This window comes from Dipodomys spectabilis, unplaced genomic scaffold (genome assembly GCF_019054845.1).
Source record: "Dipodomys spectabilis isolate Male_0828 unplaced genomic scaffold, ASM1905484v1 ptg000039l, whole genome shotgun sequence".
NCBI lineage: Eukaryota > Metazoa > Chordata > Mammalia > Rodentia > Heteromyidae > Dipodomys > Dipodomys spectabilis.
In genome coordinates, this window is record NW_024870716.1 from 8,860,192 (window position 1) to 8,932,280 (window position 72,089).

Here is a 72,089-nt window from a genome sequence, read left to right on the forward strand (position 1 = left end):
ATCATGGTGAGCTTTGATTTAGAAATGTGCAGTTATTTGGTACTTTCCTAGCATTAAGATTAGACACTAAGCCAGCCACTCGTGGCTCAGGGCTGTAATCCTACTTACTCAGGAAGCTGAAATCTGAAGACAGTAGTTCAAAGCCTGCCTAAGCAATAAAGTCTGTGAGACTCATATCACTGGTTAACTATCAAAAAGACAGCAGTAGAGTTATAGATCAATGTAGTAGAGCACCAGACTTGCTAAAAAAAAAAAAACCTAAGAAACAGCACTCTGACCCTGAATTCAAGCCCCAATACTGGCATAAAAATGAAAGAAAAAAGATTAGAAACTATACTCTTTTTATAACATAAACCATACTCAAAAAATAAAATAAAAACTAGAAAAGCAAAAAAGAGTGTCAATATTTGCTTGAAATTCAAGAATGTAAAATTTATTTCCTGTCAAACTCCAAATAAGTTTAAAATAATTCACTGTTGTTTAAAATTTCACATTTAGTAACACATTTCTTGGTAAATATTTTATATATTTACTAAGATAAAAATAAATGAAATGTAAGTACTAACTCTAATGGACATTATAGTAAAGGAAGTCTATTTTCCTTTTCTGCCTGTTGTGAGATTTGAACATAAGGCCCAAGGTTTCTTAGCTGGTGCTCTACCATTTGGTCATGCCTCTAGCCTGACTTCTGTTGCATATTTTGGAGACTGAGTCTTGCAAACTTACATTAGATGAATTCCGTAGACATTTGAAAAAGAATTGATACCCGTACACCTCAAACTTTACCCTGATAAGTAAGGGAAAGGATCATTCTAGGAAGCCAGCATTATATTCATCCCAACAAGGCATAGTCCCAAGGAAAAAAGAGAACTATGGACTAATCTCTTTAATGAACATAGACACAAAGCTCCTTAATATTTGCTAACTGAATCCACCAATTAATCAAAGAACTCATTCATGAAGATCAAGTCTCCTTCAGCTCAGAGCTGCAATACTGGTTCAATATATGTAAATCAATAAACATAATGCATGACATTAACAGAGCCCACAAGAATCACTTGATCAGCTACAGATACAGAAAAGGACTTTGACAAAATTCAACATCCGTTTATCATAACAGCTCTGGAGGAGCTAGGAATACAAGGAACAAACCTCAATACAGTAAAGCCAATCAATGACAAACCTACAGCCAACATGACAATATATGTTAAAAAGTTAAAACCATTTCCTTTATAATCAGGGAAAAGATGATGATGTCCATTCACTCCACTCTTTTTTAATAGAATACTGGAATTCCAAGCCATAAGAATAAGGCAAGAGAAAGACAAAAACGAGACACAAATAGGGAAAGAATTCAAACTATCCCTATGTGCAAATGACATGTTCCTGTAACTAAAAGACCCTAGAGAATCCATGCCCACGCTTCCTAGAGCTGATCAATTACTTCAGCAAGGTAGTAAAGCACAAAATTAACACACAAAAATTAATAGCTTTTCTGCATACCAACAATGTGAAGAGAAGGAAATCAGGAAAACAATTCCATTTACAATAGTCTCAAAAAACCGAATTATCTAGGAATAAACCTAACCAATTAAGTAGAAAAGAACTATATAATTCTGAAGAAGGAAGTCAAAGAAGACACCGCTGGGTGAAAGACCAAGCATGTTCGTGGATTGGTGCAACTTATATTGAGAAAATGTCCACATTGCCAAAGGCTATCTAAAACTTCAATGCAATATCCAGAAAAATCCCATGTCACTCTTCACCAAGATAGAGAATACCAAAAATTTCATAGGGAACCAAAAAGGTCCTGAATCACACAAGGAATCTTTCATTTTTTTTAAAACTAATGCTGGAGGCATAACAACTCTAGCCTTCAAACTCAACTACAAAGTTCTAGTAAGGAAAACAGCTTGGTACTGGCACAAAAACAGAATCAAATAAAAGACCTAGAAATAAACCCACAAACTATAGCCATCTAACATTTGGCAAACAAGTCAAAAAATGTAAGATGGAAAAAAACACAGCGTTTTCAACAAATGATGTTTGGAAATCTGGATATCCATGGGTAGAACACTGGGGAAACTGTATATGCATGGGTAGAACACTGGAATTGGATCCCTGTCTGCCACCTCAATGTCAGACCTGAAACCTTGAAATGACATTAAGGAGGAGCGGGAGAAACATTAGAAGTCACTGGAATAGGCTGGAACCTTCTAAGGAGAATTAATATCAATATGAGATTTCAGTTCTCATTCACGGAGGTTGGAGCTACTGTTTGCCTTGTCTTTATGGACAGGGCTACGTAGGATCCTGGGAGATAGATGGAAGGGCAAGGACATCTCAGATGCTCTCTGTGAAGATGCCCCATGTACCAATTAAGGAAGCATGGCATCTAAAGCCCTTTGAGGTGCTAATCTGTGGGCTCCTCTACCTGTCACCTTCGTGAAGGATCCTCAGGTACCCAAACCAGGGCTTGCATGGGAACCCTCCATGGGCAAGTCCATACCTGCTTCTTGCCATTTTTGGCCCTCAGCCTCCAGCAGCATTTGTCCACCTCTTTAAACTCCAGTCCAGATCTTCAGGAAAGTCCATCAGAAATGGATTCCAACTCCATCTGAACAGAGATGATATGTAAAATTAAATGAACATAAAATAAAATGATAGAAACATTGAAATCCCATAGGAGAGAGAGAGTCATGATGGTTCATTTCTATCATCTTATCTGAGGCAGGAAGCTAAAGCAGGAAGATGGGGGAACTAGAGAGGTGACCCTATCATGAAAATAAAGTCCAAGGAGCCTGGTGTAATCCCAGCTACTCTGGAGACTGAGAACTGAAGATTATGATGGAATCCATCCCCGGCAGAAAAGTCCATGATACTCTATCTCCAATTAACTACCAAAAAGCAGGAAGGAGAACCCTGACTCCAGTGATAAAGATCTAGCCTTGAAAAAGCTCAGGGACAGGTTTTAGGCCCTGAATTGTAGCTCCAGGGCCAACACAAAAAAGAAATGAGAAAGAAAAGAAAAAAGAAACTCAGACGTTAGTATGAAGAAAAGTAGTGGATATTTAAGCTCTACTTGAATCTCACAATAATGACATATATCGCTACAGCACAGGTAAATGTCATTGTTGAAGTAACATTGACTCTGGGGGATGAATTACCCTCATTACCTCACATGGCTCCATCCTCCTGCTCACCTAAGTGATTATGGATGAAGGTGAGGTTGAAGGGGCACAGTACCTACTCATAAGCAAGAATTCCTGGGCTCAAACCAGAATGCCACCAAACAAACTGCTTTTAATTGATACCTGACTCCTGATGATTTTTCTTGACTCCTGATGATGGTCTCCAATTTGCAGGCTATTCATGGGAAAAAATAACTGTACATATATGAGAGAGCAAAGCAGGACTTGTTTGTTGAGTTGAATAAGCATAAGCAACACTGAAGCATAGTCTGGGAAGGTGAACAAGGAAGCCGGGTTCTGCAGTGGAACCTCTTTTGCGTTATCTTTGGGTCCAGGGGACAGAGACCAGTTCCTGGGTAAATGAATGAACCACAGGCTTTGAAAACATAAGTTCCTTCTCTTTAAACATAAGAAATCAGGTCTGGGAAGGTGGCTCAGTGATAGAGGGCTTGCCTTGCATGCATGAGGCTCTGTGTTTGATTCCTCAGCACCACGTATGCAGAAAAAGCCAGAAGTCGTGCTGTGGCTCAAGTGGTAGAGCTCTCGCATTTAGCTGAAGAGCTGAGGGGCAGCGCCCTAGCCCAGTGTTCAGGCTCCACAACTAACCATAAAAAAAGAAGAAAGAAAGAAAAGAAATAAATGTTCCATAGGTGGCCTAACCCAATGGACTCTAAGCCAACATCTGGAAACTAAGGGCAGAATAAAACAGAGGCCACGTCTTCTCAGTGAATGGATAGTATGTGGTGCTTTCACAATAATGTAGTTGTTATTTGTTCAAGAAAAGCCTGCAAGCTGTGAAAAGACCTTCATCAGGATGCAAAACAATTGATAGATTTCAATTCAAAGCACTTTTTGAAGGTAATAGTCTGGTCTGTACTCTGGAATTCTTGCTTGTGAGCAAGGGCTCTACCCACTTTAGCTTCACCTTCAGCCACAGGCACTTTCAAGAGAGCAGGAGAAAGCAAAGGAAGATTGTTTAGGTATCTGCTTGGCCTGAACCATTACTAAATCATCAGTCTTCTTGAATGTGCTCGTGGCCTTCAGTCCTGTCTCATGGACTCCACCCACCCTGCAGTGTCTGGACTTACTACAAAGCAGACTACAACAGTAAGATTTCTGCTGTAAAAAAGACATGAAGTGGGCTGGGAAGGTGGCTCAGTGGTAGAGCGCTTGCCTTGCATGCCTGAGGCCCTGGGTTCGATTCCTCAGCACCACATAAGCAAAAAGAAAAAAGCTGGAAGTGGCGCTGTGGCTCAAGTGGAGGAGCGCTAGCCTTGAGCTGAAGAGCTGAGGGACAGTGTCCAGGCCCAGAGTTCAGGCCCTACGACCGGACCAAAAAAAGAACAAAAAAAAAAAGACATGAAGTTAAAGTACAAAACAAAGTACATGCTAAATGTTAAAAAAGTGAACCAGTTACTGAAGACTCAAACCTCTAATTCTAGCTATTCATGGAGCTGAGATCTAGAGGATCAAGGTTCAAAACCAGGCCAGGCAGAAAAGTCAGAGAGACTCTATCTAAAATTAGTCAGCAAAAAATCTGGCTCAAGTGTAGAGTGCCAGCCATGAGCAAAGAAAGCCCAGCAACAGAAGGCCCTGAGCACCAAAAAGAAAAAGAAAGAGAAAAGGTCACTTATCAAAGGTAGTAGGCTTATTATTTTGCCAATCATCTTCAACAACTCATCAAAAAAATCATACACCACCATCAAACAGGGTTCATTTCAGGCATGCAAACTGGTTCAATACACACAAATCAATTAATATAATTAATCACATCAAAAAGAAAAAGGATAAGAACCACATGGTTATCTCATTAGATGCAAAAAGGCGTTTGACAAGATAAAACACACCTTTATGATGAAGGCCCTGGAAAAAGTAGGAATCCATCAGACATTCCTCAATATAATAAAGGCTGTATAGGACTAACCTATAGCCAGCACTATACTTAATGGTGAAAAACTAAAGCCATTTCATCTAAAGTCAGGAATGAGACAAGGATGTCCACTCTCCCCACTTCTCTTCAATTTAGTATTAGAATGCCTAGCTACAGCAATAAGACAAGATGCAAGCATCAAGAGGATCCAAATATGGAAAGATAAAGTAAAATTCTCCCTCTTTGCAGGTGACATGATCTTGTATTTAAAGAATCCCACGGACTCCACTCCCAATTTATATGAGTTGATTTGAAATTTCGCCAAATAGTAGGGTACAAAATTAACCCTCAAAATATCAATGGCTTGTCTGTATGCCAACAATGAGAAGAGCACGGCTGGAATCAGGAAAGCAACTCCTTTTGTAATAGCCCCACAAAAAAAAAATACCTAAGACTAAACTTAACTAAAAAACTGAAGGACCTCTACGATGAAAACGTTAAAACCCTGAAAAAGGAAATCAAAGCAGAACTTAGGAAGTGGAAAAACCCCCCATGCTCCTGGATTGGACGGATCAACATCGTGAAAATGGAAATACTTCCAAAAGGTATCTACAAATTCAATGTGATACTTATCAATAGTCCAACCTCATTCTTCAAGAAATTAGAAGAAGCAATCCAAAAATTCATATGGAACAATAGAATAACCTGAATAGTAAAAAAGGTCCTTAACAGAAAGAACAGTGCTGGAGGAATATCAATAGCAAATTTCAAACTCTATCACAAAGCCAGAGTAATGAAAACAGCTTCGTACTGGCATAAGAACAGACCTGAGGACCAATGGAATAGAACTGAAAACCCAGAAATGAACCCACAGACTTATAGTCACCTGATTTTCAATAAGTGAGCTAAAAAAATAGAATGGAAAAAAGACAGCCTCTTCATTAAATGTTACTGGCAAAATTGGCTATTCACCTGTAGAAAACTAAAGTTAGATCCTTATATATCACCCTGCACCAGAATCAACTCCAAATGGATCAAAGACCTCGGAGTCAAAGCAGACGCCCTGCAAACATTGCAGGAAGGAATAGGAGAAACCTTAGGTCTCCTTGGCACAGACTGAAATTTTCTTAATAGAGACCCAGAAACACAACAAATCATAGAAAAGTTGGACAAATAGGATTGAATGAAGCTGCAGAGCTTCTGCATGGCAAAGGACATAGCTAGCAAGATCAATAGAAAGCCCACAGATTGGGAGAAGATCTTCACTAGCCATACAATGGACAAGGGTCTCATATCTAAAATATACTTGGAACTGAAGAAATTAACTCCCCAACAACAAATCCTCAAAGAAACACTGTCAGAATAATAAGTGGGCTAAAGACTTAAGAGAGTTTCTCTGAAGAGGAAATAAGAATGGCCAATAGACACATGAAGAAATGCTCACACTCTCTAGCTATAAAAGAACTGTAAATTAAAAGAAAATTGAGATTCTACTTCACCCCAGTTAGAATGTCTATAATCAAGAACTGTAATAACAACAGATGCTGGAGGGGATGTGGCCAGAAGGGAACCCTACTGCATTGTTGGTGGGAGTGAAAACTTGTTCAACCACTTTGGAAAGCAATATGGAGGTTCCTCAAAAGACTCCATATAGAGCTCCCCATGACCCAAAAGTCCCTCTTTTGGGCATCTACCCAAATGATCACCAACAAGGCCATGCATGCTAAGGCTACCAGCACAAGTATGCTTATCGCAGCATTATTTACCATAGCTAAGATAGGGAATCAACCCAGATGCCCCTCAGTAGATGAACAGATCAAGACAATGTGGTATACACACACACACACACACACACACACACACACACACACACACACACACACACACACACACACACACACACACACACACAATGGAATTCTGTACCTCCATCAGAAAGAATGGCATTGTCCCATTTGTTAGGAAATGGAAAGACTTGGAAAAAATATTAAGTGAAGTAAGCCAGGCCCAAAGGAACATAGGTCCCATGGTTTCCTTTATTTGCAATAACTAGTACATATGGAGGACAAGCAGAAAAGACCAAAAGCTATGTACATATGGCTGTATAAGATGATGTTAAGTGAAATGAATCCAAGATAGGCACACAAATATCTTTTTTCTTTCTTGCTATTGTTTCTAATGGACTTATAATGTACCATGTGATTTTTTTTGTTTCTTTGTATGATTCTCCCTCACTGTATAACCCCTGTTTTGGCTGTATTTGATGTCGGAGCCCTGCATCTTGTATATACACTTCTCTAATTTGGGGAGGGAAAGGGAAAAAAGAAAATGCTTAAATAAGGATACTGGTTGACCCATTGTAACAATGAGATATACAAAACACTATGTTGAAAATGAACTTTACAACTTCAGCCGAGAGGAGGAGAGGTAATTTGTGGAGGTGGGAGGAAAGGGATGGTAGGGGGAAAGAAAGGAGGAGGCAACAATGCTCAATAGGAAATGTACTCATTACCTTGCTCATGTAACTGTAACCCCTCTGTACAGCATTTTTACAATAAAAAAAAATAAAAACTAAATGTTCTCTCTTTTTTTTTAAAATTTTGTTTTTGGGTCCGGTCATGGGGCCTGAATTCTGGTCCCTCAGCTCTTCAGCTCAAGGCTAGCGCTCTACCACTTGAGCCACAGCGCTACTTCTGGCTTTTTTCTTTTTGCTTATGTGGTGCTGAGGAATCGAACCCAGGGCCTCAGGCATGCAAGGCAAGAACTCTACCACTGAGCCATCTTTCCCAAGCCCAAATGTTCTCTTTATTTATTTATTTATTTAATTTTTTTTATTGTGAACATACTGTACAGAGGGGTTACAATTACATGGGGAAGATAGTGAGTACATTTCTTATCAAGCATTGTAGCCTCCTCCTTTGTTTACCCTTCCCATCCCTTCCCAGGCTCCCCTACCCCCACACCTAATCCAATCCTCCCCCCCCCCACCAAAGTTGTAAAGTTCGTTTTAAACAGTAATCATCTTCAAAGATTCCTCACATAAAAAGACCCATCAGGAAGTCATTTTTGTCTGTTATGCAGGTGGTAGTGAAGGGAGCAGGGATGACGGGAAGGTCACTTCTATGGCAAAGCTGTGGTCTCTTCCTGTTTCACTGTCAACTGAATCCTGTCACTCTAAAGCCAAGTCAGACTAAAACATAATCATTCCACGTTCTTTCCTGCATTCTATCTCCGTGAGCTTTTTCACCTGGTATTTTGCACAGATCTATTTTCACTTACTTGAATGTCCCTGACATTCTGTATAAATTTCCCCAAATGCTAACAGAACTTTTAAAATATGTTAGAAGTTAGCTACTAAAACTAAGATGCTAAAACATGATGATTAGTACCATGGAAAGATACTAGTTTGTCTTCTTCTCTTACATTTTGCTGTTCAGCAATCTTCCAGGTATCTAGGTAAATGTTTTCCTTGAAATTGCAATGTGTGACAGGCAGGAGAGTTTTACATCTTTGTAGCTTTTTGTGACAAACTTATGAGAAAATTGCTTTGAAGAATATAAATATTATACACAAAGATATAGAAGCTATAGAAGGTGTGCATTTTGAGAGTAATTCACATGCCTAGCAGGGCAATGCATGCCCACTTCCCGGGAAGTTCAGGTAGTGGGACCATGGTTTGAGGCCTGCCTAGGCAACGTTAGTGAGACTCTATCTCAAAAAGAAAATGTTAGCTAAAGGAGTGAGGACATGGCTCAATGAGTAGAGGGCTTGCCTAGAAAGTGCAAAGCCTAGCTGGGCAATGGTGGCTCACATCTGCAATCCTAGCTACTCAGGAGGCTGACATCTGAGGATCGAGGTTCAAAGCCAGCCCACGCAGGGAACTCCATGAGACTCTTATCTCCAACAAACCAAACAGAAAACTGGAAGTGGTGCTGGGGCTCAAGTGGTAGAGCACTCGCCTTGAGCTGAAGTGCTGAGGGACAGCACTCAGGCCCTGAGTTCAAGCCCCATGACCAACAAAAGAAAAAAAGAAAGAAAGAAAGAAAGAGAGAGAGAAAGAAAGAAAGAAAGAAAGAAAGAGAGAAAGAAAGAGAGAGAGGGAGGGAGAGAGGGAGGGAAGGAGGGAGGGAGGGAAGGAAGGAAAGGAGGAAGGAAAGTAAGTGTGAAGCCTATAGTTTAGACCCTGGTAGTGTGCAACAAAAAGGAAAGAATTCAGAAAAGGGAAATGAATCTTTGTTGTAGAGGATAGCATGCATGCCAAAGCTGGAAGAGCACCAGAACATTACAAAAATTGTCCATGTGTGCTGTAGGCATTCTGCTCTGTGCTTTGTTTGTTCTGTGTCTGCACTCATAGAAAATAAAAGACCACAAAGCATATCGTTATTTCTTAATTTTAAGACTGCTCCTGGGCTGGCCATGAAGTGCAGTGGTTAGAGAACTAGCATAGCATATGCAAGGCCCTAGCTGTAGTTCAATTCCCAGCACCACATACACTGATAAAAGTTCTTGGTGTACTGAGCACAGATCACTAATGCCTGTAATCCCGGCTACCTAATGGGCTGAGAGGTGAAGATCACAGTTCCAAGCCAAGATTCTTATCTCCAATTAACCACCCCAAAATCCAGCAGTGGTGCTATGACTCAGGTGGTAGAGCACAAGCCTTGAGCAGAAAAACTAAGGGACAGTGCATACATCATGAGTTCACACACACACACATACACACAGTACTTTCTTTTCATATCTAATTAACATATTCTCATAAACCTCCATAGAAATAACCTCAAAATTATTCATTTATTCTTATTCTTTCCAATGGCAAAAAGCAGAACAGAAAATGGTATGTGAATTCCACAAACAGGAATGTAGTGGCCTTGTCCTGCTACACATCCCCACTAATGAGCATAGTACCTGGCATGGTTTGAAATTTAAAAAAATGAGAAAATACGTGAATGGAAAACAAGTGAATCTTACAATTTGGAACTAGAAGACATGGTAAAGATCAACATCCTCATACAAGGTTCTAGGTTTACCTATACAAATAATATTGATGTCAGAATCAAAGTAATGGTTTCTTCAATCATTTCTTTTGTTGCCAGTCCTGGGGCTTGAACTCAGTGCTTGGGCACTATCCCTGAACTTCTTTTGCCCAAGATTAGTGCTCTACCACTTCAGCCACAGCTCCAATTCTGGCTTTTTGCTGGTTACTTAAGAATCGCATGGACTCTACTGCCCAAGCTGGCTTTGAGCCATGATCGTCAGTTCCCAGCCTCCTGAGTACCTAGGATTACAGATGTGAGCCACTGGTGCACATCTCTTCAGTGAGTTTTGTTCTATAAGACTGAGTCTTTAACTGGGCTCTGGTGGCTCATGCAGTTAATCCTAACTAAGATTCAAAAACCAGTCCAGTTAACAAAGTCCATGAGACTCTTACCTCCAATTAACCACCAGAAAATCATTAGTGGAGTTGTGACTCAAACTGGTAACAAAAGAGCTCAGGAAGACTTCCCAGACTCTGAGGTCAAGCACCAACACCACCGGAAAAAAAAAGGAAAAGTAAAGAAAAGTAAAACAGACTGAATTCTGGGTCTTTGTGTCTATTTTAACTTTATTTCAATCGTTGAGATAACATGGAATAGTACATTTATAATAAGAGTTTGCTTCCAAACTCTTAATGCAAAGAAAATACATCTGGAACTTGTCACTGGAATTTATTTTGCCAGTCCTGGGGCTTGAACTCAGGGCCTTGGTCCTTTCCCTGAGCTTCCTTTTGCTCAAGGCTAGCACTTGAGCTACAGCGCTACTTTTTCTGTTTATGTGGTACTGAGGAATCGAACCCAAGGCATGCACGTTAGCAAGCACTCTACCATGAAGCCACCTTCCTAGCCTGAAATTTCTTTTTATTTAATATTTCATTTATGTTTTGTTTGTATGAGGCATGATCAATTAGAAGGAAGGACTCTTTAAGACCTAAAGGATGAAAAGGAGGAAAGAGGAAAATGGGAAATACATACACATGACCTGAAGCAATGGATGGGGTTGGAAGGAATGAGATATTGGGGTATTATCAACAAAGGAAAGACAAGGTGAGGTGGTGAGGTGGTCCTAGGGAAGAGTCCATTGGAGATCTGGGAACACACTGAAGCGTTTGCATGGAGTTTTTGTTGGTGCTTGTGTATGTGTGTATACATACCTGCACGGTACAACTGTTTTAGGTTCAATTTATAAATAAGATCATGCAGTATTTGTCTCAGTTCTGACTTGTTTTGAAAGCCTGAGGTCTCCCAGGTTCAGCCATGCTATTGTCAATGGCAAGATGACCTTGGATTTTATCACTGAAAAAGAGTCATTTCTTTGTGTCTGTATACACTATACATGTATATAATTAATACAATACATACGTTATACTCTATATATTATATCACATTCTAGGATCTCAACATATAATAACATAAATATAAATGTACATGTGTATTTTTCAGTGATTATATATAGCATGTATATATGTATTTAGATGCATGTATATCATTTTATTTTTGGCGGTCATGGGGCTTGAACTCTGTTCCTCAGCTCTTCAGGTCAAAGCAAGCACTCTACCACTTGAGCCACAGTACCACTTCCATTTTTTTCTGGTGGTTTTCTTGATGATAAAAGTCTCTTGGATTTTCCTGCCCTGGTTGGCTTTGAATCATGATCCTTAGATCTCAGCTTCCTGAGTAGCTAGGATTATAGCAATGAGCCACCAGTGCCCAGTGTATAATTTTTATACACATATAGATATAGTTACAGACACGGATACTGATTCCATGCCTTGGTGATTGTGAATAACACAACCTTAGGGTACATCATAGCAAGGGTCGCATGTTTTCTTCCTGGAACTAACCTAGGACCTCATTCCCCCAATCTTACCTCCTTAGTAGCTGGGATTAAAGATTAAAGACTGTGCCCAGTCTTATTTTATTTTATTAAGGTTTATGTATAAAATTCAGTAGTAACAGAATAAGCCTAATAACAATTGACTCCTGATGATAAGAACAAAAATGGTAGATTGAATGTGAAAACCCAATCCCAACTAGCAAAATGTAGCACCTCTACCCCACACCCTCATGCATAGGCTTGCACACTGATTAGAAACGCAGGCCCTGGAGGAGGAGTGCTTGTTTGACTGCTGCCTCTGCAACTACCATATAAATATATTACTTAACCCCCGTGCTTGAAGTTTCTCTTTTCTTTTTCTTCAATACCACAGTGTAAACCCAGGGCTTCACATGTGCAGACTCTACCACTTTGAGCTATGCTTCCAGCTCATCTTTTGTTGGTTATTTCTGAAAATTAAGTCTCAGATTCTCTGGCTATAAACTATGATCCTCAGTATCTCAGCGTCCTCAATAGCTAGGATTACAAGTGTGAGCCAAAAGCACCTATCTCTGGCTTGGTTTTTTATATTTTCAATGTGAAGATAATAGTAGCAACTTAGCTCAGAGCAGGTAGATAATAATTAGTAGGTAATAGCCATACTTAGCTCATAAGAGGTAATCAGACCAAAATGTATTTATTTTTATAAAGTGCTAAGGAGGCTGGGTGCCGGTGGTTCACGCCTGTAATCCTAGCTACTCAGGAGGCTGAGATCTGAGGATGATAGTTCAAAGCCAGCCCGTGCAGGAAAGTCTGTGAGAATCTTATCTCCCATAAACCACTAGAAAACCGGAAGTGGTGCTGTGACTCAAGCAGTAGAGCTCTTGCCTTGAGCTGAAGAGCTCAGGGACAATGCCCAAGCCCATAGTTCTAGCCCCAAGACCGACAAAAACATAACAAAACAAAACAAAATAAAGTGGTAAGGAGAGAGCTTGGCATATGGTTACTGTAATCTTGCACATCCTGTAATAGATTATATAAATGAAATCTTATCAATATCCCTCAGAAAATGATTGCTTTGGGTTAGGTTGTGGAAGAAGGAAGAATAATACTGAATGCAACATCCATCAGGTGGACCGAGGACAAGAAGCTTGGTGTTTAATGAATAATAACTATTCAGTATATCTTGGTAGAATAAATGACAGAATGAGTGACTAAAAAAGAGGTATTAGCAGATGAAAGAAGCAGAGAGGCACATACCAAAGACAAACTGCTTTCCTTTCCAAATGCCAGGTGGCATGATGGCCTTGCTGTCTTTCCAATACTTCCTTCTGGTTCCTGCATGGGAGACGGTTGTCCAAACACTGAACCACTATCCAGATCTGCCCAGCTCTTTAACAACTATAGAGTGTCTACTTCATGACCATGCCTTCCATACAATCTTCACCAAGAAGGACAATGTAAGAAGAATGGGGTTTGAGAAGGAACAGAACTATGGTAATAGGAGTCGGTGGCAATAGCCAAGAGAGAAAGGACACAGGGGTCCTGGAGGCCTAGGACTTCTTCATGCTGTCTGCAAGCGTCCTTCCTCTTCTCTTTTACCTTCTCAGGGGAATTTCCATTTCCCAGGCAATACTGAAACCTGTGTCTACTGAAGTTTTCTTTATAATGAGATTGAAAATTGTCACAATCTCTGTGTATGGGGTTGGGTGGAGGATTACTAAGACAAGGATTCCTTACATAGTCGAGGCTGGTTTGAAGTTCATGATGCTCCTGCCTCTGTCTTGCAAACACTGGGATGTATACCACCACAGCAGGATTATAATCTTTCTGACCATTTTCACTTAACATTATTGGCCCCAAACGGTACTGACCAATACCAATACCTGTTCCTTACCACAGGCTATCTACACACATGCACACACTCACACACCACAAGAGTACTGAGTACTGTCAGAACCACCCTTCACGTATTTCTAAAGGTGACAATCTGCCCACATGCTCATTAGGCTCTGTTAAAACCAGAACTTGGTTTGTGTGTAAATATTAAAAACTATAGGTTAATATTGGGTGCTCGTGGTAATCCTAGGTATTCAGGAGGCTCAGATCTGAGGATTTACATTCCAAGCAAGCTCAGGCAGAGAAATCTCAGAAATTCTATGTCCAACTGATGAGTAAAAAGCCAGAAGTTGAAGTGTGGCTCAAGTTTTATAGTACCATTCTTGAGCAGAAAGTCCAAGTGAGAATACAAGGTCCTTACTTCAAGACTCAGTAACAGCTTGTATGCATGTGCACACACACACACACACACACACACACACACACACACACACACACACACACATTTTAGGTTGCTGGGCTCCATGGCTCATACCCTAAATCCTAGCTACTCAGTAGCCTGAGATCTGAGTATCATGGTTCAAAGCCAGACAGATAGCAAAGCTGTGAAACACTTATCTCCCATCAACCACTCAAAAGCTGGAAATGCAGATGTGGCTCAAGTGGTAGAACGCTAGGGAAAGTACCCAGATGCTAAATTCAAGCCCTAAGACTGGCACAAGCGCGCGCACACACACACCAGGTTGATTATATCAACTTAAATAACATTTTATGGTCAAAATTGTGTCTTTTCTCAAGGTATAACTTGAACATCAGAATAGAGTGAAACCTGTGCAAACTGGTGGGATGTTAGAGGCACTGGCCTGGCAGCTGTATTGTCTCTGGAGCAGCTGAGGCCAGACAGCGCTGTCACTACCAACAGCACTGCAGACGTGTAAGTGTCTGCAGTGGAGTGAGCACCGTCCCCAAGAGGATCACAGCAACACCTTTCGAATGAGGCAACAGTGCAAGCAACAGAGAAATAGGAAACTTATAAAACTCTTCTGACATATGTAATCTGTGTAAAAAGACCTGAATAAATATAAAGGGTTGAGAAATGAGTGCTTTACATTGATTTTAAATTTATTTGTTTACCTTAGATATGTCTATTTTCAATCCTATAAAATATTTCTATTCCATTATTTCTATTTATTCACAGGTACAGATAAATACTTCTTGTTTAACATTGATATATTTTAGAATGCACGGTTGTTTAAAGCTAAATCGCTGAATGCTTGAAGTAGGTCACATATCTAAGTACAGACAATATTTAATTTGGGATGGTAGGGGGAAAACAATGGAGGGGGTAACAATGCTCAATAGGAAGTGTACTCATTACCTCACTCATGTAACTGTAACCCTCTGTATAGTATCTTTACAATAAAAAAAATTAATTTGTTGGAAGTTCAAGTAAAGCTTAGAATGTACCTCTGTATTTCCATTTTAATGACTAGTAAATTCAGTTTGGAATTTACATTATTTACAGTAAATTTTGAAAAATGTACAAATGACCTTTGTAAAAAGACTCACTTGTTCTTGCACATTTTTTTTTAAACACATAGGTGAAAAAATAAAATTTATTTTTAGGTATAATTTGTAGAAAGGAGTTGGTGATTTAAAAAACATTATTATTTGCTCTGTGTGTGTGTGTGTGTGTGTGTGTGTGTGTGTGTGTGAGTGCACATGCACGCATGTCCAAGTGCACATGCTGATGCCAGTACTAGGGCTGGAACTCAGCCCCTAGGTGATGTTCCTGAACTTCTTTCTGTGCCCCTGGCTAGCTCTCTATCACTTGAGCCACAGCACCCCCTTCTGGCTTTTGGGTGGATAATTGGAGAGCAGAATCTCATGGACTTTCCTGCCAAAGCTAGCAGGATTCTCAGATCCCAGATTCCCATGTAGTTAGGATTACAGACATGAGCTACCTACCCTCCTACCTACTGTTTTATAAATAGACTTTTTAAAATTATGTTTAAGTAGTTATACAAAGAAGTTTCGATTCAACTATGAGTTTACTACATGCTTTTATTCGTTTAAATGTCTACCATTCCAGCCTTTAAAATGAGAAGGTACGGAAGTGTTTTCTAAAGTCTCTTTAATTTTGAATGATGGATTTCACCCAGGTAATGTGATCCTATCCTCCCATTCCCAGTGTGATCAGGGGAGTAGTAATGCATCTATGTCACCTGCCCTCTAGTGGCAACAAATTCAAAGGACTAAAGGAACCCTGTTACACAGAAAAGTCATTTAAAGAAACAAAAAGGCCAGTAGGGATAGACAGCAATCATCTAGACAGCGAGAGGAAAAATAAAATAGGATGCAGGGGAAAACTACAGGAAACACATAGATAAGAAGATGCAGAATCAGTATTTCCAGAGCAGGCTTTCAACAACGAGCTTTTCATATGTTTGCCAACTTAATCTTCATGAAAAACTCCAAAAAGATAGTATAACCTCTGTTTTTATAGAGAACTTTTCAATGGAAGGTCAAAATAATGTGTCAAATAATGTAATCAGAAACTATAGGGGAAGTGATTGATTCCAAAGTCAATGCACTTTTACTATCAGTGAAGGTGGAAGAGATTGGAGTGAAGTCCTTTATTCCTTATTGGGCTGCAACCTCCAGCTGGATCAACAGCTGGACTAGCAGGGGTGGGATGGATGTGACAGTGCCACCATTATGGTCCTCATGGAAGTTGGAGCGAGGGGTGGAGTAGCCCATCCATTAAAAAATCCAGCCTAAGCCAGGTGCCGGTGGCTCATGCCTGTAATCCTAGCTACTCAGGAGGCTGAGATCTGAGGATCGTGGTTCAATGCCAGCTGGACAGGAAAGTCCCTGAAACTCTTATCTTCAATAAACCACTAGAAAACCGGAGGTGACGCTGTAGCTCAAGTGGTAGAGTGCTCGCGTTGAGCTGAAGAGCTGAGGGACAGCGCTCAGGCCCAGAGTTCAAGCCCCATGACTGACAAAAAAAAAAAAAAAAATCCAGCCTATGGAACTGGACATGTGGCTCAAGTGGCAAAGTTGGCAGCCTTGAGTAAAAAAGTTAAATAAGAGCACTAGCCCTGCATTCTAGCCCCAGAGTGGTAGGCAGGCATGTGTGCATGCAGACACACCTGTGCACACACACAAACTGCTGCCTACAGACTGTTTAAAAATGTGGGTAGCAGCACTCAATGGTTTGAAAGCAGCTTCATGTTAGTCTTACTGCCACACTTAAAGCTGCAGAAGAAACTTCCCTTACTTTCAGTTTCGTTTTATACAAAGCCTAGTTAGGCATATACACAAGAACCTCTACACTTTAATTTTCCATGGAACCACTCTTAAATTGTAAATTTTACAAGGAATATCATCAAACATGGAATGATATTAAGATAATATAAAGTACACATTTTATGTTAAAAAAATCACTGGTCATCATAGATAACCTCTCCTATTTCATACTCTGCCTAAACAATTCATTATTAAGGAAAATGTTTCTTTCCATTCCTTAAATGAATAATTGGATAGAGTTGAAGCCTAACCTAATCTATGATGCTGTGGGATGGTCCAGGGAAGGTTTTAAAGAGGATCTTAAGATTCAGCAAAACTAACAACATAGAAAAAAATACATCAAACCTTATGATGCCCTTCTGCCTTCTGCCACTTGAGGATTCAGCAAGAACACTGACAGCAGACAGCAAAGGATGGTGCCTTGGACTGGGAGAAATAAATTTCTGTTGCTTATACATTCAAAGAAGAGGTTAAGTGTTTATTCTTCTCAAAATCAGGTAGAGTGTTATTCTTTCTTCACTTACAGAAATAGAAATTGCTTTCAGTCCTACTAGACATAGATCTCATCTGCCAATTGATATCTATTTTGTATCTCCACAAGCTCTCACTTGCCTTGCTTCTGCATATTAAATAATTCATCATGTGTGGACCTGAAATTTAATTTCACTCTTGTTCAGCATTCTACCAGCTAGCAAAAGAATATTCACCCTTCAAACATCTCCAGAAACATTATTTGTCCATAAATGTTTACTAAGGAATTCTAGCCAGTATTATTTTGCCATTGTTTACTTCAAAATTGCATTACTTGATTGGAATCTGGACTCCCATCCATAAGGTTAGCTACTCAGGAAGCTGAGTTGTGAGGACCAAGGCCCAAAGCCAGCCCCAGCAGGAAAGTCCACCAAGCCTTAACTTGAATCAACCACTTGAGGCATGGTTCAAGTAGCAGAGCTGGCAGACAACTAGTCTTGAGCAGAAAAGCTAACAAACACTGGTCACACCCTGAGTTCAAGCCCCACGATGGGCACCAACATATATAAAAACTCGTTTATATTTCTTACTTGATTCAGCCATATGAAATTATTCCCAAGTTGGTCTAATTCCTTTTTTAGGAAACAAATCCCTGGAGTTCTTTCTCTTCTTAGTTACTATGTCCCATAACACTGAAATGTCTACACTATTTTTAAAACATCTGTCCCTTTATTTCTTGTAGAGTACCCTATTTCTTTTCCCTTAACTTTGTAATTATTCCAACCAGTAATGATTTTCTTATCTGTATAGATACTGCTTGAATCCTTCTTCAACAAAACACACAGTTTCTAAGGGGCAAAAGCCAATCCCTTCTATCACTGATTTCACAGTGAAACAAATGCATTAATCACGGATTGCCATTGCAGTAATTCAGCCTTTAGACTGTCAGGTCCTCGGTTAGTTAAAATCACTGGCTCACTCATTTCATGGGGTGTCGTTTCCTAATGTCTCAAGAAATGCAAGTCCAGGCAGGTCTGCGGCTTGGCGCTCTGCCCACCGGGTGGGTGACTCGGGCTGGGCTGCGGCGGGGCTCGCTCAGCTCCTGACCTTGCAGTGTCTGTCCCTACCAGAGCTGCTCCCTGCAGCCTGATGGCGGCTGGCAGATGTGGACGACCTTCAAAAACGTGGCTGTGACCTTCACTTGGAGGATGGAGAGCAGCGAGACCTGACGGGGCTGGTGCCGGAGGCAGTGCTGGACCTGCCGGGCTCTGGTCTCCTTAGGTTTCAGCTTGCTCAGCCGGCGCTGCTCCCAGGGCTGGGCCTGGACGGCCATGCCGGCTGCTCAGGCCGCGGCTCCCCGGGTCTCCCTGTCTGTGTCCTCCACACTGAGAGGAGAGCCCGGGCGGCGGCGGTGACCAAGGCGGCGGCTGAGTCTCCAGAGCCGCCGGAGTCCAACATGGCGCCTAGGCCGCACGCGCTGGGTGACCTGGCGACGATGGCGGCCGAGGCGGCCAATTCCTGCCCGCGTTTCCGGAGCGTCAGGCCCTGGAGGCTCCACAGGTCTCCAGACCAGAGGAGCACAAAGCCAGGCCGGAAAGCCAACCTCGCCTGTCAGTCATGCCCGGAAGCCCCGCCCCCCGCTCCTGGAGGGACTCCTGCTGGGTGCACAGAACTGAGGAAAAGGCTCTTGGAAGGGCAGGAACATCCGGGGAACTCTGGAGAGGCGCTCCCACCAAGACTGCCTCCTGACACCGGGCCAGAGGAGCAGCTGGAGACCCGCTGGTCTGTGCTGGGGCGTTACAGAAGCATGTCTTCCGGATGCTTTCTGTGCACCACACTCAGCAGCCAGAGAAGACATCTCCATGCACACAAAGGCAGGCAGTGGGGGACACGTTTAACAGAAAGTACCTTGTTGGACATCAGCAGGTTCACACGAGACTGCAGATGGAGGTGTGGGAAAGCCTTCAGCCAGAGCTCGGCCCTCATCCTGCAACTCTGCAAGAAGCCATACAAGTCCACTAAGTAGAGGAAGGCTTTCAAACACAAGGCCATCCATGCACGCGGAGTAGAAGCCACGAGCATGGTCAGTGTTGGAAGGCCTTTATTGTTTAGCTTTTGTTCGCATAATAGGACTTGTACAGGAAAAGAGAGCTCTTTGATGCAACGAATGTGAGAATGTTAGCAGTACAGTACACCTAACTCAACACTACCTTCTCCACACCGGGAAGACCTGTGAAAGTGTGGAGTGCAGCAAGGCCTTCCAGTGCAGCTGCAGACTCACCCCATGAGTGCCTAACACTGGGCAGAAGCCTATGGACAGCTGGTGTAGCAGAGCCTTCTGCCAGAATGTGAACCTCATTCAGCACGTGCACCTGCATCACGGGGATGACATTAACAAGTGTATCACTTGCAAACCCAGGCCACACCCCAGAGAGTATATTCTTAGAGAATCCCTCTCAGGGCAATGACTGTGCACAATTCTCACACCATGTTTCTTGGTGTATCTTAATAGGACCCCCACCAGGGAAGAAAGTTCTCTGAGATCACACGATGTTGGCAAGAGTTTTCAGAGGTGGTAGGGTCAGCTTTTCTGTAAGGCAATCTCTTTGATCACAGAGAATAAAAGAAAGCAGTTGCTACTGAATTGTCCCGAAAAGATTTATGTCTGAATATCCTCCTAAGGACAGATTAAGCTAGAGGAAATACTCACTTGCCATCTTAGAATTCACAGTCAAGGATCACTATGCAATAATCCCAGTATGAAAACGATGACAGGTTGTCACTCACTTTTGCCTTGGAAGATTCATAGTGGAAACTGACTCACTGTGGGATTTCTCTATGAAGTTAGAAAAGTATTGACTCACAACTGCCTTTGTTAACACTAGAACTCATATGTTCGCATTATTAAAATTACAGCCAGGCATGGTGGTTCATGTGAGTGATCGCACCTACTGAAGAGTTGAAGATAGGAAGATTGCAGTTTGAGGCCAACCCTAGGAAGATTTGCAGACTGGGGCAGTTCCTGGGAAATGCATAGGACCCTATCTAAAAACAAAACAAATACAATGTTTGAGAGGGACACATCCTCTGAAAATGGACCTTGTGTATGCCTTCTAAGGAGCTGGCTCTGAGCAGCTGAATCAAGACATTTCTGCACATGTTGTATATTATGGACTGTGTCCTATCCCCCAACCTTTGCTCCTGGGATGTGCTACTTTTCCCTTACTTTGCTCCATTTCTATAGTTCAGTTGGTTTCAGTTAAATGATTCATGTTCAGGGACAACACTCCAGATTTGTTTCAACTCCTCCTGCAAATAAAAATGATAAATAGAAAGAAAAAAAAACAGCCAAATGCCTGGAAGGTACGGCTCAAGTGGTAGGGTGCTTGCCTAGCAACGGGACAAGGAGCCAGGTTCAATCCCCTGTATAAGACCCTGGGGCTTGGACTTGGGGTCTGTGTGCTGTCCCTCAGCTTCTCTTGCTTAAGGCTATCACTCTACCACTTGAGCCACAGCTCCACTACTAGCTTTATTAGTACTTTATTGGAGAAAAGAGTCTCACAAACTTTCCTGGGCTGGCTTCAAACTGTGATCCTCAGATCTCAGCCTCCTGAGTAGCTAAGATGACAGGCGTGAGCCACCAGTGCCTGGTAAAGACTCTGTTTTTAACTGGACTGATACAGACCCAGAAGTAATCTCACAGTAGTCTAATTTTTAATATTTTTAGAAATCCACATGTTGTTTTTGTTCAGTGACTGCTTCATTTACATTCCCACCAAAAAAGCATGAGAGTTCCAATTCCTCTATGTCCTTACCAACACTTGCTATTTTTTGTTTTTTCCATAGTAATCATCCTAATAGGTGTTAAGTGATATCTTATTAATATTTTTGTTTGGGATGCTAAATGTCTACTCATGTTTTCATGTTGGCCATTTTATATCTACTTTGAGCCCTAAAATTGACTTTATTTGTAACTACATGTGCTCTTTATGTGTACATGAAAAAACAAAGGAATCTCTTGTTGCTGTTATAGTAATTTTTTTATTGGTTGCATCCATTGATATCCTGTTCCTCTATTTCCTTACATGGCTTCTGTCAATTTTTTTTCATTATTGAAACTGAGATATTGAAACTTCCAATTATTTTTGTGAAACTATTCTCTCTTCAATTTTTTTGCTTCATATCTTTTGATACTCCACTGTTAGGTGTAAAAATGTTTGTAACTGATCCATCATTTTATTGTGCTGAAAGTTTTCTTAACAGGTAACATCCTTTTTCTGCAAACCCTTTGATACAAATTCTTTTTTTTTATTGTGAAAATACTGTACAGAGGGGTTACAATTACATGGGCAAGATAATGAATACATTTCTTATGCAGCATTGTAGCCTCCTCTTTTGTTTCCCCTTCCCATCCCTTCCCATCCTCCCCCTTTGATACAAATTCTTTCTTAACCTGTCTGTGGTGGCACACACCTATTGTTCCAGCTACTCAGTAGATCAACTGAGGCAAGAGAATCTCTTGAGCCAGGAACTTGGGGCCAGCCTGAAATACATGAGATCCTGTGTCAAATATAAAAAATAAAAATCTGGGGCTGGGAAGATGACTCAGTGGTAGAGTGCTTACCTTGTATGCATGAGGCCTTAGGTTTGATTCCTCAGCACCACATAAACAGAAAAACCTAGAAGTGGCCCTGTGGCTCAAATGTAGAGTGCTAGCCTTGAGCTGAAGAGAGGAGGAACAGCTCCTAGGCCCAGAGGTCAGGCCTCATGATGGATATGTGAGCGCGTGTGCACACGCGTGCGCACACATACACGCGCACACACACACAAGTCTAAGCTATGTGCTGTGGCTCACACCTGTAATCCTAGCTACTTAGGAGGCAGAGGTTTGAGCATTGTGCTTCAAAACAACACAGGCAGGAAATTCCATGACACTCTTATCTCTAATTAAATACCAAGAAGCCAAAAGTGGAGCTGTGGCTCAAGTGGTACAGCATTAGCCTTGAGCACAAAAGCTCAGGGACAGTGGCCAGGCTATGAGTTCTCAGGACTGACATACATACATACATACATACATACATACACACATACATACATACATAAATGTCTTATATGTACTGGTATTGAAACAGCTTTCTTTTGGTTGCTATTTTCATCCTTTCACTCTTAATCTGTTCATGTTTCTGGTTCTAAAGTCCTTTGTGGACTGCACAAGGAAGTCAGAAATAGTTACCATTACCAATCTTTGCTGCTTGAATAGAGGGCAAAATTCAATCACAATTACTGCTACTAGCTAATTTTCCGATGTTGCTCATCTTGTCCACGCTCCTCATTCCTTGCATAACCATCTTCTTTTGTGTTTAATGTGTTTTAAATCAGAACAGTTAAATTCCCATCACATTTCCTTTTGTACACATTCTATAGATAGTTCATTTGTGGTCACTACAGGGATTACATTTAAAATTTCAACTTGTACTTCAATACTAAAAGTATGCTCCTTTATACTTTGGCCCACACTTCATTTGATAGTCATCTTTTGTTCTGGTTGTTTTTAATACAAAGTCTTACTATGTTGCCAGTTTGACCTCAGATTCCTCTGCCTTCTGCTTTGGCTATAACCCTACCTACTCAGGAAGCTGAGATCTGAGAATCTTGCTTCAAAACCAGACTGGAAAGAAAAGTCCCCATGGGACTCTTATCTCCTATTAACCACTTGAAAACTGGAAGTGATGCTGTGGCTCAAAGGGGTAGAGCACTAGCCTTGGGCAAAAGAGCTCAAGGATAGCACTCAGGCCCTGAGTTCAAGCGCCAGGACCGACAAAAATAAATACATGAATGAATGAATAAATAAATAAATAAATAAATGCTATTTTAGCATTTAGAAAAGCAGCAATATAGAAGTCTTAATGTCATTTAGTGACTAAAGCATAGTCTTGAAACTAAAGATTAAGCTTCAGCAATTAGTGTCTGTATATCTGCCAATGAGACCTTCATGAACAGCATTCACATTTCTCTTTGAATTTTGATTATAAAAGTCAGGCTTGAGCTAGGTGTTGGTGGCTAATATGTGTAATCCTAGCTAATCAGGAGACTGAGATCTGAGGATCATCATTCAATACTAAGCAAGTCAAGAAAGCCCAGGAGAATCTAATCTCCAATTAATCATCAAAAAGACAATGTGATAGAGTACCAATCAGCTTTGGGTGAAGAAGCTAAGGGATAGTCCTAGTGCCAACTGACAAACTAATCAGACTTATTGGGTGCAAGTGATACAAAATTGCAATACTACCTATTTAGAAGGCTAAGAGATGAGGATCATGAGTCTAAGCTAGCCTGGGCAGGAATGTTTGTGAGAGTATCATCTGCAATTAACCAGCAGAAAGAGAGATGGAGCTGCAGCTCTAGAGATAAGATTGCTGGCCTTGAGCCAAAATACTAAGGAGCATCCAGGCCCTGAGCTCAAGTCTTAGTACACACACACATGTAAGACATTTCCAATATACACTAAATTTCAGACTTCAAAACTTTCCATTAGTTGTAGAATTATCTTGTCATTGATGTACCCCTTGAAATGCAGAATTTCCTACTTCCCGTTTTCCAGTCTCTAGGGAAAAATGGTTAAGGTTTTAGCATATAATGAGATGATTTTCCATGAATGGTAGACTTGAATATTATCACAGTGGGCCATGGTCCTCTGTAGAATGTAATTAAGAACATGATTAAATTGACACCAGAGAATAGAAGGTGTTGTAAATGAGCCTCAAGTAAAAGTACTTCATGTCTCAGGACGACGAACAAATACTTGGATTTTAGTAAATCTTCTCAGGCATTTCTTTTCGCTTTTTTGGAGTTTTGCAATAATGTATGTTAGTATAATATGGTTTGAATAGGGAAAAGTAGAAAAACAAAGGAGAACCAAAAGTCCCTTCCTTACCTAATTGAGGAGGTGGCACTAGAAATACAGTGGGTAGGAAATTCACTTGAAAAGCTGCCACTATGAGGGTCAGAATGTAATCAGGATCAGAAAATATCAGTTAATCTTTTAACTAAAAGAGAAGTCAGAGATATTAGTAACAAAACATCCCTTAAGCCAAACAGTATTTCCTATATGGTAGGTTAATATAGCTTTTCTTGAAGGAACCCTACATACAAAGTCTATAGCTTAGTGATTCTTAGCTGTGCAGAGCCTTTTAGCTTGATGCAATCCAATCTGTCAATTCCCTTTCCTATTTGCTGAGCCTCTTGAATGCTATTCAACAAGTTTCTTTCTGTGACAATCACTCCTAGTGTTTCTCCTACACTTTCCTGTAGTAATTTCAAAGTCTCAAGCCTAATTTTTTTCTGGCAGAAGGGTTATTAGTTCCCCTGGAGTTAAAATGTGGCCTAGAAGAGTGCTGTGCCATTTGAATGCAATACCCTACAGACCCCAAGAAACTAAGGAGCTATGTATACACTGGGATAACTGCCCAAAGTTTATAAAAAGCCTTAATTCTGTTATTAACGTGCTTTTAGTTGCAATAGGTTTAGGGTCTGATGTACTACACTAAGTCAAAAAGAAAGAGCTTTATTAATCTTCTTCGCTATTTTGAGCATCAGATTTAAAGTTATCCCTTGTAAAACTAAGCTTATAGTAGTTTTTCAAAGCACTTGCTAGAATTGTTTTGCATGATTTTAATCATAAATGTCTTAGAAAGGATCCAAAGTGTAATGACAAAAATTTAGTAGATTCATAGATAAATTTTAGCAATTTACAAAAGTGTTGTCATTCCTATTGACATCCATATGACATTTAGGATTTACTTTGGATTTACCGATTTATGCCCATACTATCAAGTTCCTATTACAATGAGGAATACACATACACATCACTAAATTAGAGATTGCCAGCTTCATAAACTTGTGTAAAGTTCAGCACTTTAGAAGGCTATGTTACACACTTGAGGCACAGGAATACACTTAACAAATACAAGAACCAGCAACAATTAAGGTCATAGTTACACAAACTATCGTACATCTATATTAACTTTTTCATTGGAGTAAAATTTAGAATCTTTTGGCTAGGTAATATATAGGCTGACATCACTGATATGGATTCTAATTTTAGATCTCTCCCAAGTTAGATGGAAGAGTACTAGTGAACACAAATAGACTTTTCTACTGCACAAATGCATCTCAAATATACAATGTCCTCAGCTTAGTGTATATTGTGTAAAATGAGAGCGCTTGGCTGCCATCTTGCATGCATTAACTTCCTACATCCAGTACAATTTCTGCATAACACTTAAGTTAGTCCTGGCATAAATAGCCCACATATTTAGTATGGAGTTAAATTCTACTCATTTAATCTTAGGTTTTTTTTTTTTTTTTTTTTTTTTTCCCCCTACCATCCCCTCCCTCCCTCCCTTCCCCGAGGTTCTTTTTTTTTTTTTGATTGTGATTAAATGATTACATAATTTCAAAGTCACAAGTTCATTCTAACTTCCCTGGAGCAAATTGTCTACCACAGTCTGTAATATATAATATATAGGTTTTTATGAAGATACAAATCACTCTGACTTAGGCTCAGTTTTCTAGGTGTAAGTCAGCACAACACCCCTCACCCAGATCGAAGCTCCGCCTACTACCTGGTAGTACCTGCTAGGCAGGTGAAATACCTCCCACCTCTGCCTCCTGTTTGAAGGGGTCCATTTTCTCTCTCCTTTGTGGGAGACTTTGCCTTGTCAGCTCCACTGGCAATAAACCGTCTTTTGACTCTATGTGACTTTGTCCATGTGGTCTTTTCCGTTTACTACCTTTCACTGGTGCTTGACTTGGATAGTTTCCCCCATGGATATTTGTCCCAATCCCCAGCTTTTGGGGGGCGGGGTCCTACAAGCTGACCCAGGCCTTAGCTAGCCCACAGGACTGCCAAGTTGGCTTCCTATTGACTGAACTTTTTCCGACCCAACAGCAGGAGATTTGCCCTCACCCTCCAGGTAAGTGACCATGTACAGTAAGCCCAGGGATCAGAAACCAACTTCATTAAGACCACTGGGCCATTACAGAGAGAAAAATCTTGGTGCAAGTTCCAAGCCCCACTCCAGGAGCCATAGGCTACCGGGCTGAGGGCCAAGGGACCCCACAACTCCAGGTGACCACCCCTTTTGCTGTTTCCTCCCTCCATGTTAGCTGAACAGAGGAGCACTGAGGACACTTGGTATCTGACTCTAGATTCAGCTCTGTGGTTGCTCCCAATGGGAGGGGCACAGTCTAACATCCCTCAGGAGTCTCCTTTGGCTTGTTTTTTGAACAACCAAAAGACTAAGAGCTTCAATCAGACATGAACCCTTGGGAGCTTATATGCTAATATAATCAGCCCAATATTCGCTGGACCACCAGACTATGTGACCTGTTCATGGGACACTGGATCCTGATGCTATACAGGACCAATGTAACTTCTGCAAGTGTTCTGGCAAGTTAAAAGCAGCCAGCTACTTAGAGGCCTTCTCTTTTCTGGGTTCTAAATTGTTTCTTTGGTGCTCATGCTCAGCTGGCCAACTTCTCCTAGCCATGAGGCCTCCATCATATGCCCAAACACCTCCTTTGATGCTACAGATAAATTGTAGCCATTTTAGGCAAAGACATTACCAGCTCCCACTGCTGCTGAGGCGGGACTTCTACAAAAGGAGGTGGGACTTCCATCAGAAAAGCCTGGACTCCCACCAGAGGAGGAGGAACCTCCTCTACGGGGTGGTACTCCCTCCACCCTCAACCCCCAGCTTTCTTCAACCGACCAATCACCCGAGCACTTGCACCCTCCAAGGTCTATGCTCTCCTCCTTCAGCACCCCTTTTCCTCGTCAGGCCCCCTGATTCCCTGATGGCACAAAGATGAGTCCAACCCAGCCTCGTGAGCCAGCCGCCAGATGACCAACTCGGTGGTGTCCTGGAGGTTGTTGGACATCTTGCAGCAATGTTGGGGCCGCCCTTACCCAGGTCCAGACTCTGGAGCCCACTCAAGGTCAGGTTCTGCCCCAGCTTCCCTTCTCCCCTCATGCGAGGTGACAGGAGCAGAGGGCATATTAGATGTCCATGTTCCTTTTTCACTAACTGATGCATCCCAGATGGAAACGCGCCTGGGCTCTTTCTCTTCCAGTCCCACCACCTACATCACGGAGTAGCAGCTTGTTGTCCAGCCTAGGAGGAATCCTAGCATGATGTGTATGTCATCTTGACTGGCACACTCCTGCTAGAGTGCACCACCTTCTCCACCCCCCGTACAGGTGCCTTACGGGAGTTCCTTCAACAAAGCAGCCCCCTAAACCTGCCCAACACAGTTTCTCACACAGCTTTCACAGACCTGCAAAGTATGCCAAAAGGCCAACCCCAATACCAATGTGCAGCCATCTTCCCATCAGGCTCGAGGTAACCTCCCAGAAATGGATTGGCAAGTTGCTTTTACCCCTATGCCAACTGTTCACAGGTACAAGCATCTGCTTGTTCTTGTAGACACCTTTACAGGATGGACAGAGGCATTTCCCACCACCACCCAGAGAGCCTCCTCTTGTGTCCAAGCTTCTTTTGCAGGAAAGAATTCCCTTCTTTGGCCTGCCAGCTTCCTTCCAGATGGACCATGTCCTGGAACTCGTTTCCTCCATAAGCCAGCACTTGGCTAAGTCTTTGAACACTTCCTGGCTCTTTCATATTCCCTATCCCCCTCAGCCCTTGGGGAAGGGGGAACCTGCCAACCGCCCCCTCAAACAGCTCTTGACCAAACTGTCTCTAACCTGAGATTGGCTAAGGCTTTCATCCTTGGCTCTTTTTCATCTGCAGGTTTTACCCAAAATAGTCTTTAATACGAAGTGCTTTTGAAGTGATGTATGGCCGCCTACCTTTGCCTTCCTCGTTTCAGGCTTTGAACTCTCTGTTACCCTCCCCAATGCTGTCTTCTCTCCCTCAGCACCTGCCTACTTCTCTTTGGAAATATGCTGACCAATATAGCCCTCCGCCTTCCCTGTCATCCTCTGAGCCCTCATCGATGCTGACCTAGTGTACATTTCAAAAACTTACCTGCCACAGGCATCAAGTTCCACCAACCTTTCTGCTAAGTGGGAAGGACTGTAACTTTATTCTCACAGCAGTGCAGGTTCAGGGCCATCCACACTGGATTCATCTCTGCCACATCAAACATCACCTGCGGGATCCACCTTCATATATACCTCTAGCCAACTGGACCCATCTCTATGGATAAAACAAGATTGGACAGTCTTCCTCCAGTCTGGACCTACTCTGGACAAGTAACATGTGTCTAACAGTACAGCCTTGGTCCACTTGGACAGTACCTGACGCTCCTATTGACTACCTTGCCCCCTCTCAGCAGGAAGAAGCTTTCAAAGAACAGACCCTGGCCCATACTCCCTGCTTGGTACTGTACCTATTCAACAACAAAGTGGGGAATGAAGTCAGTGGAATGCCCCCATCCAGACCTAAGTTCTGCCCTGCCTACTCACTGGTGGTGCCTGCTGGGCATGTAGAATACTTCCCACTTCTAGCCTCCTGGCTGTATAAGGGTCCCCCTGGGAGACAGACAGGCACCTTTTTTTGCCCTCCCTTGTGGGAAATTTGGCCTTGTCAGCTCCACTGACAATAACCCCTTTTTTCTCTATGTGACTTTGTCTACATGGTCTTCTGGTTAGAGTACAACATTTCACTACAAATAACTTTCAATTTTCTTATTTTTTTTTGGGGGGGGGGGGTCCAGTTGTAGGCCTGAACTCTGGGCCTCGGCACTGTCCCTCAGCTCTTAAGCTCAAGGCTAGCGCTCTAACACTTGAGTCACAGTGCCACTTCCGCTTTTTTCTTTTTGCTCATGTGGTGCTGAGGAATCGAACTGAGAGCCTCAGGCATGCAAGGCAAGCGCTCTACCACTGAGCCACCTTCCCAGCCCCCAATTTTCTTATTTCTTACATTAAAAATTATCTTAAATGATCTTAAATTTAAAAGAAAAGCAAGAGAAATAAATATTTATTTTATTTATTCAAGAAAGAATATTGAACATATTACAGTATAGTTCACTGAAAAGTTTAGATAGGTGATATTCTATACATCCTCTATAATGCTGTATTCTTCTTTTAGAATTACAATTCTGTACCCCTTTTGGAAAGTGTTATGCAATTACATATAGCTCCAATTGTTAATGTCACATTTTTTTCTTTTAGCAAAAATTCAATATTCAGTAACTTTTCTTGTTTTCTACACTTTTGATGATTGCCTAATCTCAATATCCCCACTGTTGCATTTTAATACTCAAGAAAATTTCCTATTGTTGGTCCAGTTTAGTACATTTTGAAAATGCAATTGACTGCACAGCAATGTACCAACATATAATATGAAATGATTAATATCACCTATGTGATATTATGTAAAAATGAAGTTTATGAATCAACATATATTAAATTATTCTATTAATTACTATAAGTGCTATGAAATAGTAATATGAACTGAGGGCATTGCTGCCCACATTTCTTTGTAAAGGATTGACTCCTTGTAATAACCCTCACCTGGGCCTCTTCCCAGGAACCTATGGATTCTTAATGTCTCTAGATATGAGCCACCTCCTAGCAACCTCGGCTCTGTCTGGCCTACAGTTACCCCTTTCCCACCACCCCATTACATTGAAACTCTCATGCCCATAGTATCTTTTGGAGGAAATAGCTCCTCTTTTTTTTCTTTTTTTTTTGTGGGACATGGGGCTTGAAGTCTGGGCCTGGGCGCTGGAACCCCAGTCATTCATTAGATGGAGATGATTTCAAATACATCATCTGCTTGTGGCTTATAGAAGAAAGGGAGGCAGGACTCTTCGCCCCCATCTGTGGGCTCTTGCTGGGGCTGGATGGCAGGCAGCAGCGGCACAGGAGGCTCTACAATGGGGTTCTCCAGTGGCCCAGGGGCCCCAGCCTCTCCAGGGACAGGCTTCAAGTTTTCTTGAAGATGCATTTCTTCACATCCTTGCTGCTCCTGCCTGACCTCTGTCTTCAGGGGGACTGAGAGGTCTGAGGGGGCCTCGGCAGCAGGGGCCTGGGCGGCTGCCAGCATCATGTCCTGGCACTCTGTGCTCTCCCCTGTAAGGCGCAGCAACAGCTCCTTCAGCTCCTTCCTCTTCCTCCTCTTCTCCTGGGACAGCTGGCTCACACACTGCTCTTTCTCCTGACACAGCTTCTCCAGGACTTCTAGCTGTTCCTTGTACAGCACGATGGTCTCTTCCATGGTGGTCAGGTGTTGGGTCAGCTGGCTGCAGCGATGGTGAAGGTCATCCACGTGACTCTGGGGGTGCCCCTTGCCAGCCAGGTCTTCAGAGAAGCAGATGTGCAGCTGCTTCTTGGGCGCCTGTGTGTCCTGCTTCTTCTTGCCGAACAGCCTGTGGATGAAGCGCTGGGGGAAGGTGGCTCAAGTGGTAGAATGGATAAACCTTAAATAGAAAAAGCTAAGAAAGAGCTCCCAGGCTCTGATTCAAGCCCAACACTGGGACACACACACACACACACACACACACACACACACAAACAAACAAAAAACAAACAATGTTGTTTTTGTTCAAAAGTGGAAACTAGACCTAAAATACATTCATAATCATGGACAAATATATATATGTACATATACACACACCTGTATACATAATTGCATATATAGATAACTGAGACTAACTAAGGGCCTACTGAGGACAAAGAGAAAATAATAGAGGGTGCAAATTTTTGAAATACATTGCAAGTGCATGTGAAAATTTTATAAAGGACTATCCTGGAAGCTGTTAAGAGTAGGGGTGGAGTTGAGAAAACAGATTCTGTGTAGAGGTACTCCTGAGAGGGGTTTGGTCTTAAAGGTTGAAGTAGATTGTCAGCATGAATGAAGATAGAAGAATGTAACCTTTGCAAATTGTAGTAGGAAGGGAGTACATGCGTGTTCCCACCATCATAGGAACACACATGGAAATCTCACAATGAAATACCCGCTTCCTTGTGTGGCTAATGTATGCTAATAAAAAGAGTTTGGGGAAAAATAAAAGAGCAATATTTCCACCACTTCATTCTGATTACCATGGGCTACAATTCCAGTACAGATTCAAAGAAAGAACTAACTCTACCTACAGGAGAGAAGAGAGACTGGCTTATTCACAGGAGAATAATCCTGGCAAGTGCTGAAGTAGACAACCACAATGCGTGTAGGCAATTCTGATCACATCTTTTCTGCAGTATGAGGACTGGGGTGACAATCATATCAGAGGAAGCTTGTACTTGTTTTCCTTTCGGTAGCACTAGTTTTGTGTCATGTTCCCACAATCTAGGCCAGTGGTGAACTGCAAACAAGAAGTTCCATATGTTTTGTGTTTTTATTTTAAGTTTGCAGGTCCTGGGGTCTCTTTGTGCTCAAGGCTATCGCTCTACCACTTGAGCCACAGTGCCACTTCAACTTTTTCTGAGTAGTTTATTGGAGATAAGAATCTCACTGACTTTTCTGCTGGAGTTAGTTTCAAACTGTGATCCTCAGATCTCTGACTCTTGAGTAGCTAAAGGCATGAGCCATGGGTGACCTGACGCAACCCATGTTATTTATTTATTTATATAAATTTATTTATATTTATTTATTTATGTCAGTTGTGGGGCTTGAACACGGGGCCTGGGCACTGTCCCTGAGCTCTTCAGCTCAAGGCTAGTGCTCTACCATTTGAGCCAGTGCCACTTCTGGTTTTCTAGTGGTTTATTGGAGATAAATGTCTCACGAACTTTCCGGACTGGGCTGGCTTTGAACCGTGATCCTCAGATTTCAGCCTCTTGAGTAACTATGATTACAGGCGTGAGCCACCAGCGCCTGGTCCCATATATAATTTTTAATTTTTTCTTTTTTTATATTTTTTTCCTCCCTCCTTTTCTTCCATTTTTTCTTTTTTTGGGGGGGTGGTCTAGTTGTGGGACCTAAACTCTGGGCCTGGGTGCTGTCCCTCAGCTCTTGAGCTCAAGGCTAGCACTCTACCACTTGAGCCACAGTGCCACTTCTGGCTTTTTTCTTTTTTCTTATGTAGTGCTGAGGAATCGAACCCAGGGCCTCAGGCTTGCAAGACAAGCGCTCTACCAGTAAGCCACCTTCCCAGCCCCCCTTCCTTCTTTTCTTTCTTTCCTTTCTTTCTTTTTCTTTCCTTCCTTCCCTCCCTCCCTCCCTCCCCCTTTCCTTCTCTCCCTTCCCTCTCTTCCTCCCTCCCTCCCTTTCTTCCTTCCTTCCTTTCTTCCTTCATCCTTCCTTTCTTCCCTCCTTCCTTCCTTCCTCCTTCCTTCCCTCCTTCCCTCATTCCTTCCTGTCCTTTCTTTTTTTGTACCTCTCCTGGGGCTTGAACTCAGGGCCTGGGCTCTGTCCCTAAGCATTTTTGCTCAAGGCTAGCACTCTATCACTTGTATCCTAACTCTACTTCTGGCTTTTTGGTAGTTTAGGAAGAGTCTCAAGGACTTTGCTGCTAAAGTGGGCTTTGAACAATGATAAGACCACAGCCTCCTGGCTTGTTAGGATTATAGCCAGGCCCCTGCTGCTGAGGCTGTCTTAGACCTCTCAGGTCCCCAGAGTAATTTTTAAGTTTCTAATAGCTACAATCAGCAAATTTTAAAAAGAACCAAGAAATTGAATTTTAATAATTTTATTCAATGAATAATATCCAACATCACGTCAGCACATCACTGAAATATTACTAAGGCAGTTGACATACTGTAGATATTCTATATTTATGTATTCTTATTTTTTGTATGCCATTTTTGCACTGTCTTTGCTGATTTTCAATTGTAGCACATCTTCATTTGTTCTACTCATGGTGAGGTTTTTTTTGCAAACTTTCAACATTATAATTTTCTTCTTTTTCACACTCATTACTTTGTTTTCACTGCAATATTCTCATTGCAGCATGTTACGATACAAAAAAGAACATTCCCTGTTGCTGGGACAGAGTTCATTTTGAAAAAATGCATGACTGCATCAACATATAATGTTAAAAAATGAAATAATTCAAGAATAACATAAACCTTTTCCATAAATCAATTATGAAAAGTACTTCTTTAAGATATCAGAAAATAATGCAGTGAGCATATGAATAAAGAAGTACTTCATAAAATGTCACTAATAAAACATGAACTATAAACCCTACCATCACTCCCAACTTCACTTTATTTTTCTCTTAATGGTGACCCATATCTGGGCCCCCTCCCTGACAACAAGTGGACTGTTAGATGTCCTTCAAATTTAGGCCACTCCCAGCAGCCTTTGCTCTGTCTGGGATATGGATACTCTTCCCCAAATGCCACTCATTAAAGTAAGGCCTTAGACAGTGCTACCCATCATCATGCTATAAATACATTTTAGACAATAGAAGGCCATGTCTTTAGATGGTGATGATTTCAAATACATCATCTGCTTGTGGCTTATAGAAGAAAGGGAGGCAGGACTCTTCGCCCCCATCTGTGGGCTCTTGCTGGGGCTGGATGGCAGGCAGCAGCGGCACAGGAGGCTCTGCAATGGGGTTCTCCAGGGGCCCAGGCGCCCCAGCCTCTCCAGGGACAGGCTTCAAGCTTTCTTGAAGATGCACATCTTCACAGCCTTGCCGCTCCTCCCTGACCTCCATCCTCAGGGGGACTGAGAGGTCTGAGGGGGCCTCGGCAGCAGGGGCCTGGGCGGCTGCCAGCATCATGTCCTGGCACTCTGTGCTCTCCCCTGTAAGGCGCAGCAACAGCTCCTTCAGCTCCTTCCTCTTCCTCCTCTTCTCCTGGGACAGCTGGCTCACACACTGCTCTTTCTCCTGACACAGCTTCTCCAGGACTTCTAGCTGTTCTTTGTACAGCACGATGGTCTCTTCCATGGTGGTCAGGTGTTGGGTCAGCTGGCTGCAGCGATGGTGGAGGTCATCCACGTGACTCTGGGGGTGTCCCTTGCTGGCCAAGTCTTCGGGGAAGCAGATGTGCAGCTGCTTCTTGGGCGCCTGTGTGTCCTGCTTCCTCTTGCCGAACAGTCTGTGGATGCAGCGCTGGGGGAAGGCGGCCTGGCTCTCCAGCTTTCTCTGGCACTGGGCTGCCAGCTGACTCAGGCACCCACAGCGGGCCTGCTGCTCCTGCAGCTGCCGGCTCATCCTCGCCTTCCTGCCTTCTGCGATGGACAGTGCGTCCATGTAAAAATCCCACATGCTCTGCGGGTTGTCTACGTCGTCTGGGACAGTCACATCATGGGTAGTCGCCTCCTCACCCTTGTCTTCGTCTTGGCTCAGGCCTTCATCTTCCCTGGGGAAAGCCAGGGCGCTCAGCTGGGCCCGCAGCTGCGCATTCTCCTGTCTTGTTGCTTCCAGACACTTCAGAGTGTCCTGTAACTTCTCCCTTTCCATCTGGGCCAGCAACTTGCTCTGCACCTGCTCCTGCTTCAGCTGCTCCATCAGATGGCTCTGATTCAGCAGGTGCTGCTGCAGGGCCTCCTTCTCTGACATCAGCTGCTGGCTGGTGGCCTTGTGCTGTTTGCAGGTGGCGCTCAGCTCCTGCACCTGGGCCAGGTACTTGTCATGCAGCTCCTGCAGATCCTCAGCTGCTTGGCGCTTGAACTCTGCCACGTCTTTTCCTTCTTTGAATTCCTCCTCCAGCTCATCCAGCTTCGCCTGCAGGGTTGTCTTCTCCTGCTGCTCTGTGTGCAGGATGCTGGCGAGCTCCCCCTTCTCAGCGCTCAGCCTCTGCAAGGCATCCTGCAGCTGGGCCAGCTCTTCTTTCAGCTGGCGGTTGTGCACCAGCGTGCGTTTCAAGGTCTCCTGTTCCTTCTCTATGGTCTCCAGGATCTTGCGCCGGTCCTCGGCATGCTGTGCCCATTCCTCAGCCTTCTTTTCCAGTATCCACAGCCGCTGCTGCTGCTCCAGGTTCTGGAGACTGAGGCTCTGGTTCTCCTCCACCTGGAGGTGAAGTTGCTCCTCCAGGGTCTTGAGCTCCTTCTGCAACTGCAGGGTGTGGGCCTGCAGCTGCTGCTCAGCCTGAGCTGGCCCTGCAGGCGGCTCTGGGGGCCGCAGCTCTGACAGCTGCTCTCTCAGCTCCACCAGCTTGCTCTCCAACTCCAACACCTGCCTCACCCCTTGCTCCTTCTCCTCTCTCAGCTGGCTCACCTGCTCTAGCAGCTGCTGGACTTTCTCCTTCCCCGTGGAGCTCTCCAGCCTCAGGTCCTCCCCAAAGGTGTCTCTCTCCTCCTTTAATTTTGCCACCAACTCCTTCATGTTGTTGAGTTGGCTTTCCAACTCTGCCCGCTCCACTAGTTCCTCTTGGAACTTGTGGATTTCCATTTTCATGTCGGCCTTCTGTGTCAGGAGCACTTCCAGCCTCTCCTGCAGCTCGGTGTTCTCATCCTCCAGGTCTTCAATACTTCTGGCCTTTTCCTGGAGCTGCAGCTTCACGCGATTCAGGGCTTTCATGAGCTCTATGTTGTTGTTCTCAGTTTCATTCTGCGTGGTGTTGACTGCAGACAATGTTGTTTCCAGTTCTGTTACGCGCTGCTGTGCAGCCTGCAGGCAGCTGGTAAGACCCTCCTGCTCCAGTGCTCTTTCATCGGCCTCTTGCTGCTTGTGGGCCAGGGCAGATTGTAAGTCTGCTTTTTCTCTAATCAGCATCTGTATCGACAGCTTGTGCTGCTCCAGCTCTGCTTTCAGGGCTTCGTGCACACAGGCCATCTTCTCCTTGTCTTTTCCCTGTTGATCCTGCAGCTCTTGGATCTCAGTGCAGAGGTGCTGCTTTTGTATTGTGCTGGAGTCCAGGGCAAGCACCAGGTGTTGGTTGTGTCTCTCCAGGTCCTTGGTGTTATTGGGACCTGTGACACTCTGGATCCTGGCAGCTGTGACAGTGCCCAGGGAAGGGGGAGGCTCAGGGTCTGCGTGGTCTTGGGCCGCACCCTTGAGTAAAGGACAGTCCCCAGTGGTGTTTGTCTTGGGGTTACCTCCCTCTTTCATTTTCCCCTTCTTGGATTCTCTAGGTCTAGCAGGACCATTCCTCTGCTGGTATTGTTGCAGTAGTTTCCTTCCTGCAGCTACTTTTTTTTCTCTTTTTTTCTCAGACATCCCAGCTCTGGGACGGCGAAGGTGGGGGGGCCACATTCCCAGGCTGCCTAAACTCAACTCTGTTCTATCACCAGTAACTCGAATATCTACCTCCAACTATTTCTTCAAAATCAGCTCAATTTGCACACTCACCACTCACCACCTCTACCTCCTTCAACTCCTGTAGTGGTGTGAGCCAATAGAGGGGATCCCAGTGCTACTAGGCAGCATGGAATGTGGGCGTGGCCTCAACTCATATCCTATTGGTCAGAGAAACATGAAAAAATTGGAGGTGTGGCCAGAATCTTCTCATCCAGGCAGAACAGCCAAGGTCCAATAACAGCTGCACCTGCAGTCCCCCCTATCTAGCCCCGCCCACATGGGGGACAGTTAGGGACCAGCTCTAGCTGGGAACCTGCACAGCTCTACTTGTAACTTTACATGACCATGACCTCCATCCCACAATTCTAGTCCCAGATGATCCTGAGAGGTCCTGTGTTATAGACATTCATGACAGGGGTCAGGAGGTGGCATCCCAGGACTCAGGTGGAGACTAAGGAAGGACAACAGGCACAGTGCATCCCTGTAGAGTCCCTCTCCTCATTTTACAACTTGGTTCCAAATATTTCTGTCTTAGAAATCTCTCCCTTAGGGCTAATTGGATTGGCCAAGTTCATCTTGCCCTGTAAGTTCATATCCATAATCGCCTCTCTGGAGTTCACCCCATCCTTTTTCTAATCCTTTGATGCCTTCTTGTGGCTTTTAAGATGGCCTCCTGGAAAGCAGTGGGACACTGCATGGTTTGCTAACAGAAGATATCTGCAAGACCGAGATTTGAACCCAGGCAATCAGAAGTCAGAGAGACTCCACCTCCAGTGAAGGAGTAAAAAGTGAAGCTGGGAGTATATGTCCAATGATAGAATTCTTGCCAAGCAAGCAATTGAAGTTAGTTCAATCCCCTGAGTTCAAGCCCTGGAATCTCTAAAATTAATCAGAAAAAAGACAAGAAAATACTCATTTACAACTCTAAATTTAAATACTAGCAAGCTTTCATGCATCAAAACTCCTAAGATTATCCAATACCTGGTAACTCTTGCATGTAATCCTAGCTAATCAGGAGGCTGAGATCTAAGGATTGTAGTTCAAAGCAAGCCATGGCAAGAAAGCCCGTGAGACTCTGATCTCCAAGAAACTAACCATCCTTGAGCGTGCGTGCGCCCACGTACACACACACACACACACACACACACACACACACACACACACACACACCAGGTCAGTTATATCAACTTAAATAATATTTTATGGGCAAAATTATATGTCTTTTCTCAAGGGGTAAGTTGAACATCAGAATAAAGTGGAACTGTGCAAACTTTTGGGATGTTAGAGGCACTGGCCTGGCAGCTGCATTGTCTCTGGAGCAGCTGAGTCCAGACAGCGCTGTCACTACCAACAGCACTGCAGACGTATAAGTGTCTGCAGTGGAGTGAGCACCGTCCCCAAGAGGATCACAGCAACACTATTCAAATGAGGCAACAGTGCAAGCAACAAAGAGAAATAGGAAACATAAAACTCTCCTGGCAAGTCAGGGGATGCTGGATCATGCCTGTAATCCTAGCTATTCAGGAAGCAGAGATCTGAGGATCACGGTTCAAAGCCAGCCCAGGCAGTAAAATCTGCGAGACTCTTATCTCCAATAAGCCACTAGAAAACCAGATGCAGCATTGTGGCTCAAGTGGTAGAGCGCTCACCCTGAGCTGAAGAGCTGAGGGACAGCACCTAGGCCCAGTGTTCAAGTCCCATGACTGACACAAACAAACAAACAATAAAAAAAAACTCTCCTGACATAAGGAACCTTATGTAAATAAATATAAAGGGTTGAGAAATGGGTGCTTCACATTGATTTTAAATTTTTTTGTTTACCTTGGATATGTCTATTTTTAATCCTATAAAATATTTCTATTTCATTCTATTTATTCATCGACAAACATAAATATTTCTTGTGTAACATTTATATATTTTAGAATGTATGGTTGTTTAAAGCTAAATCATTGAATGGTTTGAAGTAGGTCAGACATCTAAGTACATTCAGTATTTAATTTGTTGCAAGTGAAAATAAAGGTTAGACTGTACCTCAGTTTTCTATTTTAATGACTAAGTGAATTCAGTTTTGAATTATATTAGTCACAGTAAATTTTGAAAAATGTGCAAATGAGCTTTGTAAAAAGACTCATTTGCTCTTGCACATCTTTTTAAAAACACACATCATAGGTGAGAAAATAAAATTTATTTTTAGGTATAATTTGTAGAGAGGAGTTGGTGATTTAAAAAACATTATCACCTGCTGTGTATGTGTGTGCGTGCGAGTGCACATACTCACGCCAGTCTTAGGGCTGGAACTCAGGGCCTAGGTGATGTTTCTGAGTTTCTGTGCCCTGGCTAGCTCCCTATCACTTGAGCCACAGCACCCCTTCTGGCTTTGGGGTGGATAATTGGAGATGAGAATCTCATGGACTTTCCTGCCAAAGCTAGTAGGATCCTCAGATCTCAGACTCCCATGTAGCTAGGATTACAGACATGAGCCACCTACCCATCCTACCTACTGTTTTCTAAATAGAATTTTAAAAATCATGTTTAAGTAGTTATACAAAGAAGTTTTAATTCAACTATGAGTTTACTACATGCTTGTATTTGTTTAAATGTCTAGCATTCCAGCCTTTAAAATGAGAATGTATGGAAGTGGTTTCTAAAGTCTCTTCAATTTGCAATGATGGATTTCACCCAGGTAATGTGGTCCCATCCTGCCATTCCCAGTGTGATCAGGTGAGTAGTAATGCATCTATGTTGCCCTCTAGTGGCAACAAATTAAAGAGAATTTAAAAAACTGTTACACAGAAAAGTCATTTGAAGAAATAAAAAGGCCAGTAGGGATAGACAGCAAATCATCTAGACAGCAAGAGGAAAAATAAAATAGGACACAGGGGAAAACTATAGGAAGCACTTAGATAAGAAGATTCAGGGGCTGGGAAGGTGGCTCAGTGGTCGAGCGCTTGCCTTGCATGCATGAGGCCCTGGGTTCAATACCTCAGCACCACATAAGCAAAAAGAAAAAAGCCGGAATGGCACTGTGGCTCAAGTGGTAGAGCGCTAGCCTTGAGCTGTAGAGCTGAGGGACAGAGTCCAGGCCCAGAGTTCAGGCCCCATGACCGGACCCCAAAAAAAATGAAAAAAAAGAAAATTCAGACTCAGTATTTACAAAGCAGGCTTTCAACAATGCTTTCATGTTTGCTAATTTAATCTTCTTGAAAAACTCCAAAAAGATAGTACAACCTCTGTTTTTACACAGAGCTTTTCAATGGAAGGTCAAAATAATGTGCCAAATAATGTAATCAGAAACTATAGGGGAAGTGATTGATTCCAAAGTCAATGCCCTTTTACGATCAGGTTACAAGCAAAGTTGGGAACATTGAAGACAGGTTGGAATGAAGTCAGCCTTTATTCCTTACTGGGATGCAACATCATGTTGGCTATCCACCTACTTATGGTTCCTATGGAACTGGAGGGGAAGGTGGAGTTTGCTGATGACTCCCAGGTTTGTAGCTCACTCTTTCTAGAATGTACTAACTTGTATCAGTAGAGTGGGAACAAACCAAGAAATACTGTTAAAATTGTTGCTAAGGAAGTGATTTCCATATCTCAGGTTCTGCAATGCCTATCAACCACCTGTAACCATTTTCTATCCCCTAGACTTGAGAAAGATTACAGCCTAATTCCTCTCATTTTCCCACTGCCTTTATTTTTCTCTATCAATTTCATGGCTTATATTACTGTATCTATAGCTAAAGGCTAGAGATGGGCAATGCTTGGTAAAATACTATTCTGATTCCAGGAATACATAAACACTGTGAATCACTTTAAGAAATGTTTTTAAGAAATGAAGCAAGACTTGTGACAGGGAATGCCTATAAAATTCTAAATGTTACTTGTGAATTTCTTTCTAAAACTAATCATCTAACATAATACATATATTTTCTTGTGCTGGAGATCAAACCCAAGGACTTCCACATAGAAAGTAAGTGCTCTATTATGGAGCCACATCTCCAGTCTTTTAAAATTAAAATGAAAAGTGATGCTGGCTACCCAGGAAACTAACATCTAAGGATCACAGTTCAAAGCCAGTCCTGGCACAAAAGGCCCTGAAACTCTTATCTCCAAGTACTACCAAAAAGACAGAAGTGGAGCTATGGCTTAAGTGGTAGAGTATGAGCCTTGAACAAAATATCTCAGGGAAAGCACCCAGGCTGGGAGATTAAGCACAGGACCACACACCCATGAAAGAAATGCATCGATAGAATAGTTAACATACATCATAAGAAATTTTCTGTCAAGTAGTTCTCACTACAACAAACCTCTACATGATCATTTGACTTAAAACTTGAATAGGTATTTTGTTCTAAAAAATATTAAGTACACAAATAATTTGGAGCCAGGCACTGGTGGCTCACACCTGTAATTATAGCTACCCAAGAGAAAGATCTGAGGATTACTGTTTGAAGCCAACCTGTGCAGGAAAGTCCACGACAGTCTTGTCTCCAATTGACCACCAAAAAGCCAGAAATAGAGGAGTGGATCAAAGTGGCAGCACAGGAGCTTTGAGCAAAAGTGTCTCAGGGACAGTGCCCTGGCCCTGATTTCAAGCCCTATGATTAACCAAAAGAAAACACAAATGTGAGTTCTTTGCTCATATACTGTTCTCAATATATTATTTATTCATTTATTATCTCTTGTACTGCCCAACACCTATCCTTCCTCTTGATACTATTTATATATTCATGTCATCCCTTTGTAAAATTGCAATTTGTTTTGAGGAAATACCAGTTTATTCATCACTGAAGGTTTTATGCAGCTTGAACTCTGGGCCTAGGTGCTGTCTCTTAGTTCTTCAGCTTAAGGATAGAACTCTACCACTTGAGCCACAGCACCACTCCCTCCTTTTTTTGCTTATGTGATGCTGGGGAATTGAACCCAGCAGAACAATTTTCCCTCTTGTTTGACAAGGAACTACTGAGCTCACTCATTTCTCCTGCTGAGCTGTTGCTGTACCAGTGAAACAGGTGCATGGAGGTTTCTTTCTGGTTTTTACACAGTTGGAAAGAGCTGTCCTGACTGTACACACTTTTCACAAGGCAGTTCTGAGACTTCAGACAGACAGTGAGGAAACTGGGGCTTCTCAGGGAGCTCTACCCATTACAGCTAATCCTTTCTAGGATTAGCTGAACAAATCCATCACCAATTTTGGTCAGTATTTCTACTTTTACTGCTTATGATCAAAATATTTCAGTAAAAGCAATGCATGGCTTATTCAAATACAGTTAGCACAAGAGAGAAAAGTCTTCCTAAATTCAAAGAAAGAAATTGTTGAATCATTTGATATAATGCCTATACCATATGTAGATTATCAAAGAATGAGAAATGAAGGCGCTTGATGTACCACCTGATACACATTTATGGAAGGTGTAAGATATATTAGTGAAATTATTTTATGTAAACAGTTATTGCTAAACATTTTTCTCAGCATGTATTTAGCTGTGTCCCACAAAGTTTGGTATGTTGTATTTTCAGTTTTATTCAATTAGATGCATTATTAAAATAGCTTCCCTGGAGACTTCCTCTTCAAACTCATGGGTTAATTACAAACATGTTTAGTTTCTCAATGTTCCAAAGACATTTCTGTTCATGATTCCCAGTTTGATTGTATGTCACTTACAGAGCAAATGCTGCATGGGCTAGCTTGAAGAAGCTTGAACCTCAGCCTCCCCAGTGGCTACAATTATAGGAATGAATCAACAACACCCAAACATACTAACATATACAAAGATATAATCATTAGTTTTAATTTTCTAGGAAAAGAGCCCAAATGTTTTCCACTTAGATATCTAGCAAAGTGAGCTTCAATTCCAGTGCAATACCTGAAAACCACTGTTACTCAGCTAAGCCAGCTGTTCTTCCTGTAGAGGATGAGTAGAAACCTCTAGGCCTGATTCCCTCAGGTCACAGATTCCAGAACAGGAAGTAAATTGCCTGGGACATATCTGCACCTAATACTGTCATTTCCTCTTCTCAATGTGTGTGTGTGTGTGTTTGTGTGGGTGTGTGTGTGTGTGTGTGTGTGGCCTGATCTCTGGACTTGGGCTCTGTCCCTCAGCTCTTCAGCTCAAGGCTACTACTGCTCTACCACTTGAGCCACAGTACACTTGCGGCTTTTTCTGCTTATGTGGTGCTGAAGAATTAAGCCCAGGGCCTCATCCATGCAAGGCAAGCATTCTACCACTGAGCCACCTTCCCAGCCCTAAATGTATGTATCTGTATAAAACAAGGGAACGTGACTTGCAAACTCTGAATTTCCCATGCTCTTTGGGAAGTCTTTCCAAGCTGGATAGAATTAATGGTGCTATATTCAGAATTAGATTTGGTCACAAAGAACAGGTATGTTATTAGACACATGCCTGAACTCATAGTTAATGGACTCTACAATGTTTTTCAAGCTTGTGGTTCATGCCTATTATTCTGGTTAATCAGGAGGTTGAGATCTGATGATCAGGGGCTGAAGTCAGCTAGGACAGGAACGTCTGTGAGACTCATCTCCAAATGACTAGCAAAAGGTAGGAAGAGGAGGTATGGCCCAAGTGGCAGAACACTAACCTTAAAGAGAACCAAACCAACAAAATTAGAAATGGAAAAGGAAACATCACAACAAATACCCAGGAAAGTTGTAAAATTTCCAAGAAATGGAGAAAGTTCTAGAGACATACAAGATGCCAAAACTGAATGAAAAAGACACGAATCACTTAAACAAAATCCCAGGAAGCAAAGTTATCAGAGAAAAAAATGAAGAGTCTCCCAACCAGGGAAAGTCCAAGGGATTCACAGCAGAATTACAGAAGGCTGTTAAAGAAGAACTAACACTAGTACATATCAATTTTTTCCATGAAATGAAATGCTGAAAAAACAATCCCAGAATTTCCTTCTTTTAAAGTCCTTTGGCCTTCGAGCCGCCAGTGGCTCACACCTGGAATCCTAGTTACTCAGTAGGCTGAGACCTAACGATTGAGGTTTTGAAGCCATCCTGGGCAGAAAAGTCCTGAGATTCTTATCTCCAATTAACTACCAAAAACCTGGAATTGGAGCTGTGGCTGAAGAGCACGAGCCTTGAGGAGAAAAGCTCAGGGACAGTGCTGAGGCCCTGAGTTCAAGCAGGTACAGAAGGAAAAAGAAAAATTATCTGGCCTTTAACCTCTTCTTGATTCAATACTAATCATCTTGTAATTTCCTAATGAGTTTTTAAAATTAAATTTGGATTATAAGTTCCTTCAAAGCAAGACTGGTACTTTCTAAGTAGTGATGTGAGCAGTAAAAGCTGTTCATTAGCCAGGAAGATGGAGCTGGTCAGGGACAGAACTGAAGCAAAAGCATACCATTCACTGTGGACTCAAACTGGACTTGTAAGAATCAGACCACATCTTGTTGAACTGCAATGTGAAAAATGATTTTGTTTATTTCTGTTGTCTTTTAGAATCCCTGCATTTGGCAAATATGAAGAAATGTCAGCATATCATGAGAAAAATAATGTTACCCAAATGTTTATTTTATTTTCTACTTTATTTATTTTTCTTTTGCTGGGATTTGAAATCAAGGTCAATATATGTGTGGTAGGTACTTTACTAGTTTAAAAATCTTATTTCATATCTGGTGGCTCATGCCTATAATCCTAGCTACTCAGGAGTTAAGATCTGAGGATTGCGGTTCAAAGCCACTGGGCAGGAAAGTCTGTGAGACTCTTATCTACAAATAAACCCAGCAGAAAACTGGAAGTGGTGTTATGGCTTAAGAGTGCTTCCTTGAGCTGAAGAGCTGAGGGACAGCCCTCAGCCCCAGAGATCAAGCCCCAGTACCGACCAAAACAAAAAGAAAACTTATTCATTTCATTATTATTTATTTAGACTTGCCTCTTCACTTAGACTGGGTTGTTTTTTTTTTTTTTTCAGGTAGGCTCTTGTACTACCTATGACTCTTACATAGTTGGGAGTATAGACCCATGACCAAGCACTCAGCTTTTTCTTTAGTTTGGGTCTTGCTAACTCTTTGCCTAAATTGGCCTTAAACCTTGATCTCTCCAAATTCGGCCTTATGAGATGGTAAGATTATGTGGATGGGCATGTATTTTCTTTTTTGTTGTTCCGGTCATGGGGCCTGAACTTCTGGGCCAGGGTGCTGTCCCTCAGCTCTTCATCTCAAGGCTAGCGCTCTACCACTTGAGCCACAGCACCACTTCCGGCTTTTTTCTTTTTGCTTATGTGGTGCTGAGGAATCGAACCCAGGGCCTCGTGCATGCAAGGCAAGCGCTCTACCACTGAACCACCTCCTTAGCCCTGGGCATGTATTGATATTAATCCACATAGAAGAAATTCACTCAATTTAAAACTAATCTAGTAGTATATTCAAAACAAGCTCTACATTCAAAGCTAAAAGCCAAGCAAGCGTTTCTTGAAGAGCCCAGATATTTTATGAATATGAAGAGTCCTCGGCTACAGATGGAAGGGCAAGGTCAAAGATCCTCTCTGTGACGATGGCTGGACTCACACCGCCAGTGTAACCAACTCTGTCTACATTCCCTCTCAGGACCTGCCTTGTAAGCCCCTCACACCACACACAGCTGTCACTTTTGTGAAGGATCCTCAGGTACCCAAAGGGAGCCCGGGAGTGTGACCCTCCATGGGCAAGTCCATACCTGCCCCTACCGTTCCTCCAGTCCTCAGCTTCCAGAGGCAGTGGTCAACCTCTTCTGACTATGATCCAGATCTTCAGGAAAGTCACTCAGATGCCGATCCCAGCTCCATCTCAACCGAGGCATACAATTCTGTAATTGGTGACTCGTTCCTTTCTCTACCTAATGCAATGACAATAAGAGGTAAAATTAAGTGACTCATAGAAAATATAAAAACTTAGGATAAGCATATAGAAGCTGACATAGGAAAATGTAGGGAGGCAGAAGGAGACCTTATCATTGAAAAAGAATTCCAACGAACCAGGTGTTCGTACCCCATGTCTGTAAACAAAACTGCTCAGGAAGCTTAGATCTGAGTGTTGTGGCTCATAACCAGACCAGGCACAAAAGACCACAATACTCTTAGTTCCAATTAACCATCAAACATCTGGAAGTTGAACTGTGGCACAAGTGGTAGAACAGAAGCCTTCAGCAAAAAAGCCAAGGTATACCACCTGGGCACTGAATTCAAGCCCATGCATGGGTGCACCCACCCCTACACAATCCAGGTAGAATTAGGATATAGTTCTTATTCAAAATGAGAATAGAGGGGCTGGGAAGGTGGCTCAGTGGTAGACCGCTTGCCTTGCTTGCCTGAGGCCTTGGGTTCGATTCCTCAGCATAACATAAGCAAAAAGAAAAAAGCCTGTGGTGGCGCTGTGGCTCAAGAGGTAGATCGCTAGCCTTGAGCAGAAGAGCTGAGGGACAGCACCCAGGCCCAGAGTTCAGGCCCCACGACCAGACCCCAAAAAACAAAAACAAAAACAAAATGAAAATAGAATCTAAAGTGTAGACAAGTCTTAAGTGAAATTATATGTAAAGTGGTTTTTTATCTATCTCAACTAGAATAATCAAGTCTGAACATATACTAAAGACATCTTCACTCATGAAAGGTCTAAAATATTTACACTGTGAAATGGAAAATCAGGTGGATGAGGATTTCTAGGAAGATGGAAGAGGGCACTGTGATGTTAGAATAGCGATGTTAAGAACTCCTAGTAGGAAAATGGGAGACATTTCATTAGTGCTAAGCACAGAGTACATTAAGTTCATGCCAAAGATGATCATTATTCATTCTCAACAAGGACAAAACAGTACAAATTGTTCAAAAACAGAAATATAATCATACAATTCTGCCACTTACATAAGTATCTACATAGTCTTTAAATAAGGTATACTCTGTGTTTTCTAATTGGGCAGCTAAGAGAGGAAGAGGGACAAACCTTCAATCCTTACTTAGAAGTCAAGAAGACATTTCTCAAACTGAAAGATTCATTAATAGTAGCCCATGTAAAACACTTAGAAATAAGATGAATACTCAAAGATTAAGTGTACTAAGAAGTAACCATCTGAGAAACTACAGACAGACATGGCAGGAACAGAGTTTCATTCTTCTTCATCTATTGGGGCTGCTAGAACAAAACACTTTTCTCAAAGATGGCATGTCCTCAGTATATTATGTATGGGAAGGGGCAAGACAGTTCCTGGGGGCTCTTTTTCCAGGGCACAAATCCCATTATTAGAGTTCATGACCTAATCATCTCCCAAAAGCCCCCACCTCATGGATCCATCTGATTGGTGCTCATTTCTGCACTATTTTGGGAGATAGAGCATTTAGACCACAGGGTTTTCAAAAGAAGCCAACTCGGCAGGCAACATTCAGGTTTGTTCTTTGCATAAAGCAAAAACAGAAAGTACCCACACCTACAAATTTGGGTGGTTTTCTTCTTTTTCTGAGATCCTCTTCAATATTCTTGGAAGTAGAAGAGCTAATGATTGCTTGGTTTGTGGCCTTCGTGTTTTCAAGCACAGTCGGCAAATTAACATCTTGACTAGTACAGGTATTTTTGGTACTCTTTCCCATTACCAGGAATTACCATTTATAACAATAACACAAAAAATAAAAGATTTGGAACATTGATTTGTATAACTACTACCTACTGAACTAACCATCTGTAAGAAAAGCAAAATCAACACCCCTAACAGCTCCACACATAGAAATAGCTATGAATTCTCCATATTTGTGACTAAACACATTCTAAATGAAAAAAAATGTCAAGGGTACAAAAAAATTAGGAGATTTCATGTTTCACACACTCTATCAACTTTTTCCTCAGTAGTTCCCAAATCATCTAGAAGCTACTTAGGCATGAGTAGTAAAGAGGTAACAGAATCCGTTTGTGTGCAGAAAACTCGGTGTCGCTGCCCTGACTGCATTCCCCTCCCTGGAGGCAGGCTGCTCTCAGAGGACAAGTCCCACAGGCCATCTCTGCACGTGTCCTAAGATGCTCTTTCAGGTCCGGCCCCTCTCTCCCTGGCTCTTTGCTGCCCATCTAACCTCTCATCACTCCTGGGACTCCAGGTTGTGGCCCACTCGGCAGGCTGATGGCTCTATTAAGTGGAATGAAAGATTTCCATCACCTTGAGTGAAATGGGCTGGAAGAGCATGCTACTGTGAGAAGAGTTCATGGACAAGTTTTCTTGGACGGCTGGAGGAGTTCAACCCAACTTGCAAAGAATGAATCTGTAGGTATGATGATACTACAAACATTTTTTTTCTAAAATTCTATGCAGCCAACTATGAGAGTTCTAATGCTCTCAGAAGCTCCATGTGGTTAATGTTTTCTTGCATAAAAATCATTTTTCTAATAAAACCTTGGCTACTTTCTATTAACAAAAACCCTAAGAAAGGATTTTGATCAATTCAGGCCTACTGGGAGTAAACAGGATCAGGTAATGGATTTCTTAAGATTGATTGCTTGTCACTTCAAGTAACAAAACAAAGAACTGAAGTGACTTATCTGTAGGGGAGAAAATCAAATTAGGAGCCCCTGTGATATACAAACATGCTACGTAATATACACTAGGCTTCAGTATAAGAAGGAAACTCAGGCCCGGAGCCAGTGACTCTTGCCTATAATTTAAACTACTCAGGAGGCCGAGATCTGAGGATCATGTTTGGAAGCAAGATGAGGTAGGAATGTCCATGAGGCTCTATGTCCACTTAACCACTAAAAGACAGAATTAGAGTTGTGGCTCAAGTGGTAGAGTACTAGTCTTGAGCAAAGAAAGTACAGGGGTAGCACCCAAGGCCTGACTTCAATCCACAGGATGTGCATAAACAAACAAACAAACAAAGGTATTCAGACCTCATCACAAAGGCTCAATAGCTATGTGCATGTGATCATATAAAATGATGCTTATTGAAAAGAATTCCAAGGAATGGAACAAGAGGGTTTGTTTTTTTTTTATTGTAAAGATACTATACAGAGGGTTACCGTTACATGAGTGAGGTAATGAGTACACTTCCTCTTGAACATTGTTACCCTCTCCATTAACAAGAGGGTTTTTATTCTAATGTTTGCACTTCCTATTTTTTCCCTTTTGTCGCTGTTTTCAATTTCTGTATCTTTATTGTGTATGTAGTTTTATCTGATGTGAGGAGGGGAAGGGAAAGCACAGAAACAGTATGACAATGAGTAAGCTAATTCAGCAGTGTTACTCACTAGACACTATGTTTGAACTGTATGACTTCTGGGGAGAGGGAAGTAAGGGAAAATATGGGAGAAAATAAAGGAGGGGTGACACTATTCCAAAAGAAATGTACTTAATTCCTAATTTATGTAACTATAACCACTCTGTGTATCACCTATGCTATAAAAAACTTTAAAAACATGATATTCCTATTTCAATACAAAGAAAAGTGGGTAATTTTTTCTTTGTCGAATGTGGGGCTTGAACTCTGGATCTGGGTAGTGTCCTAGTTTGTGCTCTTTAGCTCAAGGCAAGTGCTCTACAGCTTGAGCCACAGTGCTACTTCCAGTTTTCTGGTGGCTTAGTGTAGAGAAGAGTCTCATGGACTTTTCTGCCTGGTGTGGCTTTGAACAGAGATCCTCAGATCTCAGCCTCCTGAGTAGCTCTGATCACAGGCGTGAGCCACCAACGCAGGGCTTTGGGTAGATATTTGATATCTCCTTGATATCAGAGGAATAATTATATATAATACATCCCTAGCCTGGGGCTGCTGGCTCAAATCTGTAATCCAGGCTACTCAGAAGGCTGAGATATCTGAAGTTCATGATTCACAAAGCCAGACCAGGAAGAAAAGTCCATGGACTCTTATCTTCAATAAACAATTCAGAAAAGGCTGGAAGTGATGCTGTGGATCAAGTGGTAGCAAGACTTGAGCAAAAGAACTCAGGGACAATGCCCAGGCCTTGAATTCAAGCCCCACAGACCCCCACCCCCAAAAGTAGGAAAGAGATGAAATAAATATTCCACAGGTAGCAGAAGCAGATAAACTCCAAGGTAGCGTGGAGAAACTAAAGGTAGAACAGAACAGAGACCACAGTCTTCTCAGGGAATGAATAGTGTGTGGTGCTTTCCCAACAATGTGGTTCTTACTTGTTATGAAAAGCTTGCAAGTTAGAGACCATCATCAGAATGCAGGAAAAATGGATAGGTTTCAATTCAGAGTACTTTTTGGCAGGTAACGTTATGTGTGAGCCAGGATTTCTTGCTTGTGAGCAGGTGATCTAGCCACTTCACCCTTACTTTAAGCCACAGGCATTTTAAAGTGAGCAGGAGCTAGCAAAGGAAGATTGTTCAGGTCTCTACATGGCCTGAGCCACCACTAAATCATCAGTCTCCTGTCACAGGTTGTGTGGCCTTCAGTCCGGTCTTATGACCCACCCACCCTGCACTGTCCTGAATGAGAGCAAAGTAGACTACAATAGTAAGAGTTCAGGTAGACAAAAGACTCAAAGTTACAACAAAGTACAAAACAAAGAGACAGGATACATGATAACGCTTCAGTCAGTCACCTATAATTCAGGTGTTTATGCGACAGAGACCTAGACAATTGAAGTTCAAAGCCAGGCCAGGCAAAAAGTCAGAGAGACAGTTTTTCCAATTAACCACCAAAAAAGCTGAACTGGCTCAAGTGGTAGAGCCAGCCATCAGCAAAAATAAAACAATAAAACAAAAAAAACAAAAACTCAAAAAAACCAACAGCACAAACCTCTGAATTCCAACCTGAGTATCAGCCTTCTTCCTTCCCCCTCCCTCAATACTGTCACTTTCTCAGAGTTAGTATAGTTTACTGTTTTGCCAAATATTAGTAAGTAAAAATGTATTTTGTTTCCTCTGTGAGCAGAAAAACATTATCTTTTTCATTCTATGAACACAGAAATGTTTTCCTTCTTCCCATACAAACAACATTTCAGATTGTGGTCTATCAGAGGAAAATGTAATTCAGAAAGCAAACAAGTAAAATTTCTGTCTTTTAAACTGTAATCATCTTTGTGATTTCTGACACAAAATGGTACATCTGTCATGACACCTGTCTGTCGTGCAGGTGGCAGTGAAGGGAGCAGGGACAATGGGAAGATCACTTGCTTGGAAAAGCTGCCTTTGGTCTCCTCCTGCTTCATGAGAACTGAATCCTGCCATCTCTAGCGCACTCAGGCGGTAAAATCATGTAACTCCAAGTTCTTTTCTGATTCTGTCTCCATCTCCAATTTCACTTGGTAAATTACACAGATCTGAATATTCTCACATACTTTAGTGTCCCTGATTCAATTTCTGCATAAACTTCCCAAAATGCTAACAGAACTGAGGTAGTTCAATTTTTTTTTTTTGTCGGTCATGCGTCTTGAACTCTGGGCCTGGTGCTGTCCCTCAGCTCTTCAGCTTAATGTGAGTACTCTACCTCTTGAGCCACAGTGCCACTTCAGTTTTCTGAATGGTTTAATGGAGATAAGAGTCTCATGGACTTTCCTGCCTGAGCTGGTTTTGAACTGTGATTCTCAGATCTCAGCCTCCTGAGTAGCTAGGATTACAGGCGTGAGCCACCAGCACCTGGCCTAGTTCAACATTTAAAATACTTGAAAAGTCAGCTAGTAAAGTACTAATTAGTAGTACATTTAGTGTAATGGAATTACGTTAATTTGTTTTCCTCTCACATTTTGCCTTTCAACCAACCATATTCCAATTCTCTAGACCAATTCTTACCTTGAAATTATGTTGTGTGACAGAGGAGATATTTACTTCTTAGTTTTAGTTTTAATTTTTTTGGCTGGTCGTGGGGCTGAACTCTGGTCCTGGGGGCTGTCCCTGAGCTCCTTTTGCTCAAGGCTAGCACTTTATCACTTGAGCCACAGTGCTACTTCCATCTTTCTCTGTGATTAATTGGACATAAGCATCTCACAGTTTCCTGCCTGGGATGGCTTCAAATCTTGATCTTCAGAAATCAGCTTCCTTAGTAGCTAGAATTACAGGTGTGAGCACCTGGCTAGACTGTTATATCTTTATTTGCTTTTTGTGTGATACACTTATAAGAAGGTTGCTTTGAAGTATACAAGTATTATATATATAAGGATATAGATACTATAGAATGTATACATTTTGAGAGTAATTTATCTATCCATGTTGCATTTATTTGGGATTCATAAAAGAAGACTGCTTTGCAGGATGAATGATGCATGCATATAATCCCACTGACTCAGGAAACTGAGACAGAGATATTGTGGTTTGAGGCCAGTCCAGGAAAAGTTAGGGAGATTCTATCTCAAAAAGATAATGTTAGGAGGTATGGTTCCGGTGAGAGACGCCGGGCCTGAGGACACCAAGATAGCGGTATTCCCACCTGGTCATCCAACTCCTTCCCTAAGAGATGCAAAACTTAGAAGACAAGTAGTCATGCATATCATAGAAAAAAATTGAATCACTTAGAAAAGGCCTTAAATATAAATGGAACATCCTGCTTGGAACAACAGCTAGCAACTCTGGAATATCAGCAAACTTGGCCTTCAGAAGCTGCTTGAAAGTCAATTATGATACTTTGAAGACATATTCATCATTGGCTATGCTTCCATTTTTATCTTCAGTAGTTACTTACAAGCTCCTTGTAACTGATGCTTTGTGTTCAGGATGCAAGGAAAACTGCATCCTGAGAAGTTTGCAGGTTAGTACACTATGTGGTATACTACATCCCAGTGCTTTGGCTTTTTCTAAAAATGGACATCTGGCAGTCAAGTACCATACTGTTCCATGCCACCAAAAGGAAGAGCTTTACTTCACTGGGTGCTGCTTTGTCAAACAGAAATTAAACTAATGGTAAGTCCTATGATCTTTCAGACATGCTTTGGACTAGTTAATAGTCTATGACATTATGCAGTATATGAAAGCACACTTAAAACCTAGCCGGGCGCTGGTGGCTCACGCCTGTAATCCTAGCTACTCAGGAGGCTGAGATCTGAGGATTGCGGTTCAAAGCCAGCCCGGGCAGGAGAGACCGTGAGACTCTTATCTCCAATAAACTACCAGAAAACCGGAAGTGGCACTGTAGCTCAAGTGGTAGAGCGCTCACCTTGAGCTGAAGAGCTTAGGGACAACGCCCAGGCCCAGAGTTCAAGCCCCACGACCGACCAAAAAAAAAAAAAAAAAAAAAAAACCTATATGTAAAGATTAACCAAACAATGGATGGAGGCGAACTCAGTAGGCTGATTTTTTTTTGATGATGAAGATGTAGCCATTGCTGAAAGAATGAAAAGTAATTCCTGTTTCTGTTCTGTTTGCCTGGTCTATGTCAGATACTTGATAAGTATGCAATAACTGAATAAATGTTATTATAAAAAAAAGATAATATTAGGGGCTGGGAAGGTGGCTCAGTGGTAGAGCACTTGCCTTGCATGCATGAGACCCTGGGTTTGATTCCTTAGCACCACATAAGCAAAAAGAAAAAAGCCGGAAAGTGGCACTGTGGCTCAAGTGGAAGAGCTAAAGACCTGAGGGACAGCGCCCAGGCCCAGAGTTCAGGCCCCAGGACCACAAAAAAAAAAAAAAGATAATATTAGCTAAAGGACAGGGGACTTGGCTCCAGTAGTATAGTGCTCAACTAGCCAGTGCAAAACCACTAGTCCAAACCCTCACACTGCATATAAAAAAGAATTCATAGAAGAGAAATGAATATTCTCTTGCCAACTTTATGTCTAAGAGGAAAGGACTCATGCAGAGGCTGGAAGGGCATCAACATAGCTATGTGTGCTATAGGCTGTCCACTGTGGTCTATCTCTCCTAGAAAACAAGTGACCACAAAGCATATTACTATTCCTTAATTTTAAGAATGTTCCTGGGTTGGCTGTGGAGTCCAGTGTTAGAGCACGAGCACAGGCTGTGCGAGGCACGAGCTACAATTCCCTTCCAAGCACCACATACACTGATAAAAGTTCTTGCTGGGCTGGGTGCCATAGACTAACTGCTATAACCCTAGGTACTCAACAGAATGAAATCTGAGGATTACAGTTTGAAGCAAGTATCAGCAGGAAAGTTCCTAAGACTCTTATCACCAATTAGCCACCACCAATCTAGCAGTGGAGTTATGGCTCAAGTGTTAGAGTGTTTGCCTTGAACACAAAACCTAAGGGACAGTGCCCAGGCCCTGAGTTCTTCCCCATGACCGGCATACACATAAAAAGTTCTTCCTGTTTATATCTAATTAATATATATTCATAAAACCCATCAGAAAACACCTCAAAGCATATTTGTGTATTCTTACTTTTGATGGCCAGGACAAGAGAAGGTTCGATATAAATTCTACAGAGGAGCCTAGGGGGCCTCATTCTACCTCAGTTCCCCTGTAAGGAGCAGGGTAATGACATGAGTTGAAGTTAAAGAAATCAGTAAACAAATGAATGGAAAAACAAATGAACCCAAAAATTTACAATATGGAGACATGTTAAAAGTCAACATCTAGGGGCTGGGAAGGTGGCTCAGTGGTAGAGCGCTTGCCTTGCATGCCTGAGGTCCTGGGTTCGATTCCTCAGCACCACATAAGCAAAAAGAAAAAAGCCGGAAGTGGCGCTGTGGCTCAAATGGTAGAGTGCTTGCCTTGAGCTGAAGAGCTGAGGGATAGCGCCTAGGCCCGGAGTCAGGCCCCACGACCAGACTCAAAAATAAATAAATAAATAAATAAATAATAAAAGTCAACAGCTAGAGTTCTTGATTTTTGCTGTTCTAACTGGAGTGAGGTGATATCTCAATGTTGTTTTGATTTGCATTTCTTTTATGGCTAGGGATGTTGAACATTTCTTCATGTGTGTATTGGCTATCCTTCTTTCTTCTTCAGAGAAGCTTCTCTTTAAGTCTTTCGCCCACTTACTTATTGGGCAGTTGTTTCTTTGAGGATTTGTTGTTGGGTGGTTTAATTTTTAGAGTTCCAAGTATATTTTAGATATGAGACCCTTGTCCATTGTATTTCTAGTAAAGATCTTCTCCCAGTCCGTGGGCTTTCTATTGATCTTGCTAGCTATGTCATTTGCCCTGCAGAAGCTCTGCAACCTTATACAATCCCATTTGTCCAACCTTTCTTTGATTTGTTGTGTTTCCGGGTCTCTATTCAGAAAATTTCGGCCTGAGCCAAGGAGACCCAGGGTTTCTCCTATTCCATCCTGTAATATTTTCAGAGTGTCTGCTTTGAGTTCAAGGTCTTTGATCCATTTGGAGTTGATTCTGGTGCAGGGTGATATATAAGGATCTAGCTTTAGTTTTCTACATGTAGTTAACCAGTTTTGCCAGCACCATTTACTGAAGAGGCTGTCTGTCTTCCATTCTATTGTTTTAGCTCCCTTATTGAAGATTAGATGGCTATAGGTCTGTAGGTTCATTTCTGGGTTTTCAATTCTATTCCATTGGTCCTGAGGTCTGTTCTTATGCCAATACCAAGCTGTTTTAATTACTATGGCTTTATAGTAGAGTTTGAAATTTGGTATTGATATTCCTCCAGCAGTGTTCTTTCCGTTGAGGAGCGTTTTTGCTATTCGTGGTCTTTTATTGTTCCATATGAATTTTTGGATTGCCTCTTCTATTTCCTTGAAGAATGAGGGTAGAATTTTGATAGGTATTGCATTGAATTTGTAGATAGCCTTGGGAAGTATTGCCATTTTCACGACCCAGCAATCCCACTTTTGGGCATTTACCCAAATGATCACAAACAAGGCCACACTAAAGCTACCAGAACAACTATGTTTATTGCAGCATTATTTACCATAGCTAAGATATGGAACCAACCCAGATGCCCCTCAGTAGATGAATGGATCAAGAAAATGTGGTATATATACACAATGGAATTCTATGCCTCCATCAGAAAGAATGACATTTCCCCATTTGTTAGGAAATGGAAAGGCTTGGAAAAAATTATATTAAGTGAAGTAAGCCAGGCCCAAAGAAACATAGGTCCCATGGTTTCCCTTATTTGCAATATCTAGTATAGGTGTGAGTCAAGCGGAAAAAGTCAGAGAATGTGATGTTAGGAAAACGAACCCTCAAATATGTATTTTAATGTTTTTGTTTCTTTCATGCATGTGTTTCTAACGCATTTATAAGATTATTTCTTTGTTGCTTTGTATGTCCCTCCCCCACAGTGTAATCCCCGCTTTCACTATATTTGATGTCAGTATAACATGTGGAGGAGACGGGGACAAACAAGTCGTTTAAGGATTCAGGTGGACCTGTTGCAACAATGAGAAGTACAAAATGTCATGTCAAAACCAGCTTTACAATGTCGGTGGGGGGGGGTATGATTGGGTGGGGGGGAGGGGGGAGGCTGGGAAGGGAGGTGAAGGGTAAACAAAGGAGGAGGCTGCAATGCTTGGTAAGAAATGTATGCATTATCCTGCCCATGTAATTGTAAACCCTCTGTACAGTATGTTCTCAAATAAAATAAAATTAAATTAAATTAAAAAAAAAAAAAGTTCAAGTGTGGAAAATATCCATACTTGAAACTTTCAAAATGTGGCTTTGCAAAAAAAAAAAAAAAAAAAAAAGTCAACAGCTAGCTCTTGCCTCTAATCCCAGCTATTCAGGAGGCTGAGAGCTGAGGATCCTGGTTTGAAGCCAGCTTGAGCAGAAAACTCCATGAGACTCTTATCTCCAATAAACTACCCCAAAAAGACCATAGTGGTGCTATGGCTCAAGAGGTACAGTGCTGCCCTTGAGCAAAAGAAACTCAGGGACAGCACCCATGCCTAGATTTCAATCTCCAGGACAAGCCAAAAAAAAAAAAAATAAAGCAAACGAGAAGAGTCAACATCTTCATATAAAGTTCTACACGAATTGTATGAAGAAATGAAACAACAAGTCGTTACGTAGAAAAACGAACTTTAGGGGCTGGGAAGGTGCTCAGTGGTAGAGCGCTTGCCTTGCATGCATGAGGCCCTGAGTTCGATTCCTTAGCACCACATAACCAGAAAAAAAAGCCGGAAGTGGTGCTATGGCTCAAGTGGTAGAGTGCTAGCCTTGAGCTGAAGAGCTGAGGGACAGCGCTCAGCCCATAGTTCAGGCCCATGACCGGACCCCAAAAAACAAAAAGAAAAACGAATTTTACAACCTTGGGGGGGGGCGAGGATGGGGGAGGGAGTATGGGAAGAAATGGTAAGGGGAAACAAAGGAGGAGGCAACAATCCTTGATAAGAAATGTACTCATTATCTTGCCTATGTAATTGTAACCCCTCTCTATAGTATTTTCACAATAAAAATAAATAAATAAATAAGGTGATATTAGGGAAATGAACCCTAAGATATGTGTTCAAATGTTTTTTTTCTTTCATGTGATTGTTTCTAACAGATTTATAAGATTATATCTTTGTTGTTTGTATGTCCCTCCCCCAGTTTAACCCCTGCTTTCACTGTATTTGATGTCGGTATAATTTGTGGAGGGGAAGGGGAAAAACAAATCGTTTAAATAGGGATACAGGTGGACCCATTGCAACAATGAGATGTACAAGTCGTTATGTCGAAAATGAACTTTACAACTTTGGTGGGGGGGAGGCGGGGAGGATTGCGTGGGGGGGGGGGGGGCGGAGGGAGGAATGGAAGGGATATGAAGGGGAATCAAAGGAGGAGGCTACAATGCTTGATAAGAAATGTACTCTTTATCTTGCCCATGTAGTTGTAACCCCTCTGTAAGGTAGTCTCACAATAATAATAAAAAAAAAAAGAAACAAAGTTGACAGAGATGTATTCATTAGCTTACTTATGTAACTGAAACCCCTTTATACACAACCCTGACAATTAAAAAAATAAAGAAAGAATACTGAAGTCAGAATCAAAGCTGCATTTTCATTAATGATATTTTTGTTCTGTACAACTGAGATTTGGGGTCTGTTTGAACTGTATTGCTATCTTTGTATTACATAGAATAATACATGTTTGCTTTCAAATGCTTAATATAACTTGGATTATCTACCTGGAAATTTCATATTTTGTATTTCTTACTTGCATATGAGGCATGATGCAAAGAAGGAATCTTGAAGGAGTCAGCATTGAACTTAAGCCCTAAAATATGAAAAAGAGGAAAATGGAAAATATACATGATCTGAATCAATGGTGGAGGCAAGAGGCAGGAGGTATGGGTACATTATCAGTGAAGAGGAGGTGAGGTGGTCTGAGGGAGGATGGACCGACTGCAGTGAAGTTTGAGCATTCTTGGTGGGTTGGTGTGTGTGTGTGTGTGTGTGTGTGTGTGTGTGTGTGTGCGCGCGCGCCTACACAGCAGTTTTATTTCCCATGTGTAAATGGATGTATTCATATCTGTCTCAGCATCTGACTTATTTCACTAGTAGGATGTCTTCCAGGTTCAGAAATGCTGTTGATAATGGCAGGATTTCCTTGGGATTTATCACAGAAAATGATTCCTCTCTGTGGGTGTGTATATATTTATACATGCATAGAAGGTGATATATTTGATATAGGTATTCTGTACATGTTACATGATATATAATAATGCAAATATAAACAAACATAGATAGTTTTAGTGATTTATGTGTATCATGTACATATCTATATATATGAATATACATATGTGTGTATAATTTTCTTTATTCACACATATATTAGCAGATACACTGATTCCATGCCTTGGATATTGTAAACAATAAAGCAAGTAGTATTAAAGTATAGGTTGCTCTTCCATATAGTAAGGGCCTTGTGTTTTTTGCCTGGAGCTAGCCTTGCATCCTGAGTAGCTAGGAATACATATAAAAGTGACCATGGCCAGATTTATTTTTAAAAAGTTTTTTAGTATCAGTCCTTGGACCTCTGTTGAGGGTCTGGGTGCTGTGTCTGGAGCTTTTTTTTCTCCAGGAAGGTGCTCTATCAAGTGAACCACAAGTACATTTCTGGCTTTTTTTTTTCGGTAGTTAAGTATAGTATCAAGGATTTTCCTGCCTGGACTGGTTTTGACACATGATCATCACATGTCAGGCTCCTGAGTAGCTAGGATTACAAGCATGAACCAATGGCACCTGGATTGGTTTGTTCATATTATTAATGGAGATCACAGTAGTGCTTAGTTCATAGCAGGTTACAAGCACAAATATGCATCTTTTTTTTTTATAAAGTCCTAAGGAGAGAGCTTGGCATATGGTTACAGTTATTCCCAATGATGCACATATTGGACTGAATTATATAAATGAAATCTCATCAGTATCCCTTAGGAAATGATTGGTTTGGGATATGTTGTTGAAAAAGGAAGCACAAAGTCTGAATACAAAGTCTTTGGGGTGAGAAAGATCAGTGTCTGATGAATAATATTTACTCAATATAAACTTGTGGAATAATTGGCAGAATAATTGACTGATAAATGAAGGATTAGCAGATGAAAAAAGAGTCACATATCAAAGATAACCTTTCTTTTTTTTGTACTTTTTCATTTCTAAAATGCTAGACGGTACGATGCCTCTCCTGTCTTGCCTATGGTTTCTACCATTTCGTGAAGCTGGAAGCTGCATGGAAGAGGGTTGGTCCAAAGAGCTAAATCACAGTCCCAGTTCCTTAACAATTTCAATGTGTCCCTAAATCTTCACAAAGAAGGTTAATGTAAGAAGAAGAATGGGACTTGAGAGGAAACAGAACTATGGTAACCTGAGTCGTGGCCTTAGCCATGAGAGGATGGAAAGCAGGGGTCCTGGAGACCTAGGACTTCATGCTGTCTGCAAGCGTCCTTCCTCTTCTCCTTTACCTTCTCAGGGGAATTTCCATTTCCCAGGGAACTCTGAAACCTGTGTCCATTGAAGTTTTCTTTATAATGAGATGGAAATTGTGGTTTGTCAGTACCTAAGTCTCTCTCTCTCTGGATGTCTGTGTGTGTGTGTGTGTGTGTGTGTGTGTGTGTGTGTGTGTGTGTGTGTGCGTGTGTGTGTATGTGTGTGTGTGTGTGTGTGTGTGTGTGTGTGTGTGTGTGTTGCCTGCTTGCTAAGACAGAGTTTCACTACATAGACCAGGCTGGTCCCAAGTTCATGAACTTCCCTGCCTCAACCTCTGAAATATTGGCATGACAGTTGTGTACAACCATACCAGGCTGATAATCTTAATGAACATTTTGACATTGTCATATTGCTCCCAACTGTACTGACCAATCACTGATTCTCATCACCTGTGATTTCCCCCAGCACAAAGGTACTTTAGTTCTGCTGGAAAACCCACTCAGCAAGGAATAATATCCATTTTACCTTCATGAGCATCAACTTCAGATGAATTCTTAAGACCATTTTAGTCATCTCAATGACACTCTATTTCTTTAGCTCATTCAGACTCCCATTCTCTACAATTAGTGTCTCAAGCTTTCTCTTCTCTCTGAACAGCACAACACACATTAGAGTTGCAGGTCTTTTTTCTGAAACAAATATGAACAACCGCAACAGAAAACTCTCCTTCCCATGTTTCTGTACCTCTCAATATCCCCACATAACCATTAGTTTCAGTTAAATTCAGAACTGGGGTTGTCCCATAAATATAAAGTGTTAGGTTAATGCTGGGTAATAGTGGCTCACAATGTAATCCTAGCTACTCAGAAGGCTGATCTCTGAACAAAAACAGCACAGGCAGACAAACAGAAAAGATTCTCATTTTTATTTTACCAGCAAAAGCTGGAGTTGGAAATATGGCTCAAGTGGTAAAGTGACAGTTTTGAGCAAAAAGTCCAAGTAAAAGGAAAGGGTCTTGACTTCAAGAACCAGAATAGGGATGTGTGTTAGTGCACATACACATGCATGTACACACACACACACACAGAATCCACACAGGCACACACACACACACACACACACTTTTGCCAGGCACCAGTGGCTCAGCCTCTAATTCTAGCTACTCAAGAGGCTGAGATCAGACAATCAGTGTGAAGCTAGCCTGGGCACGAAAGGCTGTGAGACTCTTATCTCCCAGTAACCACCCAAAAACTGGAAGTGGAGCTGTGGCTCATGTGGCAAAGCACTAGTTTGGCCAAAAACAATTAGAAATAGCACTTAAAACATTATTAATTGCTTAATACATAAAAATATTATATATATATATATATATATATAATCAAGTAGTTATACAATTTGGACATGTCAGTTTCCTACTTGCTTGAATGTGTTTAAATGTTCAGCATTCCGTTTTTAAAATAAGGAGCTGTGGAGGAGCTGGCTAAGGTCTCTTCATTTTTGAATGGCTGATTTCACACAGGTACCTAGTAGGAGCTACTTTGCATGTCTAGTGTGATTAGGTGAGTAGCACTGCATCTTATTATGTCGCCCTCTGTTGGCTATTCATAAAAAGCAAGCAAAGAATCCCAATTCCTCCACAGAAATGTCATTTAGAGAAGCCAAAGGGCCAGGAATGAAAGACAGTAAATGAGCTAGACAGTGAGAGGAAAATTAAAAGAGGGTGCAGGGGCAGACTGCAGGAAATACATAGATTAGTGGCTCACGCCTTTAATTCTAGCTACTCAAGAGGCTAAGAACTGAGGATTCTGGTGTGAAGTCAGTTCAGGCAGGAAAGTCTATGAGTCGCTTCAGTAAACTACCAAAAAGCTGTGAATAAAGTTGTGGAGCACTAGCCATGGGCCAGAAAAGTTCAGGAACAGTGCCCAGCTCACTCTGAGTTCAAAGCCTAGGACCAATGGAAAACCCAAACTACTGACAGTATTTTCTGAGCAGGTTGTGGGCAGTGAGCTTTCATGTATTTGCCCACTTCATCTTCATAAAAACTCCATACAGCTATTATCCTATGCAGATACAAATACTAAGGGATAAAGTACAAAATAATGTGCAAATAATATAGTTAAAACCATCCATGAAGGATTTTATTCTAAAGTTAATTCCCTTTTAATACCAGGTTATAAGTAAAGTTGGGAATTTGAAGACAGGTTGGAAAGAAGTTGTCCTTTATTCCTTATTGGGTTGCAACCTCTGGCTGGATCAACAACTGGACAAGCAGAGCATGGTGATGTGACAAGGCTGCCACTCTACCGCACACCTGTCCACCTACTTATGGTTCTTGTGGAACTGGAAGGGAGGATTTTGCCGATGACTCCTAGGTTTGTAGCTCACTCTTTCTAGAATGCATTAACTCAAATGTGTGGAGGGGGAAAACCTGGAAATATGGTTACAGTTTTTCCTAAAGAAGTCATCTTTGTAGCCTGAGTTCTGCAATACATACCATCTACCTCTAACAATTCTATGTCACCTTGAGTAGAGAAAGATAGTTGCTTTATTTCTTCCCATTTTCCTTTATTTCAGGGCCTGCAATAGTGTATCTATATCTAAAGGCTATGGATGGGCTATGTTTGATAAAGTATTACTCTAGTTTTAGGCAATACATCAAAACACTGAATAATTTTAAAGGAAGTACTTAGGCAATGAAACAAGAAATGTGACAGGGAATGCCTGTTAAGTTCTAAATGCTGTCAATTTCTTTTCAAAACCACTCTTCTAACGTCATATACATATTTTCATGCACTGGAGAACAAACCCAAGAACTTGCACCTGGATGGTAAGCACTCTATTATTGAGGTATATCCTGAGACTTTTCAAAGTAATACATAAGAAATGCATGAATGGCTGGGCATCAAGAGAAAGCTCACGGATTGGGAGAAGACCCTCACCAGCCATACAACTGACAAGGGCCTCACATTGAAAATATGCTTAGACCTCAAAAAATTAACTCCTCCAACAATAAATCCTCAAAGAAACAATCACCTGATTAATAAGTGGGCTAAAGACTTAGAGACTTCTCTGAAGAGGAAATAAGAATGGCCAATAGACACATGAAGAAATGCTCAACTTCTCTGGCTATAAAAGAAATGCAAATCAAAAGAACATTGAGATTCCACCTCACAAAGTTAGAATGGCTATAACAAGAAATCTAATAACCACAGATGCTGGAGGGGATGTGGCCAAAAGGGAACCCTACTGCATTGTTGGTGGGAATGTAAACTTGTTCAACCACTTTGGAAAGCAGTATGGAGGTTCCTCAAAAGACTACACATAGAGCTCCCTCAGCAATCTCACTTCCGAGCATTTACCCACATGATCACAAACAAGGCCATACTAAAGCTACCAACACAACTCGGTTTATCACAGTATTATTCACCATAGCTAAGATAATGAAACCAACCCAGATACCCCTCAGTAGATGACTGGGTCAAGAAAATGTGGTACATATATACATATATTGGAGTTCTATGCCTCCATCAGAAAGAATGACATTGCCCCATTTGTTAGCAAATTGATAGACTTGGAAAAAACTATATTAAGTGAAGTAAGCCAGGCCCAAAGAAACATAGGTGTCATGGTTTCCCTTATTTGCAATAACTAGTATATGTCTAGGACAAGCAGAAATGCTCAAAAGCTATGTACATATGACCATATAAGATGATGCTAAGTGAAATGAACCCCAAGATAGAGACACAAGTGGTTGTATCTTTCTTGCTGTTGTTTTTTAATGTATTTTTAATGTAACATGTGATTTTTTTGTTTCTTATGTATGGTATTACCCTTATTTTCACTGTAGTTGATTCTGGTGCCCTGAATCTTGTATATGCATTGTTCTAATTTGGGGAGGGGAAAGGAAAAAACAAAATGCTGAAATAAGGATACAGGTTGGCCCATTGTAACAATGAGATGTACAAGACACTATGTTGAAAATGAACTTTATAACATCTGGGAGGGGGAAGGGAGCATTTCAGGAGTGGGTAAGTGAAGGGATGGTAGGGGAAAACAAAGAGGTAAATGTACTCATTATCTTACTCATGTAACTGTAACCTCTGTGCAGTATTTTTATAATACAAATATGTACAAAAAAGAAAAATTCTTGAAACTTATTGCAAGTTTATATTACGTTCTCAGCATATCACTATTTCTTATCTCTTTTCAGTCCCAACAACTATCTTGCCTCTTGATACTGTTTGTATATTTATTTTGTCTCATTATATACTTGTACTTTAATTTCAGAAAATAGGTTGTTTTACTCATCATGATAGTTTTATCTTTAAAAGTAATTCATAGACATTGTCAGGTCTCTTTCCAACAAATGATGGCATTCCTTCCAGGCATGTATTGATATACATGTACTTAATTTGTCCCCAGAGTATTTTATTATTAACTATTATTATTGTTGTTGTTGTTGTTAATTTGAAATGGGGTCTGGCTATATTTCCCAAGCTGATCAGCTGAAGCTTAGCTGATCTCCTGCCTAATGTATCAACGAGCTGAGATAAGAAAGTCATATAGCCACGTTTGCCATTCAATTGTATTTTGCTTTGTACTTTCCTATTGGAATACTAGATATCTTTTCCAATGTCAGGTTCTCTGTTCTTTTGTTCTATTGTGCAGTGCAAATAAATTGATCACCAACCAGGTAAGGTAGGCAACTTACCTGAACCCTAATTCCCAGATACATACTTGTAGAAAAGTTCTATGACCCAACACTTTCCTACTGTCCTGTCCTGACATCATCCCCAGCCTTTTTAATTAATGGATGAACCTATTCTTTTCCCTCCCCCAACTCTTTTGTCAATACTGAGGTTTGAACTAAGGCCTCACTTGTGCTAGGCTGGTCAGCTCTACCACTTGAGTCATGACTCTAGCTCTGTTTTCTGTATTTGACATAGGCTCTCTCAAATGTCTCTGTATAGGTTGGCCTTGAATCATGATCCTCCTATTCTCATCCTCCCAGGAATCTGCAATTACAGGTGTGGGCCACTGGGACAGAAACCCTCTTCATTTCTAAAGGTATTTGTTGTTGCATATGAAGCCATGTATTTCTACAGCCACCGTGAAATCTATGATCCTCTAGAATTGCCTGAACTTCTGAACTCAGATGCATACATGTCATTCAGCACATGTCTAGTATTTGTTTCTCTTTCCTCTGGGTTCCCCCCAAAATGTGTTAATCTATCTAAGTGATATTTCCAGCCCTCTCTGTGCAGTCTCTGTAAGTTGTTCATCACAAGTCATAAAAGAATCATCCTGGGCTGGGAAAGTGGCTCAGCCTGAACTTCTGAACCCAGATTCATACATGTCATTCAGCACACGTCTAGTATTTGTTTCTCTTTCCTCTGGGTTCCCCCCAAAATGTGTTAATATATCTAAGTGATATTCCAGCCCTCTCTGTGCAGTCTCTGTAAGTTGTTTATCCCAAGTCATAAAGAGTCATCCTGGGCTGGGAAAGTGACTCAGTGGTAGAGCACTTGCCTTGCATGCATGAGGCCCTGGGTTCGATTCCTCAGCACCACATAAGCAAAAAGAAAAAAGCCAAAGTAGAGCTGTGGCTCAAGTGGTAGAGCTGAAGAGCTGAGGGACAGCACCCAGGCCCAGAGTTCAGGCCTTAAGACCGGACTCCCCCCCCAAAAAAATCATCCTGAAATGTAGCAAATAAAGCTTAGGAAGCAAAGTTTTCAAATCTTCTTTGGGATTATGTAATACCCAGTGATTTTCAATCCAAAGGGCTTTGGCCAGCATCTGGTGTATGGAAATTACATTGGGGGTTAAAAAGACTAAGAAGGCACACTGGGTTTTTAACATGCAGGTTTCTGAGGATGCCATGAGTCCTTCAAAACCTGGACCTAGTAGCACTGCCTCCCCCTCATGTAAACAATGGCCCGTGGGAGAAACACTGATGCTCTTTAACAATAATCTAACCACAGCAAGGAACACAAACACATATAAAATCCTGTTTCTTACTTAAGGCATTCTGATGAGCCCTGAAGCCCATCCATAGAGCCCAGAATTTCCATCAGCTACTGCTGATAGACAATGCCTGTAATCCTAGGTACTCAGGAGCCTGAGACCTGAGGATCAAAGCTCAAAGCCAGTCCATGTAGGAACATCTCTGAGACTCTGACCTCCAATAACCACCAAAAAAGGTGGGAGTGCATCTATGGCTCAAGTGTACAGCACTAGCCTTGAGGAAAAATATTCAGGGATAGTGGCCTAGAGCTCAAGTGTTTGTATGAGCACAAACAAAAACAAACCAAAAAAGACCTCCTGCCTATGGAAGTAGAGCTTCGGCTGAAATGGTAGAATGGCAGCCTTGACCAAAAATGCCAAGTAAGAGCATGAGGTCCTGAGTTCAAACCCTAGTAGTGGCATGCACACACACACACACACACACACACACACACACACACACACACTACTGTGTGATGCACTTCCCTTTACCTTTGGAGGATACAGGAAGAAAACTGACACTAAGAAAGAGATGATGAGGCCTTGGACTTGAACTGAGAGAAAGAAAATATACATTTTTAAAAGTTGCATGAGGTCCTTCTTATTCCTCATAAAATTGGGTGGAGTGATTTTTCCCTTCCTCAGTTACAGAAATAAAAACTGCTTTCAGTCTTGCTAGGCCTAGGTCTATCTGTGAGGTTATCTTGTTTTGTCTTCTCCATATCCATCTCTTCCTTTGCCTCTAGGTATGAGATGACTCATCATTGCCTGGACCTGAAATATCATTTCTCTCTTTCATGCCTCTTAAATTCTTTTTTTTTTTTTTTTGGGTCCGGTCGTGGGGCCTGAACTCTGGGCCTGGGCGCTGTCCCTCAGCTCTTCAGCTCAAGGCTAGCGCTCTACCACTTGAGCCACAGCGCCACTTCCAGCTTTTTTCTTTTTGCTTATGTGGTGCTGAGGAATCGAACCCAGGGCCTCTGGCATGGAAGGCAAGCGCTCTACCACTGAGCCACCTTCCCAGTCCCTCTTAAATTCTTTTTATTCAGAATTCTATCAGTTAGCAATACAACACCCACCCTGAAAAACCCATTGCAAATATTATTTTGTCCACAAATGTGTGTGAAATAACTTCAGTTAGAATTACTTTGTTATTATTATTCACTTCAATATTGCATTACTTTTATCTTTGACATGTCAAAGATAAAATTCAGTCACATGTAGTACTAAGTATTGATGTTTGTCTAATTTTTTTTTTTTTTTGGGGGGGGGGTCTGGTCATGGGGCCTGAACTCTGGGCCTGGGCGCTGTCCCTCAGCTCTTCAGCTCAAGGCTAGCGCACTACCTCTTGAGCCACAGCGCCACTTCCGGCTTTTTTCTTTTTGCTTATGCGGTGCTGAGGAATCGAACCCAGGGCCTTGAGCATGCAAGGCAAGCGCTCTACCACTAGATAATGCGTACATTTCTTACCAAGCATTGCAGCCTCCTCCTTTGTTTACCCTTCACATCCCTTCCCAGCCTCACCCCTCCCCCAATCCCAATCCTTCTTCTTTTCCCCCCTTCCCCCCCCCCCCCCACCCCGCCCCCCCCCCCCCCCCCCGCACCGACGTTATAAAGCTCGTTTTGGACATGACAACTTGTACTTCTCATTGTTGCAACAGGTCCACCTGTATCCTTAAACAACTGGTTTTTCCCCATCTCCTCCACAAGTTCTATGCTATTTTTAAACTACCTGCCCCTAAATTTCTTTTAAGTACCCTATTTGTTTTCCCTTTTAACAACTACTGCAACCTATAATGATTTTATTTATCTATATAGTTATTGTCTGAAGCTTTCTTCAACAAAACATAAACGTACATGATAAGACCAAATAATGCTTCCATTGTTGTGTCTCTTGTGAGACAAATGTATCAATAAGTGATTGCTTTTGCAGTAATTCAATCTCCAGACTGTCAATTCTTTGAAATTCTTGAAATTACTGCATGATTCATTTGAGCCTTATTTTCTAGTGTCTCAATAATTAAAAAATACATGCAAGTTTGTGACACACTTCCAACGAGACCAGGCCAAATATCAGCTTCTGGCTAATGCTCTACAGGGTTCTCCAAGTGTTTCCAAGACCAGCTTGCCAAGTCTTCTTGGACAAAGCCTTCAGGGCCCTGCTTTAACTGTTCTCAGTCTGAACATTGTGCTGAGCCTGCCCCAAACCCCAGACCACCTCCTGGATTCCTGGGCCACGCCCTCACTGCTGCCAAGCATGACACTGGGGGGTCAATTCTTCCATTCCTCAAAGGGCCAAAGGACTGATAGACCACCACCCCTTCTAGGGAGGGCAGCTCCATTTCCCAGAGAGGGTTGGGAGCCCCTCCCCCGCCTATGTTTTTAGGCCTAGCCCATGAAGACTCTGCTGAGGGTCCCCAGCCCCAAAGCACATCAGGGGCTCAGAACCCAGGGTAATGATCTTAGTGTCAAGTAAGCTGATTTCCTTTGGAATAAATACTGGGGCCACCTCTTTGACCTTGCTTGAATATTGAGAACCACCATGCCCTATTCTGTAACGATGGTGGGTATTGATGGCATCATCTAGCATCCCAGCATGACACCCCTCTACTCTACCTTTCAGGGCTCACAGTTTTCCCATTTGTGTTTAGTTATTTCACACTGCTCCATGACCTTTTTGGACTGCCAAATGCTCTCCAGATTCAAGGCTACGGGTACAACTTTCCCTCTGTGACTCTCTTCCTCACCCATAATGTCCCTGACTTGCTCCTAGATATACATCCTTCATTCCCTCCTTCAGAAGTAAACCCTGCCATGCGGGATATCAGGACTTCCATTATAGCCACTCCCCTCATACTGGTATTGGTCTCTCTTCCTGGCCTACCTCACCTTCCCTCCACCCCCAAACCTATTGCTCTTAAGCATCTTAGGGGCCTTAAGCTCATTATTACCAGGCTTCTCACCTCAGGACTCACCAACTTTCTGTGCAATACTCCATCCTTCCTGTTATCACACTGATGGCTCCTTTCGCCTTGTTTAGGACCTGCACCTTCTCTATGAAGCTATCCTTCCCATTGACCGAATAGTGCCCAATCCAAACACCCTTTTATCCACCATCTCCCACAAGCCAAATACTTTTCCAGCCTAGACCTTAAAGATGCTTCTTTCTTTTTTTTTTATTTATTTATTTATTTATTTATTTATTTTTTATTGTAAAGCTACTATACAGAGGGTTACAGTACATGAGTGAGGTTATGAGTACACTTCCTCTTGAACATTGTTACCCCCCTCCATTGTTTTCCCCCTACCATCCCCTCCCTCCCTCCCTTCCCCGAGGTTCTTTTTTTTTTTTTTTGATTGTGATTAAATGATTACATAATTTCAAAGTCACAAGTTCATTCTAACTTCCCTGGAGCAAATTGTCTACCACAGTCTGTAATATATAACAGTGTTCACATGTTATATACCATATTTGTGATCAGCAGCATGAGGATATTTAGTAGTGGTTCAACCAGATGAGCGGGAGTTCTTTGTTTCTTAAGTCCTGTTAGTTTTGTCGTATCACCTAACCTTTTGGATTTAGCATCCACTTATGAGGGAGACCATGTACCGTTTGTCTCTTCGTTCTTGGCTTACCTCGCTCAACATGATTCCTTCTAGCTCCATCCATTTCCCTGCAAATGCCATTATTTTGTCATTTCTAATGGCTGCATAATATTCCATTGTGTATAGATACCACAATTTTTGGATCCATTCATCTGTGGTGGGGCACCTAGGTTGTTTCCATATCCTAGCTATTGCGAACAGTGCTGCAATAAACATGGAGGTGCACGTGTCCTTGTATATTGGTTCCTGTTGTTCAGGGTAGATGCCTAGAAGTGGTATGACTGGGTCGTAAGGGAGGTCAATCTTTAGCTTTCTAAGGACCCTCCAGACTGCTTTCCAAAGTGGTTGTATAAGTGTACATTCCCACCAGCAGTGTAATAGGGTTCCTCTTTCTCCACATCCCCTCCAGCATTTGTCGTTGGCTGATTTGTGGATGTGGGACATTCTGACTGGGGTAAGGTGGTATCTCAGGGTTGTCTTTATTTGCATTTCCTTCACCACCAGGGATGATGAACATTTCCTCATGTGTTTCTTTGCCATTTTTATTTCTTCATTTGAGAAGTCCCTCTTTAGTTCCCTTGCCCATTTAGTAATTGGTTTGTTAGGTTTGGGAGGGATTAGTTTCTTGAGTTCCCTGTATATACAGGATGTTAACCCCTTGTCTGATATATTGCTGGTAAATATTTTTTCCCAATTAGTTGGTTGTCTTTCTAGCTTAGTTGCGATAGATTTAGCTGTGCAGAAGCTTTTTATTTTAAGGTAGTCCCATTTGTCGAGTCTCTCTCCAACTTGTTGTGACCCTGGGACTCTGTTCAGGAAGTTCCTTCCTGTGCCTATTAGTTCAAGTGTCTCTCCTACTCTGTCCTGCAGTAGTTTCAGAGATTCAGGTTTAATGTTAAGGTCTTTAATCCATTTTGAGTTGATGTTGGTGCATGGTGATAGGCTGGGGTCCACTTTTAGTTTTCTGCATGTGGCTGCCCAGTTTTCCCAGCACCAGCGGTTGAAGAGGCTGTGTTTCTTCCATTGTATGTCTTTGGCTCCTTTGTCGAATATCAGCTGGCTGTAGGCCTGTGGATTTATATCTGGATCTTCTATTCTGTTCCATTGGTCTTCGGGTCTGTTTTTGTGCCAGTACCATGCTGTCTTTGTGATTATAGCTCTGTAGTAGAGTTTGAAGTTCGGCATGGATAGCCCTCCCCCATTGTCTTTATCCCCTAGAATTGTTTTGGCTATTCTAGGTCTTTTGTTGTTCCATATAAATTTTTGGACTGTTTTCTGTATTTCAGTGACGTACGTCATTGGGATTTTAATAGGAATTGCATTGAATTTGTATATTAGTTTTGGAAGTATCACCATCTTTACTATATTAAGTCGGCCTATCCAGGAGCATGGGAGGTCTTTCCATTTCCTAGTGTCTTCTGCAATTTCTTTCTTTAACTTTTTATAGTTCTCATTAAATAGTTCTTTTACATCTTTGGTTAGGTTAATTCCTAAATATTTTATTTTTTGGGAGGTTATTGTGAATGGGGTTGCTCCCTTTATTTCCCTCTCTTCCTGTGCGTTATCAGTGTATAGGAAGGCAACTGATTTTTGTGGGTTTATTTTGTATCCTGCTATTTTGCCGAAGTGACTTATGATTTCTAAAAGTTTGGGGATGGAGTTTTTGGGATCGTGGAGGTATAGTATCATGTCGTCTGCAAAAAGGGATAGTTTCACTTCTTCTTTCCCTATGCGGGTCCCTTTAATGTCTTTTTCTTGCCTTATTGCCCTGGCTAAGGGTTCTAGGACTATGTTGAAGAGGAGTGGAGACAGTGGACATCCTTGCCTTGTTCCTGTTTTTAGGAGGATTGGTTGTAGCTTTTCCCCATTAAGTATAATATTGGCTATTGGTCTGTCATAAATGGCTTTTATTGTTTTTAGAAATGTTCCTTCTATTCCTATTTTCTCCAGATCTTTTAGCATGAATGAATGTTGAATTTTATCAAAGGCCTTTTCTGCATCTGTGGCGATAATCATGTGATTCTTGACCTTGGCTCTGTTGATATGCTGGATTACATTTATTGACTTACGTATGTTAAACCATCCCTGTGTCTCTGGGATGAAGCCTACCTGATCATAGTGTATTATTTTTTTTATGTGTTTCTGGATTCTGTTAGCTAGAATCTTGTTAAGGATCTTTGCATCTGTGTTCATCAAGGAGATTGGCCTGTAATTCTCCTTTTTGGTTGGGTCTTTGCCTGGTTTGGGGATGAGTGTGATATTGGCTTCGTAGAATGAGTTTGGGATAGCTCCCTCCTTCTCTGTTTCTCTGAAGAGCTTGAGGAGTATGGGTATTAGTTCTTCTTTAAAGGTCTTATAGAATTCTGCTGTGAATCCATCTGGTCCTGGGCTTTTTTTTGTTGGAAGACTTTTGATAGCTTCCTGTATCTCATTATAGGATATTGGCTTATTTAATTGGTTAACTTCTTCTTTGCTCAGTTTGGGTAACTTGTATTTCTCTAAAAATGCATCCATTTCCGCCAGATTTTCTTCCTTTAGAGAGTATAGCTTTTGAAAGTAGTCTGTTAGAATTGTTTGGATATCTTGGGTACGTGTTGTGATGTTTCCCGTGGCATCCCTAATCCTATTAATATGGGTTTCCTCTCTTCTTTTTTTAATTAATCTTGCCAACGGGCCATCAATTTTGTTTATTTTTTCAAAGAACCAGCTTTTTGTTTGGTTTATTTTGGTTATGGTTTTCTGATTTTCTAATTGGTTAATCTCTGCTCTCAATTTGGTTATCTGGCTTCGTCTAGTAGCTTTAGGTCCCATTTTTTCTTGTTTTTCTAGCTGTTTTAGTTGCAACATGAGATTATTTACTTGGTCTGTCTCCATTCTCTTGATGTGGGCACTGAGGGCAATAAATTTGCCCCTCAGGACTGCTTTTGCTGTGTCCCACAAGTTTCTTTGTGAGGTGTTTTCATTTTCATTGAGTTCTAGGAAATGCTTTATTTCTTCTCTGATCTCTTCTGTTACCCAGGCCTTGTTAAGGAGTGTGCTGTTCAATTTCCATGTATTAGAGAAATTTCTGCGGTATGCTTTGT

General features: G+C 41.8%; 1 protein-coding gene and 1 pseudogene across 1 annotated transcript; one reads left to right on the top strand and one right to left on the bottom strand.

Annotated features, from left to right (window-relative positions):
* Nucleotides 1-33,927: 33,927 nt before the first annotated feature.
* On the bottom strand, nucleotides 33,928-36,615 carry LOC122106208 (golgin subfamily A member 2-like). The gene has a single exon (XM_042677506.1). It carries the CDS (start codon nucleotides 36,613-36,615, stop codon nucleotides 33,928-33,930), a length of 2,688 nt encoding a protein of 895 aa, XP_042533440.1.
* A 15,394-nt stretch (nucleotides 36,616-52,009) lies between these two features.
* Nucleotides 52,010-52,621, top strand: LOC122106209 (annotated as a pseudogene).
* The last annotated feature ends 19,468 nt before the right edge of the window (nucleotides 52,622-72,089 follow it).

Excerpts from the sequence above, each read along its gene's own strand:
- LOC122106208 (XM_042677506.1), bottom strand. The coding sequence starts at position 36,615 with ATGTCTGAGAAAAAAAGAGAAAAAAAAGTAGCTGCAGGAAGGAAACTA.